Genomic DNA, 72,089 nt, shown 5'->3' with positions numbered 1-72,089 from the left:
CTTTCAAGCATTACATTTTCTTGAGGAATCATGGGGATTGTGGCTTCATTGTATCAGGAGAAGGGCATCAGAATGTCAACTGACTTTATGGTAGCTCATTAGTTCCATGTTGAGGATATTCCTTAACTGGCATGCAACCCTCCCCCCGCAAAACAAAAAAACAAACAAACTAGAATTTGGCTTTTCTTCCATGTGTGTGTAGCTGCATTATTATAGATGCACAAAATATTGCTGCCTTTGCACTATTTGAAACTAAATGCACTGTTTGAAACAGTGATAGATCATCTCTGGAAGCCAAGATTTCATCCACTGCTGAAGGGATGCTTCAGTGAAGAATGACTAAGGGCCAGATTACTTCAGGTCCTTACATAGGTGTGTGGTGGAGAACAAGCAAAGAGCTTTCCTTGCCTCCTTGTGCAGTCTGCATGAAAGCCAGGCAGAAATACAGGCCCTGAACTCAGGGGTCTACAGTGATTGGTCTGTTCATACTACTGTGGATGCACTTGGTATAAAACAGGTGTAGGGGAAGAGCAACGAGGAGGGTACAGCCAACTCTCAGCCCCAAAACACTGGTCAGCAGCACCAGCCATAATTGGAAGCAGGCTGTACCCCAGGAAGGTGGGGAATAGCTGCCATACTCCCTCTTCTGAGGTAAAATGCCTCTTAGCGTGTCACCTGGGAACTGTGTGGCCTGCACTGCTTTCAACCGTGGGCTGTGCCTAAAAAGGTACGATTTAGACTTCAGGAACTCTTTGGATGAAAGATGCAATACAAATGACATTGAAGTCATTTACATTTGTATACATCTCACCATACAAAAATCATATTCCTCTTCCTGCATGCAAAATCAGCCTTGCAAAATCCTTTTCACCCACTCACGTGGGAGTAAGTACAATTGTTGAATAAGGTATTGGGTTTTTCCCATCATGGTAGAGAGGAATAGTAACAATACCCATCAATTTTAAGCCAGAAATTACCCCAAATAAGAGATTTGAGCTAATGATCACAGAAAGAATATGGAAAAAATATATTACAGATATGAACATTCATTCAGTCTTCCTAAAAGACTTACAGCCATGTTTCTAGGCAGCAAACTCATTATTTTGTATAAACTAAACCAGTTATATTACTTTAACTCCTTTGTCAACCTTTTACTTGTGTTCCTTCCAGTAGTCTGTGGGCAAATGGTATTAATTCCTGTCATGACTATACAACTTGACAAGCTAGAAACATGATGTCAGCTGGTGAGTTACAGTTCTGTACAGGTGACTGAAAATATCTTTGATATAGACTCTCACTATGTAATGCTGACAGACCCCAGTCGCTGGCAATCGGGATTGAACCTGAGACCTCTGAAGCTTAGTACACAAGCCTCTATTGCCACTAGATGGGACAGACCACCACACCCAGGAGACTTGTGGGTTACAACTAGAATAATGAAAACTGATTTACCACACACATTTTAAAACAAATTTTAAATGTTATTTTGGATTACATCTGTGTAAGTGGAGAAGGACATTGAAAGTGACTGTTCTTTTGTACAATGTGAGAACTCCACAACATGAAGAAAGCGAAGCAAAACTTATCAATGACATCTACTTCCTGAGCAAAAGCAGGAAAAAAAAACATCCCCAGAGAGCTCACCATCTAGAATGCAGACCACTACCTATAGTTACCAGTATACAGAACAGCTCTACAGACAGTCTTTGGGGCTTGGGGGTGGGGGAAGGACAGCTCCTGAACCTCTCACATTCCAGAAGAGACTATCTCAGACAAGGAATCCCCACATACTAGAAGTGTGGGTTAGGAATATCAAGACACCTACCTGGAGATCACACAAGAAATCCAAGCCCACTATAAAAAAAGTCTGATGACAGCCATCCAACAAAAAGTGGAACTACAACAACTCCACAACCCAGACATCCCTCTATAAGAAAAGCCATGGTACCAATGATAGAGAAATTCCATTCTGAAAACCCTTATTCCATTTTGAATAAGCAAGTGTCACTCCATTACCTGAGACGGGACAGGTCATGTACCACCAGAAAGTTGTGTGAAAAAGTAGCAAGTAACAGTAAGTCATCAGATCATAACACTGAGTGGAAAAAAACAAGAGTTAACCAAAATGTTGGCATGCATCCAAAGGTTCTGACTACAAAGTTATATAAAGAGGAAGTCAGATGGGGAAAAAGAGGGAGATTGTTGGTTTAGCTTGAGAGAGAGAGAGAGAGAGAGGAAACCTGTGGATTTGGTGTGTAAGAACAAGAAGATAGATTAAGAGATTTTGTAAGAGAAGTACAGCAAGTGGCTGAGGGACTAAGAACTCAAGAGAGGAGCCAGAGGGAGGCTTGAGAGACGTTTAAAAGCTCTGTTAAAGTTGTTGTCACCATTCTCCCCCAATGACCTGTTGAAGACTGACCATCAGAAATGGGATGTTGCCAACTCAGCTTCTCTTCTAATTGTATGTAACCATGATTCAGGGTACTCCTAGTTTACTGCAATAGAGATATTAAAAGCTGTTATATGTTCACAGACCTGTTTGTGTCAATCAATCACTTATTGGACAGATGTTATGTCCTCAGGAATTCCTGAGACTTCCTTAGTATAGTAAGCCTTTGGTAACATCAGGACCCAGCACATGGACATTACGACACCCTTGCATCAGCTAAAATAACCCATAACTGGAACTGAATTATCTGTACTCTCCAAGGGAATGAACTTCTACTCCACCACAGAACCTGATACCGTACCAATATGTAGAGAACTTGCTTTCCTCATTTCTACCTCAAAGAATTTTTTGACAATACCACAACATCCCACTGTCAGTGATAAGAAAAAAAGAGTATCATCTGACTGTACACCCCACAGTGGATGAAACTACACACTACATCCACCATAATCTCTCCAACTCTAAGAGGACAGTCCCTGAAATCCAGCCACCAGACAGTGATCAAACCAGGAGACAAAGGGGGCACTACTGTTGTTCTCAACCATAATGAACATGTTACCACCACCTACTATAAAGAACTTAAAGAGGAACCCACACCTCAATTCACCCAGGAATTTAAGGATACCATCAAATCATTCCCCAGACAAGTTCAAAATAACTCTACAACCTGTTCCTCCCAGGGGCATTCTACATGCTTCAGGACACACAAAGGAACTTTGGCAGATTCATCATATCTGGTCATGGAACTTTTACTGAAGGAATATCAGGACTCAGAAGCTATCCTCAACATGGGGCATTTACTACACTGGATGAGGTACACCACAACATCACTACACTTTTGAATGAACTTGTAAAGAAAAGTGAGACCAAAAACCACCATGTCATCGGGCGTAAACACTTTTAATGAAACAGTCAGTCTGACCTCTCAGTCCTCATCTTTAAAGCAAACCTGCATAATGCCTTCAAAAGACAAGCCTGGGAGCTTAAATTCATAACTTTGCTAGACACTAAAAATCATGGTCCTAATAGACACACTGGATTTATGGCTTAAGATGTATAACCCACCAGCCCTCTCTTTTTGTCATATGACTTCAGAAGTGTTAACTGGCCACATCACCTTGAATGGTCTTTTACAATGTGTTAACTACTTATGCTAAAACAAGTCTATTCCACCTTGTATTTAGCTGTGACATACCAAGTACCTTTTCCACACCCAAAGGCCTCTGTGTAGTTTGAAAGCTTGTCTTTCATGAACAGAAGTTGGTCCAATAAAATATGTTATTTCATCTATCTTGTCTCTCTAACAATTAGGAGACAGGCAAAACTGCTAGAGTCCCTTTCCCCCAACCCACAATTTTTTTTTGCAGATTACAAGCAAGGAATTAGTAGCCCTGCAGAAAATACAGAGAGAAGACATGGGAGCTTGCTACTGGAAGCAAGTAAGCCATGAAAGTCTTAGTCTCTTTATAAACATGCATTCACCAGCAGTTCTAAAAAAACAGAATTATTCCTGTTTATTTGCACAAACTCTAGTCAATACACCAGACTCCGATTGGTGGTTTGTTCCAAGAAAGGAGCAAGACTTACAATTTAAGAAAGCTGACAATGTGCGAGAAACAATGGACATTGCAAACCAAGACAGCTAAATACATGTAGTATTGTCAGTACAACACTCTGAAACTGGCAAAAACCAAGAGCTTTGTTTTCATAGAATCATAGCGCTAGAAGGGACCGCAAACATCAGTCTACCCCCCTGCCAAGATGCAGTATTTGTTGTATCTAGCCTCCTTTTCAAAACCTCCAGTGAAGGAGCTTCCATGACCTCTCTAGGCAGTCTATTCCATTGTCTTACTATTCTTAGAGTTAGGAAGATTCCCTGAGATGTAATTTAAATCCGCTAGGCTGTAGTTTTAGCCTACTGCCTCTTGACCTGCCCTCTGTGGCAAACCAACAGCTTTTCTCCATCTCTTTTATGGCAGCCTTTTAAGTATTTGAGGACTGCTATCACATCCCCCCCACAATCTCCTCTTTCCCAAACTAAACATACCCAGTTCCTTCATCCTTTGCTCATATGGCTTGCACTCCATCCCTTTGATCAGTTTCTCTACATCCTTTCTATGCACTGGTGACCAAAATCAGACAATACTCCAGCTGAGGACTAACTAGCATCAAGTAGAGTGGTACTGTCACCTGCGTGTATTTAGCTGTCTTGGTTTGCAATGTCCATTGTTTCTCGCACATTGAAGACTTGAAGGCTATGCATTAACATAAGCAATCAAAATCACATTTGTCTTTTTTTTGCAACAGCATTACATTGCTGACTCATGTTGAGGTGATCCTCCAGAACTCCCAGAACCTTCTCAGCAGTGCTACTGCCGCCAAGTGAGTTTCTTCCGCCCCCCTTCTCCATCCTGCCATTTTATATTTGCGCATTTGTTTTTTATTCCCTAAGTGTGGCACCTTACATTTGTCTTTGTGGAATTTCATTCTGTCATCTATAGCCCTGCTCTCCAAAACTTTTCTTAAACTTTACATGAATATATTGTCTCATACTATAGAATTAATAATCCCTATTCCATAATGAGATATCTTTGAGCTGTAATGTATCTTAATTAAAAACTACTTTTAGATTGCTTTTTGAGGAAAACACATTTTATCAAAAATTCAAGTTAAATTAAAATATTTGATTTTTTTAAAATCATTGATTTTTATCCACTCTGTTGTACTGCAAGGTGCTTGGTTCTTGTACAGCTGTACTAGTCCTATTGCCTGAAGCGCTTGTGTCACTAATGTAGTTTGTCAAGGTCTTAAGTCTCTTTAAACTATAGACATTTGAAATTGAAAAGCTAAATAGGATTTCCACTATCCATTCCTTTTGAATGAGTCTGTGTGTATAACCCAATGGCGAATATGTTACTGGTCCTCTGCTTTGGCAATCCACAGAGAAGGAGTTTTTATAGCTGCCAGCTAAAAAGCCTTGGCTCTTTAGCTCAGGCAGATGCAGCTCATGCTTTTAGTTCTGGGGGCTCCTGGTGTGCCAGCCTATGAGAGAAGCCATTACATGTGCATATATAATAACTTTAGTCAGTGTTCTTTACACCTGAGAAGAAGACTTAAATGTAGAGCTTGGATCCCTGGTATTTTGCTTTCTGCCTTAGTTCCTTTTTCTGCATATAACCCTGCTCCCATGCTTTTAATTTTTTAAACCCTTTTCAACTTTGCTATTTGCTTTGATAACTTTAAAAGTTGCCTATAGTTTGACAGCATCTCATGTTCAGCTGTTAAACATTTATTTTGAAAAACTAAACTCCTTCTATGATCTGCTGTATGGCTCCTTACTTCCAGTAATTGCTCCAGGGGAAAGAAGTCTTGTTTGGCCAGCTTTGGGATTACTTGTCATGGTTTTTACAGAATCTTGTCATTCTATTTGGATTTTTAATCATTATGCAACATGTGACGATGAGACACGACAATTTCCATTCAAATCACTTGGTATACACAGCTCTAATTGAGAATTGCAATATCACGTTTTGAAGCTGCTCAAAGTGTCTGACAATTATTCTGGAGTTTCATACAATAGTCCCACAGTGCTGTTGATTCTACAGTAGTGAACTTCAGATTTTTTTTTTAAGAAGAAAATCTGACTAATATTGTTATCTGCTCCCTTCAAAGCTTTAGAAGCCGAGAGATTTTTTCCAAGTAAAATATTTACTTTCATCCCTTGTGTGATGTATCACACAGCCACGATATATATCGCCAGAACAGTAACATTTAGAAGAATGGAAATACTGTATGTGTTGAGACTCAGAATGCAGTAAGAAATTAAGGATTCAATTTGCAATAACACAGATGTTCAGTGTTAGAGACCTAGAGCATTGACTGGAACACTGTACGAAACACCACAAGAGATGGGAAAAAATGCAGTTGCCACTGTAAACGGTTTACAACAACATTTTTCTTTTTACTAAATTGTGTTATCCAACTTCCCCTTTTTAAAAAAAAAAAACTTAATTGCTCTTTTTCCAGTGTCTGATTTCAAGTTACAAAATCTGTACAGTTACTCATTTCTTCCCCCCCCCTTTAAATTTGATCAGGCTTCAGTTTAAATCAATCTCTCTATTAAAGATCAGGATTAAGCCTAATTGGGGGAGCAGATTACCCTATATCTGCCTGCTATGAGGTTCTTACACCATCCTCTGAGACAGTGTGTTCAGAATGCTGTTGAAAACACAATATTGGACTAAATAGACCTTAGGTCTGATCTAGTATCAGAATTACTGTACTCCCATTGAGACATAAAAATAGTGGCTGATACCTGTGAAGGCTTCATAGGATTGCAACACCAGAGATATTGTATCTCCCTTCCATCCCTTCTTTTCTTGTTTCTTCCCCCTCCTCATTTCACTAGAAAGCAATATACCCATGCACACTTGGACAGGTTCAATAGAGTCTCCCCTCCAGCAGAAGACATTTGGGAAGATAGTCAGACACATGAAAATCTAGTATGTATTATCTGGTGGATTGTTCTAATAGGTTATTGTTCTGTATATTTTAATAAAGGCTGAACTTAACCTTCACTCCCCTGAAATTTAGCTCAAAAGGTATCTACCAACAGACAGGGTAGTTCTAGTTGTAGTTTAGTACTGGTGAAGTATGTCTGTTTTAGAGTAGAGGAAGTTGAACTTACTCACAGAAGAGGTACAGCATTGGTGAGTAGTAGCAGTGGAAGCATCCTGCTAGTGCCTGGCTAACATGAGCATGTGATCAAATAATCACATGGAGGAAGATAATTCAATTTCTATGCTAAATCAGGTTTTACCCCTTTATTAAGGCTACCTACAAGGGTGCTCACTGAGATCATTTGGTGGACACCTGCCCACCAGCAGCTAAACTGAGACTATCAAACTCAATTCATATAGGCCACTGAGCAATGAGTTTTGAACAGTAAATTCTAGATTATGACTGTAATTGGAGAACTAGCACAGAAATCCCTTAGTGTTGAATTATCAGTGCCCTGAGCCACCTACTCATGTCAGTTTTGTTTAAATCATCTCTGCAGAGTGACTTACGTTTCACATGAATGCACCTGGGGTAGGTGGTCATTTATGGATATTAAGACCTCATTTCAGTGGTGGTTTAATCAAAAAGATAAGGAATTCAAAAGGTCGGGGGGGGGGAAGAGATCATTCACCTGAGGCTCAGAAAGTGGCTTCAAAACTGGTTCAGTTTCAAAATTAATATGATATATAATTCTTTTCCAAGGTGTCATTCTTCCCATCATGCTATTAATTTTCAAATGAATTCTTAATTACTGTAGTCTCTGCCTAGTGTTGCTCATTTTGTAATCATACTAGGAATCAATTTATTTTATCCCAATATTCAGAATCCTCCCAAAAATGCCTGTATATTACCATGTTTTATCACATTATGAAGCAAGTGTTACTCCCTATACTCTGAGGCAGAAGACAAAAGTCTCATTCTGTTTTGAAGCTACAAACAAAAACTGGTCATGGTGGCAGTTTTAGATTCCCTCCACATAAAGGATCATAATATGCTTTTTCACAGATGCAAAATTGTACTAATTCCATCTGCAAAAGAGAATTTTGCTCGACACTGCTGTAACAGAGTAATGTTTTGCCTAAAGACTTTATTAAGCTAATGGGCTGCATCAGATTTTGCCATAAGGATTCATTTGCTGTAGTCATCTAAAAACCACAGATAGTATTAAAAACTGATTGCATTTTGCACAGGAGCCAGCATCAGAAGTGTAGCCTCCAACATGGATGTTACACAGAGCCCATTTATTGGAGGGCAGGCACAGCAAACATTTGGTCCATGTGACATGCTTGGATCCTGTAGAACATATTTACAGGAAAGCTTGGATTCTGCAGATCTGAAAGGCTCCTTGACCTCCCACATGCAGAGATAATGTTCCAAATATGAACCAAAGGGAACTAATGCATTTCTGTTTTCCTGCAAATGCAGACAACCTGAAAGTAGTGACTAAGAGGTTGACCTTCCCAACCCTCATTACAGCAGTAATTCTAAAGCCCAATGTTGACAATAATGTAAACATTAGCTATTTAATTCCTGACCATTTTAGTGGCTGGAGTGCTGAAAGGCATGGAAGGGAAACCCACAGGTAATGGGAGTTGTTGCAGGGAAGGAAGTGCGCAAGGAAGAACAGATGAAACAATGACAAGAAAGAGGGAAGGAAACAAAAGAAAATTTAAGAGTAGAGAAGTAGCTGAATCATTAAGTGAGCTCATTTGCATTCTGCAGGATGCTGAAGGGTTCAGAACAAGTGATAAATACTTAGTTGCTACACAGAAGCCAGATTTTACCCCAATCTTTGTGCAGGCCTCATTGACATTAGAGAAACTTCTGCTGTGAATTTGAAAGTAGTATGTAATCCTACATTTATACTCTAGCTAGCCCATAGCCCAGAAATAAAGATAAAATAGAGCCCTTGCATACAATGAATTGGGCACTTCTAAAGGTATGTTTCTCAGAGCCTAAGCCAGAATCAGAAGACAATGTCCACCAATCCTCGCATATCCACAATAGCAGGAGCTCCCAAAAGTCAAGCTAACTAGTTGATAGTGTGATACATAACTGAAGGCTTTGTGTCTGCATTATATGAGTGCAGGGACCACTACAGGAATACACAGGGACCATAATTCTGTCTCAGAATGCACTGGGTGCAGCCTCTTTTTTTGAATTACTCCACAGTGTAGGTAAGTGTTCTTGAGGAGATATCTGCAGACACCAGAAAACCAAATAAACTGAACCTAAGCTGATCCTTGCTCCACTGGAAGGTGAAAGAGTCCCAGGGTCACTGCCATTATGCTGTCAAAGTGATCCTTTCTGGCCCTAGGCATTGATTAGAAGTTTGGGAGAACATTCACTGCAGCATGCACAAGCTCGCTGTTTCTCCATAGATCAGGGCAGGCAAACTTTTTGGCCTGGAGGCCAGTTTGGGGAGGCCCAATCTCCCCTAACAGCCAGGTGTGGCCCAGCTCCACACCCTATCTGACCCCTCCCCTGCTTCTCACCCCCTGACAGCCCTCCCTCCCCCCACTCCTTCCCCATCCAGCCCCCTGTTCCCTGATGCCCCCCCCCAGGACCCCTGCCTCATGCACCCCCTGCTCCCGGTCCCCTGACAGCCCCCAGAATCCCCAACCCTGACTGCCCTCCACCCCCCATCCAACCCTCTGCTCCTTCCTGACTGCTTCCCCAGAACCCCTGCCCCCATTCAACCTCTGTTCCTCACCCTCTGACCACCCTGACCCCTATCCAGATCCCCACCCCCTGACCACCACCCCAAACTCACCTGTCTCTTACCATGCTACCTGGATTAATAGTGGCTGGCAGCACTATAGCCACACCACCTGGCTAGAGCTGGGCACCCCACCACACAGCATAGAGCACTAAGTCAGGCCAGGCTCTCCAGCTGCGCTGCCCCAGAAGCTCACAGCCCCGCCACCCAGAGCATTGTGCCAGTGGCAGGGGGAGCCGAGGCTGTGGGGGAGGAGAAACAGCAGGGGAAGGGCCAGGGGCAAGCCTCCTGGGCCAGGAGCTCAGGGGCCAGGCAGCAGGGTCCCATGGACTGGATGTGCCCCACAGGCCACAGTTTGCCCACCTCTGCTATAGATACTACAGAAGGAGGCACTTGAAAGTTGCCTTTAGTCTAGAGTTTTGTAGTCAAAATAAGCCTGTACATTTGAACAAGAACTCTCATGGTTAAATAGCTAACCCCACCACCTTATCATGTGGTTCTCCAGTTATATTTCCCCCACCCCATATTGATCCCAGTATGGGGAATTCTGCTAGTACCTTTTAAGGCAGAAAGTTCTAGAATTATTGTGAGAAAAAAGAGCCCTCATGTATATTAAAACACACAAAAGGTTTAGATTAGTTACCTTTCCCATTTCTTCCTAATTCAAACAATGTTGGCTAGCAAAACTGCCTCTAAAAATGCCTATTCTTTACAGGGTCATTTCCCCATACAAATGCTACACAGTTTGTCCAACTGCAGATTAATGATGCCTGGGTTACAAAGGACAAATTCTAAGCTTTTGTGGTCCTGCATAAGGAAAGTTATTCCTATTCTCCAAAACATGGAGCTACTAGGTTATCAATTACTTTCAGATATATTTGCTTCAAAATTCTGATACAGAAAGGTAAAACATTATGAAGGGATACTTAATAACTTTTAAGCAGCTCAGTGCAGTACCACAATCTTTTTCTTGTCCCTGGTGCCTCTGTAGACTGCCAGCCAACATTGGTAGGTCTTCAGTGGCTTAGCATTTCAGCCAAGTTACAAAGTCCAAATTCCTTCTAGGATAATACATTATTTGCCCTCAGTAGGGTCTTCAGGCCAGGCTCTGGGACCCTTAAATTCAGCCCTTTATGAGCCTCTTCATACTATCCTTATCTCAAAGCCAACACCCTCTTGCTCTTCCCTCTGCAATCCCCACTGCATAAATTCAGACAACCAGCCAGCCATCAACTCTGTTTAATGATTAAACTATTTAAGCCAGCAAGATAGAGCATTCAACACTCACCTACTCCCAACTAGAAACTAAACTACTAAGCCCCAGCAGCTCCTTTTATCTGGGCTAGCAGGGCCCTGATTGGCTGTTGCTAGCCTCTCTAGCCCTTACAGGACCAAGTCTCTGTGGTTTCCAAAACAGGCTGCTCCAGAGAGTCCTCTCTAGACAAATTTGCAATACCCACCTTTGCTGCTCTGGTCTTCTTGGCTGGTTGCTTCTTGGTGAGGCATGTAGGAGGACAGTGAGTGGGGCCCAGAGGGGGGTGCTTCAGTGGTCAAATATACCCCATAACAGACATGTTTGGAGCAACATCTTGTTCTGAATCATTTAACCATTAGATCAAATTATAAGCAGAAGTTTAGTTATTTTGTTAAATGCCACAGAAGTTGCACTGGGTAAAGAGTTTTTTAAATGGTCTTCAGGGGTCAGATAGTGAGACAAAATTTTTCCACTTTGTTTCTGGTTGCCTTCTTTGAAACTGAAAGATGTGTGTTTTCTGGCAGGAGCTTCCTATGGAACATCCATGAAAGTGAAAGGGATATCTGGAGACATCAGGGTAATCTAGCTGTACTGGACTCCTCTTTTCTTTCTAAGTCACATCGCTCCTAAGTAACTAACCCATTCACAGTATATGGTCATAAACAAATAGGTTTTGATGTTAACATGGCATTAAACTGAACAAAACAACCTTGTTACTCCTGAGTGTTTTTTGACTGCTGACTCAACAAGACAACAGTGTGCTGGTTTGTATTTTACCGGTCCTCTTTGAAACCAGCAAGACTACAAGCTTCAATTACCAGCAAAACAAATAAAAAGCTTTGATACCAGGGGAAGCAAAGAAATGCACAGGAAGACTTTAAAGGCTAAATTTCAAAGTAAGTCAACTAAACAAACATCAAAATTTGTATGCACAGCCATTGCTTGAGCAAAACCCGCATCTGTGTATGCAAATAGACACTGATAGACTCATAGACTCATAGACTCTAGGACTGGAAGGGACCTCGAGAGGTCATCGAGTCCAGTCCCCTGCCCTCATGGCAGGACCAAATACTGTCTAGACCATCCCTAATAGACATTTATCTAACCTACTCTTAAATATCTCCAGAGATGGAGATTCCACAACTTCCCTAGGCAATCTATTCCAGTGTTTAACTACCCTGACAGTTAGGAACTTTTTCCTAATGTCCAACCTAAATCTCCCTTGCTGCAGTTTAAGCCCATTGCTTCTTGTTCTATCATTGGAGGCTAAGGTGAACAAGTTTTCTCCCTCCTCCTGATGACACCCTTTTAGATACCTGAAAACTGTTATCGTGTTCCCTCTCAGTCTTCTCTTTTCCAAATTAAACAAACCCAATTGTTTCAGCCTTCCTTCATAGGTCATGTTCTCAAGACCTTTAATCATTCTCGTTGCTCTTCTCTGGACCCTCTCCAATTTCTCCACATCTTTCTTGAAATGCGGTGCCCAGAACTGGACACAATACTCCAGTTGAGGCCTAACCAGCACAAAGTAAAGCGGAAGAATGACTTCTCGTATCTTGTTTACAACACACCTGTTAATGCATCCCAGAATCACGTTTGCTTTTTTTTGCAACAGCATCACACTGTTGACTCATATTAAGCTTGTGGTCTACTATGACCCCTAGATCTCTTTCTGCCATACTCCTTCCTAGACAGTCTCTTCCCATTCTGTATGTATCTTGTATCCATACATGCTTTTTCTGTGCATATAGGTTCTTGTCTGAATCTCACAATTCATGGTACTAGATATCAGTAAAATTTGACCCTAGAGCTACAGATTGAGATATTCTTTTCCACAAATTAATCACTCAAATAAGATATTCTGAGTCTTTTTGCAAGTACATGCTATATTATTTAAATTAGGAGTTTAGGATTTTGGTGATTATTGAAGATTAAGATGTTTGAATGAAAATTTGCTTTCAACATCCATTTTGAGAGGCTACAGTAGGCTACAGAGGCTGCCTGCAGTAGTTAGAAAGACTGGCAATTTCTCTATTTCTAGGGCTATTGTTAGATATTCCACGTGGGATGTTTCCCCCCCACACCCACCCACCAAGCATGGCAGGAGTTTGGTCTAGTGGATCTAAGTGGGGACTGGGAGTCGGTATTCCTAGATTCTACTAGCACTTGTGACATTCACTTAGTATGCCTCCAATTCTTGACTATGCTAATGGCCACTTTAATTCAGCAGGATTCCAAGCAGAACAAGCATATGTATGGAAGGCAGAAGCAGGCCTTTTGTGACCTTGGACAAAATCACGTAACCACTCTCTCATTTCAGACCTCTGTAAGTGAGTACTGCCCAGTGTCACTATGAGAGTTAGTATGTGTAATTGTTTAGCTTTCTGATGTTATATAAGATGTTTTGTGCAATACTCAGTTGTTATTCAGTTGTGCTCCAATCTACTGTGATGATACGTCCTGAACTACAGAGATATGTTGCCAGCATATAATTAAAAGAACTGTGTGTGGCCAGGGCTGGTGCAACCATTTAGGCAAACTAGGCGGCCGCCTAGGGCGCCTAGTGGTTGGGGGCGCCTAAAAGTCCCCTCAGGCGAGGAGGTGAAGTGGAGGTGAGCTGGGTGGGGGGATGCATGGGGAGGGCTGCACACAGTAATGAGTGGAGGGAGGCGCACAGGGGAACAGCTCCTGCCCCAGCTCACCTCCACTCTGCCTCCTCCACTGAGCACACAGCCCAGCTCTAAGTCTCCTCCAATCAGCGCCGCAAGCTTGGGTGGGGAGGAGAATTAGAGCAGCGCCAGCGTGCTCAGTGGAGGAGGCGGAGCGGAGGTGAGCTGGGATGGGCTACCCAGGTAGGGTTAGCTGCTGTGGTGGGGAGGGCGTCTCCCCAGGCAGGGTTAGCTGCCATGGCTGCGGAGGAGAGGGGGGAAGTCTTCTCAGGCAGGGTTAGCTGCTGGGGGGGGGGAGTCCTCCCAGGCAGGGTTAGCTGCCGTGGTGGGGGGAGTCTCCCTGGGTGGGGTTAGTTGCTGGAGGGGGGTGGGGGGCAGAGGGGTTAGCTGTTGCGCTGGGGGGGTCACTGCTGTGTGGGGGACTCCCCAGGTTGGATGCTGAGTTATCTGCCATGAGGGGGGGCAAGTTTAGCTGGGTGGAGGGTGCAAGGTGGAAGTTTTGCCTAGGGCGCGAAACTTCCTTGCACCGGCCCTGTGTGTGGCCTGTGAGGGTAGGGGAAATGGTATCAAAGGTGGACAAGAAAGGTCTTGTGGATTTAGATGAGGTTAGAAATGCTGGAGGGATAGGTAGCCCTATCAAGTGACCTTTTTATGCAAAAACTACTCCTAAATAACAAGGACAAAACAATCAGATTTAGCTGCTTTAGGGACAGAAAGTTGACAGGCTACACTATATTGAGTGTTGCATGGTCTTCTAACTCTGCTTAGGTGCATTCACTTGTCACTTAGAACTGTAGGGTAATTTGTGCCACTTTACACCACAGCGAATGTACTTCTCAATTATAAAAACAGAAGAGTTTGGGTTCTGTGAACTGGTGAATTGGAATGTTCCCAGAGTGCTGTATGGAGCGGTGCTGTAGCATTTACATGTGTCTGGTTGGATTATTAAACCATTTCCCAGCATTCTCCTAAGCTTATTTATTGTGAAACAGTGTGATTTGTGATCAGATTCACATCACTTGCCTAGGAAGAAAGAAGTTAAATATAGACCTAAAAGAATGTTCAAAGATGTTCTTGATGAGCTGTTGATCACAGGGTCAAAGGCGGCAACATTTTTAACAGGGCTGGACCAATGGACTAAGATACTCACAGACCATTAGAAAGAAGCTAAGTATTATTGATTTATCCAGATTCAAATCTCTGCTTCTCATATCAGAAACCATTAAGTCTTATAAAGCAACTTCACCTGAAGAGCATGATTGGCTGTTCTGCATTTTGAAAGGCCAGATGAATCTTCTCTTGGTTCAGCTGAACGACTTTAGCACTAGCTGGCAGCTTGCACAAGCTAGCTCGCTCAGAGCACTCTGTCTGTTAATTTTTGAATTTTTTATGCTGAATGAATAAGTCAAGATATGAAACTGTGTTATAAAAGGGCCATACTCTAAGCTGACTGTTCACTAGATGTCTTTGGTTTATTTGATGAAAGGAAAGGAAAAACACAGACTTGCCCCTCATTGTGCTTTATTTAATGTTTTTTAATAGGGATACCAGGGACGTTTTTTAAACATGTTGTTAACAGACATTTCTCATTTGTTCATTCTGACATATTTCATAGGATTTCATGCAATGGGACTCATGCCTTGGGATGCACATTTCCGATTTCTAAAGCTATTCAAAAATCCTGTCTATAAAGCACAAAATTCTTCTAATTTATTTTTTCCTCAGCCTTGCAGCCTGATTTGTCTGGGGCCAAACCCTACATATTTTACTCAGCTACTATGTCAACCAAAACCCCTGGGGTGAAAATCTGTCCCTAACTGAAGCACGTGGAGTTTTGTCATTCACTTACTTCACCTTTGAAGTATGGACTTTAAGGTTGAGCTCCTGGTGAAACTTTATTGCTTTTTTCTGAAGTGGGGGCAGTGGGAAGCTGCCCCCCCCAAAAAAACCGATTTTTCACCAGCAAACCTAGAGGTATTCTGTTGCAACTCATATTGCAACATTGAGGACATCCACTAAAGTCAAAGTCAAAACTATCAACCCCAGTGGGTAGAAGATCAGGCTCCAAGCATAGACTGCTCACTTGGCAAGGTCATGCCACCTCCTTGAAAAGCAAGCAGCATATTGCTGTGCTGCCTGGTGTGAAGTGGAAAGGCATTAGAAAGTATTTTAGAGCAGGATGAAATGACTTGTATTAGCTTTGAGGAAATTGCAGTGGCAAACTAGTTTGAGATGAACTGCCCCTCAAACTCTGAAATACGTTGGGTATTCAAAGGAGTTATTTTCTCTGAGTTTTCAAGTATTGACAAGATTTCCCCTCCCCATCCCTATTTTAAATGAGCATAAAAAAGCTACAGAAGACATTAGGAATAATGATGTTCTTTGGCCTTTGCTTCCATTTGATGCATACTGTAAGTGGCAGGTTAGGAAGGTGCACATAGTGTCTTAGGTGGTGGTGCAGAACCTTGTGAGGGAGAATGGTTTTTGGAGCACTGTGTATTTTTAGCATACCGTCTGTTTTTCAAGTGTAAAGCGTACATCGCCAAGCCTATGAAAAGTTAATGATTCTCCAATAAATCTGATTTTATTTGACAGTACATGCTACTTTTTGGAAATGCACACAAGGTAGGGAGAATACAATTTAAACATATTGTATGGCTGAGGATGGAGTCTTTTTTTTTTAATTAAGTAAGTAGGGTGAAATCAGAATCCTTTAGGTTTGAGAAATGTGTGAACAGCCCAGTGTCCTATTATAGGACACAAATTATCTGAGAAGTGACACACAGGTAGAGAAAGACTTGAGATATCAAATGTAAGTACAGCAACACTCCTATACTTGCCATCCAAACAACTACTGCTAGAAGGTGTAAAACATGATTTGAGAAAGGGTATTATGAAAATGCCCATAGAAACAAGCTACTATATTGAAACCCTCCAGGTAAAGAGTTAACCAATTTAATAAGCAGAGATGGAACAAAACACTCTATTCAAGATATTGGATTTCTTTTAAGAATATTTCTTCTTAGATAACATATGGCAAGTGCATCTGTTAGGGGTTATATCCTGCCATCAGTCCATACACTGAATTCCTAGGTGGAAAAAAAATAAGCATTTTGTGAGGGGTGGGAGGAGGAACAAGCAAACAGCCTCACCCTCCAGTGGTCAGAGATGACTCATATACGCAGAACTTAACATTTTTGTACTTAACTTGGAACAGGCGCAATAAGTGAGGGCTAGCTAGCATTTGTACTGGGTTCTCTTTTCTCTTCATTTTTCATGGGTATTTTAACGTTTCAGGGAATTAAGAAACAACAGTGAAAGAGAGGTGCTTAGATACTACAAGGTTGAACACAGTATTCTTTTAAAATAAACAGCTCTACATCTGTCAGTTAGTGTTTTTTTTGCTTAAACTAGTAAATCTGTTATAAAAAATTAAGATTTCCAGTGTGACCATCACATTTGCGTAAATGCTTATGGAAGCCTTTGCTGCTGCTTTGTTTGCCAGTTCATTGCAGATCACGGTGTGATTTTTTTGTAAGTTCTCTGAGTGAAGAATGCTGAATGACTTCACTGGGAGCTGATAATGAGGGGGACTAGCAGAATTGGGTCCAGATACTATTGTTACCCGAAGTGTAAGTTTTTCATAGCCATCATTATAACCTAGTAATGGAAGGCTGGTCCCTTTGAAAACCAGTTCCCTTACGAGTTTTGAGTTGGGTAAGCTTGCAATATCACCTGCTTTACTAGTTATTTGATACTTAGCACACAAGCCAGAGTAATGTTCAGATTTTGGGCTCATTTTTCACTGATCCATTACTAAAATCTGTACAAGAGTGTCCAGGGAGGTACAGGTTCTGCCCCAGCAGTACCCCCACTCTGTGGGTCTCCCCTCCCAGGGGACCATCCAACCCTCTAAACCCACCTTGCCTCACTGGCTACTGCCAGTCATCATTTAGCCCTTGTTCACTGGGGCAGACTGCAGTCTGTAATGGCCACTCATCATTAGCAAGGGGTTCGAACCAGCTGCCTCTGTCTAAGTCCAGGCTGCAGCCACGGCAGCCTCTGCAACCCCAGTACCTGTTTTGGCCTTTTAGCAAGGCCTGCAGCCTGTGGATTTACCAGGCTGGAACTCCCCAGCTTCTTTTGCCTTTCCCTGGCCTTGCTTCATTCCCTGTACCCTGAGCTCCCAGGCAGCCAGGTCCTTCTCCCTCCTGGCTCACAGCTCTTCTATAGGGCCAGCTGCGGCCTGATTGGGGCGTGTCCCCAGCTGTGCCTGCTTCCCCAAACAGCCTAGCCTGGCTGTTTTTAACCCTGTCTCCAGGAGGGTGCAGCCACCCCACTACAGTCATGCAATTCCAAAGTTTCAGTTTGACATTTTTGATCAAGACAAAATACTGACAGTCCCAAAAATCAAAACCTTCCATTTCAGTTGATTGAACTGACCTGAAACTCTTGTTTCGAGCAGGTTAATCTGCATTCTCTCTAGTGACACATTCCAGAATGACCTTTGCCATAAGGCATCCAGCTGCCCCTATTCTCCCCTGCTGGACTACAGCTTGGCCAAAGGAAAAAGCCACATAGAGTTATGGGAGATGTAATCCTCCAGGGCAGTCCAGGAGAGAATAGGGACCTGAATTACCCATAAGGCAACACACCACAAGGGAAAGGCAGTTTAACGTTTTGTTGAACTGATTTGAAAACGAAAACATTGCAGATCAGTTCAAAAGACAACCACCCCCTTTGGGTCAAATCAACCAAAAATGAAATATTTTAAGTCTGTTTCCTGATGAAGAAACTATATTTTCCATCAAAAATTCATAAACCGCTCTAAGTGGCACACAACCAGCCCAGCATCAAGGGAGTGCAAAGGACACTTTGCACAATCCCTCCTAAGCTGTATGCATGGCCTAGCGTCTGCTCCTTCCCTCGGGCTGAAACTCAGCTGCAACAAGACTTCCAATAGTTAAAGTCCAACAGAAACATACATAATTTGGCTTCATTCAGCCAAGATCAAGTAAAAGGGCAAAAGAATATAACTTCCTTTAGCTAAGCCCTAGACTAAAAGCAATAGGAGTTTCTAATAACCAATCACTCCCCAAATTCAAACTCAGTACAGTTTTCCCAGACAATGATGAGATAGTTTCCGCATCTCTTCCCCTGCAACTACACTCAGGACTTTTGATTCAGGAGCCTCCAATTTCCTACCATGTAGAAGGAAGAGAGATTCTCCTTTTGTTCTCTGAGACAGATAAATAGGGCACCTCTTTTTTTTATTTTCTCTAGCTTTAACAGATGTCACAGGACTCTTCCTCCATGACTGGCAGCTCTGGTAAATGGAAAGGGAGCCAAGAAAGAGAGGAAGAGGCAGGAACAGGCCGTAGCCGGGAGACAGAAGGATGAGTAGAAAAGCAGTGGATGAAGGGACGGCATTTAGGAGAGCAGACATGTAGCAGCAATAGGGAGAAGGGCACAGGGCAAGGGCACAGAAGAGGTGAAGATGCAGGTTGGGAAAGAGAAAGTGGGAGGGAAATGGTAGAGAACATAGTGGAGAAAGAAGAGGAATAGGGAGTGGGAAGGATGCAGCAATGAATAGGTATTAAGAGGAAGGAGACCTGGCATGGGCAGGGAGTAAGGAGGTGAGGTGTGTCATGTTGCAGGGCTAGCTGCACCTGTGACTCCTGTCTTGCCTGAGTGCACACTTTCAGGTGCCAGTCCTTGTGTCTTTACTTCTTCTGAGGCAGAATCACATGATTCTCTCATTCTTAGACTGGGAGCTTGGATACAGTATCTTGTGTATTGACTGTGCTTACCCCAGCAGGTCCAACTGCATTTGGCACCTGCAGTTCTTCCTTTCAGCAGTGACCATACAGCCTTTTTAAAATCAAAGTATTGTTTAATCTTAACAGTCGGAACAAAGAATAAGAGAAACAGGATTTTAAAACAACAAAGGGACTACACATATCTGGCTTACCTCAGCTCTTCCATCTTGTGATGGGAGCCTAGGAAGGCCTAGCTTCCTAGGGGGACATGATTACAGACTTCAAGTACGTAAAAGACTGTTATACAGAATAGGATGATAAACTGTTCTCCTTATCCACTGAGGACAGGACAAGAATTAGTGGCCTTAAATTACAGCAAGGGAGATTTAGATTAGGGAAACTTCTGAACTGTAAGTGTAGCTAAGCGCTGGAACAAATGACCTAGGGAGGTTGTGGGCTCTCAGTCACTGGAGGGTTTAAAGAACAGGTTGGATAAACACCTGACAGAGGTGGTCTAGATAATACTTCACTGCAGGGGACTGAATATGTTCTACATTTTTGTGATTTGTCAGACCCATCAGTGAGACTCTCTGTGTGTGAGAACAGCTTCCCTTATTTCTAGGAAAGGCCACAACTGCCTCTCTTCTCTAGAAAGATACTTTTCATTCAGACAAAAGTCCTTTGTCTTCTCAGTTTCCCAGGGTTGGTTCTCCCCCTTGACAAACTGGTCCAGTGAGCTCAGTAGGAGGCTGGAGGTAGAACATCATCCTTATTATTTTGTTGGTGAGTAGATGGATGCCTATCTGAAGCCATTGTACTTTACCCTGACTATGTGCAGTCAGCCTCTTCTTGAATTAAATCCATAAAACTCCTTACAACAATCAGACAAATATATAATACTCATAAAACATACAGTAGTCCCATTTCTGTCCCATGCTGCCTGGAACCAGGTGGGGATGAGGGAGAGGGGCAGGAACAGAGTTGGAGAACAACAGCTGGCTATTGGTAGGGAGAAGGATGGCTAGGGGCTGGAATAGGGCTGGAAGGAAAGTGGCAGCTGAGTATTTGCAGTGCATCTTACTTTCTAGATCTCTACTGCTGAAGTAGAACATGTAGTGTGGAGAACGATTAAAATGGTCTATAATCTGGTTCCATTTATAACTCTTTCCCTTCCAGGTAATTTTAACATAAACCCAGTACTCGGATGAAGAATCTGTTCCTAGCAACCTGTCCATTGGATGACATGTGGAAGGCATCATAGGAAGCACTAAAACATAAATCTGGTCTTGACAGAGCTGTTAAAAGCAATGCAGGTTTTAACTGTGGATGCTCTTTAAGGGTAATGTTTCTTCATTGGAGGGACCTTGGCATTCAGTAGTAGGAAAACATTGCACATAAATAAGCTCAGAAGGTGTCCTACTTGTCAGAGCTTCCTGAGTAACGGGATTAAAAAGAAAATATGTTCAGGAGTATTCAGATACAGAGGACATGTGCTTACCTATAACTTTTGGTCTCAGACAATTGTCTGCTTTTCTCTAATCTCAGGACCCCATTGTTTTGCCCAGTTTACTCTGTTCGGTCTCTAGTTTAGCCCTTTCCTGGGATAAACTAAAAATACTTCCCTTTGCTGTCTCTTCCCTTCACTTCCAGTACTCACCTGTCCAGCTAGCCATATCAGGCCTGATTAAAAGCTCCAGAATTTAATGGCATCTTTCCAATGAGCATTATATTAAAGCTCCTGAATTTAATGGCATCTTTCCAATGAGCATTATATTAGGCCTTTTATCTCCTATCTCCTGTGCAGAGACCCAGTGCTGCAACATTTATACATATGTTTGACTTGATAAATTTATGAACAGGAGTATATGATGGGGGTACCTGTGGTAGTAGGGGGCTGGACTTATTGACCCAGAGGTCCCTTCCAGCACTATGTTCTTATGTTCTTAATTAATCCTTTTAGTTCTTTCCCCACTCTTAATCATCTATATAAAAAAGACTCAGAACAAATTATGCTGAGATAATATATTCCATCATTTTGCTATTTCCACTCCTGTCAAACAGTTTATATTCCCACATGTGGGTTATGTGAAGTTAGAGGAAAAGGTTAGTGAATTTAACTTCTCATAGGGCATGTCATTAGGCCCCATACCTATCCCTTGATTACTCATTAATTTAACTTTTTTTTTTTAATTATTCTTATTCTTGATTTTCCTTATTTGTAAGTTTCACAGTGAACTCCACAAAATACCATGTTGCCAAAAACACACTGACAAAAGATTTTATCATATAAATCAATCATAAAAAATTGTCCAAAATGATTTTCAATCAAGTAAAACATGCTGCTGCATGTTCCAAGCTTATTTTTCCATGTGAGAAGCAATGGAGTATCCACTATTGTTCACTAGATTGGTTTCACAGTGACCTTACTCCAGTTTCTTAAGTAGGATGCCCGTTTATAACAATTCACATCAGGTAAACCATTTATTTTGTTCTTTAAAATTTTACTCCCTCTCATTTCAGGTTTGTTTTCTGCTGCGCCACAAGGGGTTCGGGTTCTGGTTCAGGTTCCTGGCTGCTTGGCCACTCAGTACGGTAGGAGTCTGGAGCTGCCCACCGGCCCTGTGGGATATTGGATTAGATCTGATGCAGTGTTACAATTCCTGTTTCCCATATGCATGAGTAGAAGTCCATGTAGATGGCTTCTGCTTATACAGATTATGAATTCCCTCCCAGCAGATTGCTGGGTTATGTAGGGTTAGGAGGAACTGCCTACTGCAAACCTTGTAACCCCTTAAGCCCTTCTGTTGAAGAGGGTATACTGTGGGAAACTCAGCAGGGTGGAGCTCAGATTTCTCAGAGCAGGAAGGATTTGGCCCTGACCTATTTAATTTTCAAAGGCAGCTATAACCATAAATCCTGCTTTTTCCAAGCATTTGCGGTAATATTCAGTAACACGTTTAAGCAGTTTTATATAAGAACGGGTGAACCGGTGTGGGCTAATTCATGCTGCAGGTATTGCCAATGCAACTAGGCATGAGTAATGCAGTTATTGCCTGTAGAGCATTTTATTGTGACAACAAAATAGTCCCCTTTGTAAAATATTAATGGTCTTTAAAGGCAAACCCGAGCCACTTCTCTCCACAGTCAAGGAGGGTTCTGTCCTCAGGGAAACCAGTGCAGTTCTACTGCAGGGGGGCAGCATTTCAAGGACCCTAGTATGCCATAGCACTGAGTTCCCCAACATGCAGGGGGTCTTGGAGAATAACAGATAGGCAGAGGGACCATGTTCAAATCCACTGGCCATTTTCTTTTTCTCCTCTCCCTGTCCTGCTGTGCCCCACCCCAGCAGAGGGGAAGCATGATGGCTGTGCATGTTATTCCAACCCTGTAACCTCCAGCTGAGCAGGACACCCTTGCACAGTATGGGTGGTAGGGAATTGTGGTAGGGAATTGTATTCCTAAGTGATATAACTAAGAGGTTCCCAGAAGTTACTGTAATCAGTCCAGTGCATTGTTCTGAACATCTTAAATTCAGGACAATTATTTTTGAGTATTATAGTCATGGCTCAGAATTCTTTTATCAGTCAGTGAAATTCCATATTCCTTTTTTTTGCCCATTTAATGGTCTTGTTTATATATGTAGTCTGTAGATAGCAGAGGTCACAGAAATGATTGTCTTACAGCACTGAGGACATTTGTTAAATACGTAGCTACTGCTGGACCAACAAGAATAATTCAGTATATATCACAGATCCTTATACTCTTATGACTATTCTAACCAGTACATATAATTATTGAAGATCTGTGGTGGAAAGATGAAAATGAATCATAAAAAACTTTGAGAGTTTGTAACGTGAAATAAATTTAACTTGCAAATCTGTGTGTAGGCTTTCTGAAAACACTTAACATGCACTTTGCTACGTTTAGCACTGTACTATTAATCCTGATGTTTCCACTTACTGTTGGCAGGGTGTTATTTTCACATAACCTCACCTTGAAATGCTACTTGTCAAGCAAGCCAAAGTTTATAGATTGCTGGTCTTGCTCTGAGCAGGTTATGAGTTCACAGCCATTTGCAAACAGTAGTTCTTTAATGAGAGGTTCCAATGCTTTTGTTGATGCACAGGAACAAGACAAACTTTTCCAGAGCAGAAGCTAAGCTTTGCTGCCAGAAAAAGGTAACAAATTGTTTCATCTACCACCACGGTAAAGAAAAGCCTAAATAATGAATTGATTTTGCATAGTTGTTTAATACTACACTCTACCTCGATATAACGTGACCTGATATAACACAAATTTGGATATAATGCGGTAAAGCAGTGCTCCAGGGGGTCCGGGCTGCGCACTCCGGTGAATCAAAACAAAATCGATATAATGTGATTTAATCTATTACGCAGTATGATTTTTTGGCTCCTGAGGACAGCATTATATTGAGATAGAGGTGTATTTGCAATATAATACCAAGGACAAATACTAGGTGTCCTTGAATAGAAGGATTTAAGACGAAGTTGTTGGATAATACTGAAGAATGAGAATAGGCAGAATTTTTCGAAGTTAGAGGAAAGGATAAGAATCTTGAGGCACTAGAGAAGGGGAAACCAGTAGAGGTATTGAAAGGGGGAGCTTGGGAAAACAGTCAAAACAAGGGGCACGGAAGGTAATCTCAGAGGCTGTGTTTTGTGGGGGGTGAGTTGGTAGTCAAGAAGACTAATTGCTGTGACCACCTAAACTAAGATGGAGAGAGCTTTGTGCACAAGAGAGCTGCAGCGCTAAGACCATTGCCTGTCATGAAGCTCAGTATCACCTCATTGTTTCCTTGTGCTCCTCTATCTCTCTGTCTATCCAGTACTTGACTTATACTTAGATTGCCATCTCTTTGGGGAAGTGACTTATTGTTCAGGTTTGTACAGCACCTAGCACAATCTCTAGGATTTGGCGTCTTAGGCTATACTGCAATACAACTATAATAATAGTATCGATCAACTTGTAAGGGCATCCATGCATTTAAACTTGCCTCACCCTCTTAGACTAGGACAACTTTAGCCTAACCTGAGACACTGAAAGTATTTTCGTTTTGCTCCCAGACTTCTGCAGCTGAGGTCCTAGCTACCTTCCATTGAAATCAATGGCAAAACTCCCGCCTACAGGTGCTAGATCAAGTCCTTGCTGAGCAGCAAAAATCATCCCAGCAGTGCTATACCTAGATAAAAAACATGAGGAGAAGCGAGGTGTCCATGACATAGAGCATCTGGTTAAGAATAAGTCTTGCCACTATTTTGCCCACAATTGTCAGTAAAGAGATGCTTTTGTTATGGAAAAGAAATAGTGTGGTTGCACCAGGGTAACAGAATGAATTTGGATCCCCTGTGTCTCCTAGAGCCACTTCAAAATGGAACTAATCAGTCTAGCCAACTACAAAGATTTATGACCAGACATATATAAATGGATTCTAAACAGCCTTCTGTGCATTATCTGCAATTACACTTTCCATTTGCAGGGCACTTATTAAGAAGCTTACAGGCACTCAGTGCAGCTAAGGAAGTTTGTTCCAAAGAGACAATTCAGAATCCTGTAGTATTTACTTGGAGAGGATGAAACTGACTGGAGGATATTTTGGAATATTTTAGTATCTAACAAGTTAGTTCTTCCTGTTTTTCTTATGATCCCTTTGCTCAAAAGAAACACACAGCCCAGGGCCTTTTACTGTAATGCAGTGGTACAGATCTAAATGGAAAAGGGAAATGTAATCCCACATGGTAGCAATGGTGAATGTTGACAGCATACAAAGGCACTGAAACAGTTAAGCAATGCAATGATCTATTTGTAGTCCAAGCAGGCTTCTGGAGAGCAGTGGTGCTTGGAAGTAACTTCGGCATCCAAGTCATGTGTTGTCATCTAAAGGCTGGACAGGTAAGTTTATTTTAATGAAAAATGTGATTAGCCTATAATGGGAATGTGATGGAAAAGCAAGGTACCACACATGACATTTCTTCTCTAAAGAGCAGAGGAGATTTATAGATGTGGTTATGTTTTAAGCATTCCAGTCAGACTCTACCCAGAAATAAAGGATCACACAAGCAACTCATTCATCAATGAGCAAATCGCAATGAAGAAATATACTTTGCAGTACCAGGACGTTTCATCAATACTTATTCTTCCCTGCTGCAAGAGCGGGGCCCAAAACCTGTAACCCTTGGTGCTATACAGCAAATGTATTGTACTCATTTGAATTCACTGGTGCTATGAGCAAGTAAACAGTGACTTGAATTCACTGGTAATATGATGCTGAATCAATGAGATAACAGTTAAGCAATCACTAACACTCATTAAAGAAAAATGTGGGCACCAAAATCTTACTTAACCCCACCCCCTAAACTTACAAACTGTTTTTTAAAAAAGCTAGTATGGACTCAATGAAAATAAAAAAAATCGAGCAAAAATGTTCAGTTATTCATAATGAAGGCAGAATTTGAAAAGGATGCCCCTGGTTACAATGATATGGGATACTGAACTTCAAAAGATTTGACCCATATTTGCTCTTTTGGCAGTCTTAAAAGAAAAGCCTCCTGCCAGAGTTGCCAAATTCTCTTATTTAAATTGACGTCTATTATCTCAAGCAATTTTGGATGATCACAGATGCCTCTGGTATCCCACGGGGAAAGGGGTGGTCACTCAGTCAGACAAGATCCAGACTACTTAGGACTTCACAGATCAAAATGAATATTTTAAAATCAGAACTCAATTGTTAGCCAATACACTGAGCATAGGTCTTTTCATTCTACCATTCTTAAAAAGCACAGGCAATTGCATTCTGTACTACCTGCAATTTTCAGCCAATTTGAAAGTGGAGATTGTACAGGAAAAATTATATGACCTAGAAAGTGTTCGCAGCTCAGAGAAATGTGAATTTATATCTTATTTACTTTTTACATGTTTATTACTAACCCTCTAAAAACTTAAAACTGAACCTTTTCAAGTCAATATTTTCTTCTGCATTATGTAAATGGTGCTTTCTGGCTAATATTCATCATTATAGAAACCCTTCATGCTCTAGCTCTAGAAGACTTTAATGAACACTTTCTTCCACTCCTTGAAGAAAAAAGATTGTATTTAAACTGTTAAGTCCACAAAGGCGGAGATGTTGCTGCACCAAAAGTATTTGATGGAAGGCCAAAGGCAGCATTCCATCACACACTGGAGGTAGCTCTCGGGGTTCTGTTGACCCTAAGCAAATCTTAAACTGTCTACCCTATCAGCCCACATTCACACTGGTAGAAATTAATAAAAATTTTGCTACCATCTGTTTTGTCTCTTTGGTAAGCCAGTCCTGCCACCAGTATTTGAAGCCCTGATTAAAAATATAAGAGGAAACTCCATAACGACTCGTGTGATCCTCCCCAACTGAGAACAGCACAAGTTGATGCCATCCAGTAGTCCTCACTCGTTAGTTCACCAGCATTTGAAAGCATTATTATGGTACTTAGGAGACCCAAGAAATCACATTTTATGGATTATATATAATTTGTGGGCCTACAACGACACAGCTTTTAGTACTAGTTGCAGTTTGCTCAGCTGTCCTTGCTGAGGCTAATCATAGATTTTTCTGGAAAAACACATCACACCAGTGTAGCTAGAGCTATTGCTTGGCAGAATAGTAAAGGGAACAAATGTACTTTAATCAAACACAAGTTACTGGGCTCAAAACGGGTAGACTGAAATTTAATGGGCTGTAATATACAGAACGCCAGAGTAGATGACCTAGTGATTTTTTTCTGGGCTTAAATGCTATGAAATCTATGGAGAGTTTAGGGGAAAGATGGAAAAGTGTCAGTATAGTATTTTCCTTACCCAGAATGGGGGTTTTGGATAAAAATGCATGTTTAGAATCCATGGTCTTAAAGAAAAAAAGGAGGTTGTTCCAGTCACTGCTCTATCCTTCACTGCACTTGTTGATTTTAATAAACTTTCCTTTGCTGAGCAGATCCCCAGTTCTGGAGCAAAAAGGGTGGGGAATGTCTGTCCTTTCCTTTGCACTGGCAGGGACACAGAGCCAGGATACCATGATGTTCTTTGGTTGCTGTGGCTTGGAAAGCATTTATAGTTTAACTTGGTCATTCATTTCTACTTTTAATGGATCAATTTTAGAAGTTTAACTGATGAATAATATACCTGGGGAAAAATATAAGTCAGATGCTGCTCATATGCCAGGTGCATAACTTTGAAACACTGGTGTTCCGCAGCAGTTTCTCTGTATTGGAACAGAAGTAACAGAAGGTAGAATCAATGAGCCAAACAACCTTAGACTCCTAGCATAAAGGATGGAATGAAAGGAAAGTTCTGCCTCCAAATCTGAGACCTGGATTTCTCCCTCTGTTCTATTTGTAATATTAGCAATCGTGAAAGAATGGTTTGTGTTCATTGAAACTGCTCAGCTGATTTAAATACATATAAAGTTTCTAGTAAGATTTCATAAATTAATTTCAAATGAAACCACTGATTCCACTATATCAAAACAAAATTTAATATCAAAATATTTTTCCCCACTATGTACAACAATATATTTACAATATTTGCTTAATTAAGGTAAACTGAGAAGATTTTATACAGGTTAAAGTACATTTACTTATACTTTTATCAGATTTTTCTTGCAAAGTACGTGTCAACCTATAACTTGAGCTAGCACTTAGAAGATAAATTATACAAGTCTCACAACTGTTCATAATATTTGAAACACTGAACTTGACAGACTATAGATACCTTTGCATGTCTATAATACTTCTCTTTCATCAATGGTAGAAGTGTGCTCTCTATAGTGAATATAGTAAATTCCCCAGATTCCACTTTGGATTCCTAATCCCCATTTTGTACTCCTAGCTTCCTTCTTGAATAAGCAGGAGTCACTTCACCACTGAGAAGCTGTAGGTCACATACCATTGGATGCTTAGGTCACATGACCAGTGCTGCAAGCAGAATGAGGTATGGTCACAAAGTATTTCTGGACTGAGCATGCCCAGTAGAATGTATGTTACTAAATGTTGCATCTGAAGAAGTGGGTTTTTTACCCATAAAAGCTTATGCCCAAATAAATGTTAGTCTTCAAGGTGCCACCAGACTCCTCATTGTTTTTGTGGTTACTAAATGAAGTATGGCCACAAAGTAATGGAGAACTGGAGCATGGGAAGTAAGGTCAGGTGAGGTAATCATGGCTCTGAGGTAAAACAACACAAATGAGTATGTGCAGAATGAGACAATTCTTAGCAACGAGCACCTGCAGTATAAGGGTAGGGAGAGGTCACACAGCTCCAGCCTGGGATGGTTTGGAGCAGCTTTGTCCAGTAGCTAAGAATAAGGTAATGTTTAGTAGCGAGTATGCTCAATAAACAGGAATGAGACAATGTTAGATTGTGAGCATTCTCAATAGAGGTCTGTCAGTATAAAAAGCAGACAACCAGTAGACAAAGATTGGAAGTCAGGAGCTAGTGAGAAGAACTAGTGGAAAGAAGTGAAAAAGCTGAAAAATCAAGCAGAGCTGACTGACCAGAGCAGCAACAACAGCAGACAAACAGCTGGAATCAATGGATAATGTAAGCCTGCTAGTTTTTAATTATGGTATAGTGCAGGACAGTTTTCGTATGTGCATGTTTGAGATGGGCGTCTGTGTTAACTGTAATTTTCCTATGTAAAACCTAGAGTACAATTTAAGAACTGTTGTTAGCAATCTGTTACAGACTGACAATCGGTAGCAGAGCACACTGCTTAGAATCATTTACAGTGTTTCCTGTTGCAGTTTGAGTGCCCTTTAACTTGCAACAAGGGATTTGTGTCTAATTCACGGTTTTAGATTACACTGTAGTAGAGATTATTAGTTATATTAAATAAAAAGATACTTTGATTTGGAAAGAATACTGCCTGTGTCAAGCACTTTATCAGAAGGTTTTACCCATGTCCTCCAAGCAGTTTCCTTAATTATCCTGGAGACCCATACCTCAAAAAGGACAGATTAAGGGGGCAATGGGCACCCCAAAGCCTATTTTTGGGGTAACATATCCATGATGCTATGGGTTTTTTTACCTCACATTGTTATCCTTTGGTTTTTGAAGTGCTGAGAACATATGCAAGTTGCAAGTATGTTTTTTTATTCTTGAGCAATCAGCCATTATATCTTCCTACTTAAATTGCCCCTAAAAACTCTCCACCATCACATCACCTACAAGAATTAAAAGAAAAAAACAGAAATAAAGATGTGCACCTGCCTAAACTGAATACCGCTTGATACCACCATAAATTTTTCATGTTTCTGCTCCTTGTGTTATTATCCTCAGTTGTACGGTCATGTCAATAATAAAAACAAAAAGACATATGGGGCAGGGAGCTGTCTTTCTTACTCTGTTAACTGCCCAGCATGCTTCTGAACACCACAAAACTAGTTAGATAAGCCAGCATCCCAAATGTCAGGTGTTGGTCTAGTTTGTGCATTATTTACTTCAAATTCTTCTGATCTTGATGTGGTCATGTATCAACCCTGCTCCCTGTATATTTTTAATTTTCCTAAATGTTGCTCACTGTGAAGTTTATTCTCAAGATCAGCAAATCTTGTTCTTGAGGGAATCAATAGGTCACTATACATACATACAATTTACCTGAGTATATTCTCCCAGATAGCATTGAATCTTATATAAATTGCATATTATAGGACTTCTGTGTTTTACTTCCTTAATTACTCTGTTAAAAAAATGGGCATTACGGTTAAACTCCTCCCCATACTTCCATATGTAATCACAACTAACTGTAGCCAGATATTTATTTGCCAAATTCCCGAGGAGGAAACCACACGTGGATTTTGAACCTATGGACTGCAAAACAATCTTCTAATACATTTAGAAAATTAGAAATCACACAAAATATGCAGAGGAAGGGAAAAATAGACAGAGCGTACAATCTAATATGAAAGATACCTATCCTTCCTTTTGTAGTATGCTGTATTTTAAAACTGTCCTCCAATATAAAAATTACCAAACACAACTATATTTAGTGACAATTAAGGATGTAACAGGACACACTCCAGCCAACCAAAACATGAGCAAGGAAATAAAAACATAACAAGATAGTCCTTTCCACCTTTATATTGCCTCCAAAGCTATTGATAATGCATTTCAATGTTCCACGAGGCTTTCACTTCCAACTCTAGCAGATACCCAAAAGCAAGATGTACAGCCCTTCTAATATAAACTCTTAACAGTGACCACCTATGCTTTTACATAAACAGATCAGCACATCTCTGATCATTACATTTTCCACACATTTATAAAGTTATTCTGCCTTAACACTGCTAGGGTCACTATTAAGATTCTGTACTAAGGTGGAAGTCTAATAAAGCTGGGGTATGCATTACTTTTTGGTATCTGGAGATGGAAGAAAAAGTTTTATGGACTGCTAAAGTGCATTATCAACAGTGTGTGTGTCTTTCTCAAATACAGCCTATATATGTATTTTGGAGTCAGCGTATGAGGAGTAACAATGTAGCCAAAGGGCATGGACCAGAGTATTTTAGAATTCTTGCAAAGGGGAACAAAGAAAAGAGACAATTCAGCAGGGAGGGGAAAAATCACCAAGAGGGAAGAATTTTAAACTCTTAAATTTTTCTGTATCAATTCATTTCCATCAAACCACCATGGAAAATTAAAACAGTGCTCAAAACTTAAATTTTATGTTCTGGTTTTTGCTATTTCAGTAAGATTTTTACAAAATAAAGGTTTAATTGCCACCTGTTTTAAATTGAACTCTGTAGTCCAACCTTCACTATTATTGCTGCACCATAATCTCTCCAAGACTAACATGAAAGAACACTTCTATTTAAAGCTCTTTACAATCTTCAATCATCTCTTTACATTTTACATAGAAGACAGCAATTTTAACAGATATCAACTCCTTAATTTTGAAGAGTTTACAAATCAAGCAAAAGGAATTAGAACTCTTTTCTTGTTGAAATCCTGCTCATTCAGACTAGATCAGCAGTCCCCAACGTGGTGCCCCCGGGTGCCATGGCGCCTGCGGGGGGCATCTAAATGCGCCCACATCCTGGCCAGTGGTCGAGCATCCGCCAAAATGCCATCGAAATTCATCGGCATTTCGGCGGTGACACCTCTCGCTGCTGACAAGTGGTGTCATCGAGAGGCATTGCCGCTGAAATACTGCTGAAATTCACTGGCATTTCGGCAGATGCTCGACCCCCGCCATGGTCCTTCGTCTAGGGCCAGCCAGATGAATAAGTTGGGGTCCGCTGGACTAGATTATGGTTTTAGGCACAGTCTTGAGCAAGTGGTGAGAGCATAAAATGCACCATCAAGTAGACCAAAGAGGCACCCTCAGGGACATCCCTCCAAAGTACAGTTGTCTCTTTACTCTGGGATGAGAGACAGTAATTTCTTGCGGCTCTATACCAGTGTCAGATGATAATGCCCCAACAACTCAGCTGTGCTAGCCAGAGTGTTCCCTTACCTCCCCACCCACTTGTTCCAGTATGAGTAGTAGTGGATGCAGTGTCCACTTACTCCTATGTGCTCCACATAGTCCAAATCACAACATGACCATATCATCTAGGCCACTCCTCTTCACTATTTTTGAAGAGGGCACCACTTTGGGAAAAAAGTCTTCAATGTGAGGGCCACATCAACCCGACAATGACGGTTGAACACATACCCGACACAGCCGGTTGAACACTCTGAGTTCTTTGTTGGTTGATATGGTAATATTACTGTTATTGGTAATACTGCTTGGGGTGCAGGAGGGGGCATTGGGGGCTGGCTCTGGGAGGGGGCTCAGGGCTGGGGCTTGAGGTGCAGGAGGGGATGAGGGCTGCAAGCTCTGGGAGGGAGTTGGGTGCAAGACAGGACTCCAGTGTTCAAGTGCAGGAGGGGGTATGAGGTGCTGTCTACAGGAGGGAGTATGGGGGGCTGGCTCTGGGAGGGGGCATTACCATTACCAAATTGTCACTCTGAGTCTGTGACAGCTATGAGAGGTTGCAAATTCTGTTCTCATATTCTTTGGAATAAATCCAGTTATCCTGACCGTTAATGAAATTACTGTGCACATACTTGAGTGTATCTGAGAATGGAATTTGGCCTTAAAGTTTAGTTAGTATAAAAAGCTCATACCTTAGCATCAATCTCTGCACATCAATAGAAGCTCTACTGCGGCTCAAGGTAGCATATAGCCCTAATATTACAGGCTAGGCCCATGGGTCATAAAAATATACTTTGGCCCTCTTCACAGAATAGACCTGGCACCATTAATTCAACATGGACAAAGTTTTCTTCAGTTAAGTACAGTCAGGACAATTCTGAATGATCCTTTTCTGGGGCTAGCATTATTAGTCCTTTAAACTCAAACTGAAAAAAACATAAGATATTTGTGCTGTTGCAAAAGTCTAAGTTATCCTTGCATTTCGTACAATTGCACATTGCAAGTCTTATCACACAGTAAAAGCCTCAGGATTGTTTTTTTTTTTAAGTTTCTTTTGCTTAGTGTATTCAATCCCCCTGCCAATCTTCAGGTATTGTTTAGCGGTTTGTAAATAATGTGGCTCTGAAGCTACGTTTGAATGACGGTTTAAAATATTTTCTACTTCTTCACCCTGCACTTTGTATGGGAACATACCTATCATTTGCTTGACCATTCATTTTGGGCCAGATTCTGGCATCCTTACTCAGGCTGAATCCACAGGCAGGCCCACTGACTTCAATGGCACCATTTGTGGCGTAAAGTGCTACTCATATGAAGAAGGGTGTGTTAGAGTCTGGCCCTGTGTGTCCTGAACATCAATTTTCACCAAAAGGGGCCAACTGACACAAAGTTTAACCAAGAAATTAAATGCAAAAAAATTACACAAATTAATCTTTTGGTGAAATGTAATGGAAAAGAACAATTGAGCTATTTAGCACGTACACCCAGCTGTTCTAACTGAGGAGTCTAAAAATAATCACCCTAAAAAAAGAAAGGATGCAAGAGCCAGTATCAATTCACTTTAAAGTCAGTTGTGAAATACTGATGATTAGACAATGTCAGAACTTCGGACATGAACTTTCCTCACAAGACAATGGACATCTCAGTAGTTCCTTGAGGACACAGCTTTGCCAGGTGGGCTCCATGGAGGAGGGTTTTCATCCTCAAGGATAACCTGGAGCTTCTTTTGTTTTTTCTCAATCTGGTCTCTCCTCTCTTTCTTTTCCTGAAATTAGAGGCAGTTGTGTCAGAAGTACTGTGTCAAAGGAAAATTAAATAATTACTATTTTACAAAAGGTATTAGTTGAAAGTCCATGATGTTTCATGGGTACAATTCATAAATTGTAAAAAAAGATCAAAATGGCTGAGAACTTAAACAATGGCTCACAACAGACTACAAATCCCAGCGATGATTGAACCTGGAGATATTTTAAACAAAAAGTGCTCTCTTCACCCTAACTCAGACCATGCACACGTCATAGTGACACAAAGTCTGAGCGACAATCCTGGAATCTTATTATACAGAAGATATAGAGGTTATGTTAATGTGCAATAGGGAGTTGTGCTTGGAAGCTCATCTAGCATCCCTTATAGAAATACAGCTACATAGCATGAGCAGTAAACATCCATGCTGCAAACTTACATTTCTTCCAGGTTCAGGTGGATGCTTGGAGCTGAGCTATGCTGTACACTACCCAAACACAGAGCACGACATACAAGGCATAGCAAGCTAATTTCTGTATTTATCTTCAATTGACTATTCGCATCTTAATACCTCAAATATAGGACTCTTGTATTCCAATATTAAATACTGTTTCAATAAAAAAGGATGGGATTTGATGTCTATACCTTTCCGTGCCCAAGTAATTTAGAAAGCACCATGCTGTAATAAAACAGGTTTTTAACAGTCTAGCTATAACAAATCTCTGTCGTTTTAATGTCATGTTAACAGTGTCATAAGGTTCTAATGATTTTTTCATAGTTTCAAACATAGCATTGGGAAATTAGAACAATGATGTTGAGCAGCATGTTTGCAAAAATCATTTCACGATATGTAAATTTTTAGTTTGTTCCTTTGTAAAATATTTATAATTCATTCTGCAGAGAACTTTGGTTTTCAACAGAAGTTTCAAACTGGGCAGTCAATGAATTCCCAAACTCTGACTCCTTCTAAAATAATTTTTGAATTAGGGATGGGCAGTCTGGTTTGTCCAGATTCACATCTAATTATTCCACTGAATCAATGGAGAGATGCAAGGAATATCTTGGGCTCAAATGATAATATAAGCTTTGAGGTTCCAGACTAGCTGACTTAACTTTTGCCTCTACAAGTTGTCACTGCTCTCTTCTCCCCACTCCAACGCAAACCTTCATTTGACTGACAAAGCCTGAGCTTTTTGACCTTCAGTCAAGCTGCAAGTTACTTCTTTAGGATTTTCTAAGGGAACATTGTAGTGGTTTGAGGAGGAAAGAGTTTGTACTGCCAAGGCAAAATTTTATATTCTTGTTGAAATACTGAGCTGCATATGAGTTTAGGGTGGGTACATACTCTAAAACGGAATAAATATATGATTGGTACACACTGTTTGGAATATATTCACACATACTGCAGATGTATTTCAGAATTAACTTAATTGCAGTCACTCTGGAATCTGTATTGAGTACAGAAAAAAATGTTAGGACTTGTATTTGATATCTAGTGATTTAAAAAAATAGAATTTATTGTATCACTGGGGGCCAGTACTTAACAAATAATATCTTACTAAGGAATTGCACCTTGCTGTATGTAACACTGTATTACTGAGTACATGCTGCATAGTATGTTTGTTTTAAGGAAAAACCCAGTTGCACAGTATATACTCCAGGATGAGCATTAAAGCTGTCTGGGCAGCTTAATTAAGTATTTCTTGATTTCTTGAGGTTTCAGTTCCTAACCTTAATTTGCATTAATGAAGTTTTTTTTATAGTTTGAGTGTTCTTGTTTGGCTGGTTTTTAAAGAGAGAATTTGATAAGCAATTCCTGCCAAGAGAGCCCTTCTGCTATCATCTCTCCCACCCTTCGAACATGGCCATTTGCACAAGTAGTCCTCACCACTATTCACATCCACATGAGAAATAACTTACCAAAAACCTTCTTCCTCCCCAAATAATAAATAAGAGGATTGTGTGCACACAGGTGTTGTGGGAAGCATAATCAGAATTATGGAAGCGATACAGTAAGAAACAAAATAGCAGCAGCCAGCCATATATTAAATAATATTTGTTTCAGGGACCCTGTTTCAGGGTAGGTTTAAACTGCAGCTGCAAACGGGACTCCGAGCCTGGCAGACAGACTTGAGCTGAAAGATTTAATTAATTCTCAAAACTATTTTCCCCTACTGATTGCTAGTGGGAAGAATTAATAGAGTTTCACTACGTGCCTTATCTTCTAATAGAACACTTTTTTCTTATTTACCTTCTTACAACTACTGCCACCAATAATCTAGGTACATACAAAAATCCTCCTAGTTACCTAGGTAATAAATTGATAACTTGATTCACACAAGTGTTCTTTCCCTAAATTTATAAAAAGTGAAAGTTTTACATTCTCATTGTTTTTATATAAGCCTAAATATTGCTCTGGCCAGCAGAGCAAGGATGGACAGAAACACTGGCTGATGTGACCTCCAAAATACAGAGACTTGAGCCACAGCCAAGTGCAAGATTTCAGAAAATGGACAGAGGAGATGTGCCGTGGGGTACAATCTGCTCCCGTTCAGAAGAGCAGCAACAAGCATGTCAGTTAGGCCCTAATCCTTTGGACACTTGCACATACTCAGCTTTAAGCATGTAAGTAGGTGCTTCACTTTAGTGGGACTATCTGTTTGCAGGATTGATGCCTCAGTGTGCTGCTGACAGCATCACTACAGGTGGTGGTGGGGATGGGGCAGAAGAAGCTAGACATTCTCCTAATCAGCAAATTGTACCCTTTGAGAGCACAGTGTATGTTCCTGTGCATTAGCATCTGTCTCCTAGGGTTCTCCTGAGCAGTAGTAAAGCAATTTTGACGCTGTTTTTTGTGGGACTGGAAAGGCTCCTCATGACTTCTTCCCACACTAAGACATCAGAGGTCACCCCTTCCTATCAAATGAAGGCAATCTCAATCCTCAATGTAACTGTTCTTATTTATTTTGATGTATACAGCTCCGCATATTTAAAACTGTTTCCTTGAATCTAAATGCACTCACTTTTGCAGCTGGTGCTGCTTCTAGCCTTTGCTGGTTCTGTGCTGTGCTGAGTTGGCCCTTCAGAGGTGGCTCTTCCTGACAGTGAATGGGAAAAGAGAAGACTGTACTTTCACTGACTGTAAAATGCAAAGAACACTATGGCACATAGACAAGGGAGACTATATCCCGTGTATGCCAGATGCCATATACACTGCACTTTTAAGTGACTTGCTAAAATAACCCTCAGAGGAACTGCATAAAAAGGTATACTACTGCCATCACCTGGTCACTTTCATTACATGATGAAAAGCACTGAAGATTATAATTCAGAAGTTATTCACATGCATTATTTGTTAAAAAAAAAAAACACGGATAAATGTAGTAAAGTGTGAAAAAATATGTTTACCAGCCATCTTTCATATTCTTCCATAGCCCTTTTATCTTTTTCTTCCCTTTCAACCTGTTCTATTTCTTGCTGTCTTTTCTCTTGGATTTTTTCTGTCTTCTTTTGCTTTACAAATTCTTCCTTTTTCTCATTCCTAAATATGGAGAGAAATATAAGATACTATTCACTGAATTAAAAAAATGCTGCAAATGTGACTCGTTAATCAAACATCGTGAATAGTGCCAGGAATTGACATTTATGTCTATTGACAAATTTGGTAACATGGTTTGAGGATAAACTACAAACAAAGCTTTAAAAAAATCTTCAAAGGCAACGCACATGCACAAACCCTCTGAACCATCAAGATATACACATGTATAAGCTGCATTCCCCTTTAGTGTCATTGTAATCCTTTTCTTCCTTCTCCCTTTCCTCACATTTGTGTCATCTCTAAAATTAGACTATAACCTCTTCAGGGTAGGAATCAGTCTCTGTAAAGCACAAAGCACACTTCTTGGTGATATTAGAAAAAAAAAATCTATCCAGCAGACATGTATCTCATGTACTGGTGAACATACCTGCTTTGTCCAGTTGTTAGATTTCCAAGGAACACAATAGACTATATAAAACCCCAAATTGTTGTTCCTGCTTTTTTAATCCTGGGTTACTAATTAAGCATGGGATTGGTAGTACAAGGTTCCATGCTATCCAATGTACCTCACTTTTGATTTCCAACATTCATACTTTTAAAATCATTGGCCTTTCCTGAGAAGAGACTTTCAATTTAGCAGACTGAATAGAAGCTGTATGGCAAGTTTTATAAAGTGGATAAATGAGAACGAAAAGCTACCAAATTTGGGAACAATAGGCCTAACCCTGTGAGGTGCTAAGCACCCTTCCCTCCCACTGATTTCCATGAGAATTGAGGATCCTCAGCCCCTTGCAGGTTCAGGCCCTCAGGCCAAATATTCCCTGAAAAATGATTAGACACAGATGAAAGCAGCAAAGAGTCCTGTGGCACCTTATAGACTAACAGAAGTTTTGGAGCATGAGCTTTCGTGGGTGAATACCCACTTTGTCAGATGCATGTAGTGGAAATTTCCAGGGGCAGGTATATATATGCAAGCATGCTAGAGATAACGAGGTTAGTTCAATCAGGGAGGATGAGGCCATGTTCTAGAAGCTGAGGTGTGAAAACCAAAGGAGGAGAAACTGGTTTTGTAGTTGGCGAGCCATTCACAGTCTTTGTTTAATCCTGAGCTGATGGTGTCAAATTTGCAGATGAACTGAAGCTCAGCAGTTTCTCTTTGAAGTCTGGTCCTGAAGTTTTTTTGCTGCAGGATGGCCACCTTAAGATCTGCTATAGTGTGGCCAGGGAGGTTGAAGTGTTCTCCTACAGGTTTTTGTATATTGCCATGCCTAATATCTGATTTGTGTCCATTTATCCTTTTCCGCAGAGACTGTACAGTTTGGCCGATGTACATAGCAGAGGGGCATTGCTGGCATATGATGGCGTATATTACATTGGTGGACGTGCAGGTGAATGAACCGGTGATGGTGTGGCTGATCTGGTTAGGTCCTGTGATGGTGTCGCTGGTGTAGATATGTGGGCAGATTTGGCATTGAGGTTTGTTGCATGGATTGGTTCCTGAGCTAGAGTTACTATGGTGCGGCGTGCAGTTACTGGTGAGAATATGTTTCAGGTTGGCAGGTTGTCTGTGGGCGAGGACTGGCCTGCCAACCAAGGCCTGTGAAAGTGTGGGATCATTGTCCAGGATGATTCATAGATTCTAGGGTCAGAAGGGACCAATGTGATCATCTAGTCCGACCCCCTGCACAAAGCAGGCCGCAGAACCCTACCCACCCACTTCTATAACAAACCCCTAACCTATGCCTGAGTTACTGAAGTCTTCAAATTGTGGTCTGACGACCTCAAGCTCCAAAGAATCCACCAGCAAGTGACCCATGCCCCACACTGCAGGGGAAGGCAAAAAACCTCCAGGGCCTCTGCCAATCTGCCCTGGAGGAAAATTCCTTCCCGACCCCAAATATGGCGATCAGCTAAACCCTGAGCATGTGGGCAAGACTCACCAGCCAGCACTCAGGAAAGAATTCTCTGCAGTAACTCAGATCCCATCCCATCCAACATCCCATCACCAACCACTGGGCATACTTATCTGGCGACAATCAAAGATCAATTGCCAAAATTAGGCTATCCCATCATACCATCCCTTCCATAAACTTATCAAGCTTAATCTTAAAGCCAGATATGTCTTTTGCCCCCACTACTCCTCTTGGGAGGCTGTTTCAGAACTTCACTCCTCTAATGGTTAGAAACCTTCGTCTAATTACAAGTCTAAACTTCCTAGTGTCCCGTTTATGCCCATTCGTTCTTGTGTCTACATTGGTACTAAGCTTAAATAATTCCTCTCCCTCCCTAATATTAATCCCTCTGATATATTTATAAAGAGCAAGCATATCCCCCCTCAGCCTTCTTTGGCTAGACTAAACAAGCCAAGCTCTTTGAGTATCCTTTCATAAGGCAGGTTTTCCATTCCTCGGATCATCCTAGTAGCCCGTCTCTGAACCTGTTCCAGTTTGAATTCATCCTTCTTAAACATGGGAGACCAGAACTGCACACAGTATTCCAGGTGGGGTCTCACCAGCGCCTTATATAACGGTACTAACACCTCCTTATCTTTGCTGGAAATACCTCGCCTAATGCATCCTAAAACCGCATTAGCTTTTTTAACGGCCATATCACAATGGCGGCTCATAGTCATCCTGTGATCTACCAGTACCCCAAGGTCCTTCTCCTCCTCTGTTGCTTCCAACTGATGAGTCCCCAGTCTATATCTAAAGTTCTTATTATTAATCCCTAAGTGCATGACTTTGCACTTTTCACTATTAAATTTCATCCTATTACTATTACTCCAGTTTACAAGGTCGTCCAGATCTTCCTGTATGATATCCTGATCCTTCTCTGTGTTAGCAATACCCCCCAGCTTCGTGTCATCCGCGAACTTTATTACCACATTCCTGCTTTTTGTGCCAAGGTCGGTAATAAAAAGGTTAAATAAGATTGGTCGCAGAACCGATCCTTGAGGAACTCCACTAGTAACCTCCTTCCAGCCTGACAGTTCACCCTTTAGCATGACCCGTTTAGCATCTCCCCTTTAACCAGTTCCTTATCCACCTTTCAATTCTCATATTGATCCCCATCTTTTCCAATTTGACTAATAATTCCGCATGTGGAACCGTGTCAAATGCCTTACTGAAATCTAGGTAAATTAGGTCTACTGCATTTCCTTCGTCTAAATAGTCTGTCTCCTTTTCAAAGAAGGAGATCAGGTTGGTTTGGCACGATCTATCTTTAGTAAAACCATGTTGTACTTTGTCCCAATTACCATTGACCTCAATGTCCTTAACTACTTTCTCCTTCAAAATTTTTTCCAAGGCCTTACATACTACAGATGTCAAACTAACAGGCCTATAGTTACTCGGATCACTCTTTCTCCCTTTCTCAAAGATAGGAACTAAGTTAGCAATTCTCCAGTCGTACGGTACAACCTCTGAGTTTACTCATTCATTAAAAATTCTCACTAACGGGCTTGCAATTTCATGCGCCAGTTCCTTTAATATTCTCGGATGAAGATTGTCCGGGCCCTCCGATTTTGTCCCATTAAGCTGTTCAAGTATGGCTTCTACCTCAGTTATGGTAATATCTACCTCCATATCCTCATTCCCGTTTGTCATCCTTCCATTATCCCTAAGCTCCCCATTAGCCTTATTAAAGACTGAGGCAAAGTACTTATTTAGATATTGGGTCATGCCTAGGTTATCCTTAACCTCCTTTACATCCTCAGTGTGTAGCTGTCCCACTTCTTTTTTCTTTGTTTTCTTCTTATTTATATGGCTATAGAACCTTTTACTATTGGTTTTAATTCCCTTTGCAAGGTTCAACTCTACTTGGCTTTTAGTCTTTCTCACTTTATCCCTACATGTTCTGACCTCACTAAGATAGCTTTCCTTGCTAATCCCACCCTTTTTCCACTCCTTGTAGGCTTTCTGCTTTTTCTTAATCACCTGAGATGCTTGCTCATCCAGCTTGGTCTACAACTCCTGCCTATGTTTTTCCCCCCCTTTCGTGGGACACAGGCTTCCGATACTTTAAGTCACAGCTGCAGAAACTAATTCCAGGCCTCTTCCGCATTTAGATCCACAAGTTCTTAAGTCCAATCCACTTACCTAACTAATTTCCTTAATTCTTTAAAGTTAGCCTTTTGAAATAAAAAACCCTAGTCCCAGATCTATTTTTGTTTATCCTTCCATCTAGTTTGAACTGAATTAGCTCATGATCACTCGAACCAAGGTTGTCCCCTACAACCATTTCTTCTATGAGGTCCTCACTGCTCACCAAAACCAAATCTAAAATGGCATCCTCTCTTGTTGGTTCTTCAACTACTTGGTGAAGGAATCCATCAGCTATCACATCCAGAAAAATCTGATCCCTACTATTCTTGCTAGCACTTGTCCTCCAGTCTATATCTGGGAAGTTAAAGTCTCCCATGATCACACATTTCCCATTAGTGTTTACTTCCTTAAAAACATTAAAGAGGTCTCTATCCATATCCAAATCAGATCCCGGCAGTCTGTAGCACACCCTAAGCACTATCCCAGGGGAGGCTCTAGTAGCTTTCTTTCCCAGTGTGATTTTTGCCCAGACAGACTCTGTCTTGTCCATTCCATCACTTCTTATTTCTTTACAGTTAACCTCCTCATTGATGTACAATGCTACTCCACCACCTTTGCCTTTATTTCTATCTTTCCTAAACAGCACATAGCCTTCAATACCTGTACTCCAGTCATGACTACTATTCCACCACGTTTCTGTTATCCCTATAATATTTGGTTTCACTTCCTGCACCAGTAGCTCTAGTTCCTCCATTTTGTTCCCTAGGCTCCTCACATTAGTGTACAGACATCTTAATTTTTGCCGTTTGGCTTCACTCACATTCTGTACCCTGTTAGGCATGGACATTCTACCACCAACATCACCTGTTAGTCTGTTATCTACACTACCCTTCCTCCTTATGCCAATTCTTCTGTCCATGGCTGTATCCCCTCTTACTTTGTTTACTTCACTCTCAAGGTTAAATTCCGGTGTGGAGATCTCCTGAACATCTCCCCCAAATTTCTAGTTTAAAGCTCTCTTAATCAGGTCGGCGAGCCTCCATCCTAGAAGTCTATTTCCCTCCTTGCTCAGGTGAAGTCCATCCCGAGAGAACAGTCTTCTGTCCGTAAATGCTTCCCAATGGCCGTACATCCCAAAGCCCTCCTTATAGCACCATTGCCTGAGCCATCTGTTGATCGCCATAATCTTGTCACACCTTTGTCGCCCTTCTCTAGGAACCAGCAGAATCCCACTGAAGATCACCTGAGCCTCGATTTCCTTAAGCATCTTCCCCAGTCTGGCATAGTCTCCCTTGATACATTCCAGAGATTATCTAGCCGTATCATTCGTTCCCACATGAAGGACAATCAACGGATTCTTCCCCGCTCCCGCTAGTATCCTTTTCAGCCTCAGGTCCACATCCTGTATCTTAGCACCCGGAATACAGCACACCCTTCTGTTCTCCCGATCAGCTCTAGTCACAGGCCTGTCTATTCTTCTCAGTAAGGAGTCTCCAATCACGTAGACCTGCCTTTTCCTGGTGACAGTGCACTTCTCCGGTCTATCTCCCGCACCCACCGGCTGCAAGTCCTCTCGATTCCTATTCCCCCTTGCAATCCTCCTGGGGCTCATATTTGGCGTTGCCTCCATTGACTCCTCCCCTCCTCTTGCAGGACTATCTTCTCTTTTTCCTTGCCCTCTCTCCTTCAGCGACCACCTGCTGTGCCCCTTCTTCATTTTCCAACTCTGCAAACCTGTTCCTGAGTTCTATTTCTCCTTCACTGGCCCGTCTTTTCCTCTGCCTGGTTCTCTTAGTCACATGCTTCCACCGTCCACTTTCCTTCCCCAGCAGTCTCTCCTCTGAATTCTTTGGTCCTGCTTCCATCTGCACATCTGAGCTTATCCCTTCAGCCCCCTCGTGTCTGTGTTCCATTGTCTGCTCAAACCCCCTTCTGAACGCAACCAGAGTTTGCACCTGCATCTCCAGTCCTCGGATCTTCTCTTCCATCAGCTCTATCAGGCAGCACTTCATGCAGACAAAGCTTTTTTCAGGAGCCCCCTCCAGGATCATGTACATGCCGCAGCTTCCACATCCAGTCATCCTCATTGTGTCTTTCACTGCTGCCTCTGTATCAGTCATGGCCTTCCCACCTGCCGCCTGGTAGTCAACACAACACAAGCCCCCAGCAGGCACCCGACCACCACCCTATCCCTTGACTTGCTTGTCGGTTCCTCTGTCTTAGTCTCCCCTGCAACCTCCCCCTGGAAACGCCCACTGAAACTTCCCTGTTTACAGCTCTGTTGGCTGGCTCCTGTGCTGCTGCAGCTGTCTGTGCTGCTGCCTGACTGGCTGGCTCCTTATATAGGACCTCTAATCAGGTAAGTCCCGCCCCCTAATCAGGGCTCCACTGCTCTCCCAGCACATTGCCCCAGCAGCCTACACACACACACACACACACACACACACACTACACAATACAATCCACAAACTACAAACTACACACACAAAGAGTTGTAGATCCCTGATGATGCGTTGGAGGGGTTTTAGCTGGGGACTGTATGTGATGGCCAGTGGAGTCCTGTTGGTTTCTTTCTTGGGTTTGTCTTGCAGTAGGAGGCTTCTGGGTAAACGTCTGGCTCTGTTGATCTGTTTCCTTATTTCCTCGTGCGGGTACAGAGCTCCAACCCCTCAGACAGAGACCAACACCTACAAAATCTCCACAAAGCATTCTCAAAACTACAATACCCACACGAGGAAATAAGGAAACAGATCAACTGAACCAGACATTTACCCAGAAGCCTCCTATTGCAAGACAAACCCAAGAAAGAAACCAACAGGACTCCACTGGCCATCACATACAGTCCCCAGCTAAAACCCCTCCAACGTATCATCAGGGATCTACAACCCATCCTGGAAAATGATCCCACACTTTCACAGGCCTTGGGTGGCAGGCCAGTCCTCACCCACAGACAACCTGCCAACCTGAAACATATTCTCACTAGTAACTGCACACTGCACCACAGTAACTCTAGCTCAGGAACCAATCCATGCAACAAACCTCGATGCCAACTCTGCCCACATATCTACACCAGCGACACCATCACAGGACCTAACCAGATCAGCCACACCATCACCGGTTCATTCACCTGCACGTCCACCAATGTAATATACGCCATCATATGCCAACAATGCCCCTCTGCTATGTACATTGGCCAAACTGGAAAGTCTCTACGGAAAAGGATAAATGGACACAAATCAGATATTCGGCATGGCAATATACAAAAACCTGTAGAACACTTCAGCCTCCCCAGCCACACTATAGCAGACCTTAAGGTGGCCATCCTGCAGCAAAAAATCTTCAGGACCAGACTTCAAAGAGAAACTGCTGAGCTTCAGTTCATCTGCAAATTTGACACCATCAGCTCAGGATTAAACAAAGACTGTGAATGGCTTGCCAACTACAGAACCAGTTTCTCCTCCCTTGGTTTTCACACCTCAACTGCTAGAACATGGCCTCATCCTCCCTGATTGAACTGACCTCGTTATCTCTAGCTTGCTTGCATATATATATCTGCCCCTGGAAATTTCCACTACATGCATCTGATGAAGTGGGTATTCACCCACAAAAGCTCATGCTCCAAACCCTCTGTTAGTGTATAAGGTGCCACAGGATTCTTTGCTGCTTTTACAGATCCAGACTAACACGGCTACCCGTCTGATACTAGACATAGGTGCTGGCCCATACACAGTTATGTAACTAAATCCTCTGTAGCAGTACCATTTATCAACGGCAGACATGCTGTCTCGTTTCTTTTCTGCAATAGCTTCCTCTTCTTTCTTCTTCTTGATTCTTTCAGCTCGTTTTTCCTTTCTACTTTGCTCTCTTAGATATTCTGCTTTCTTTTCTTTCCATTTTTCAAATGCCTAAGGAAGACCTCAAGTTCATTAGCAAAGTTGCATAACATCTTTGTTCCAAAATTTCCCTTACGTTATAGATATTTTTTCTTTCCTGCCCATCCCCCTTTGGATTGCTCATTCACAGGGTTTTAGCTCCACAAAAGATACTGCTACAAGGAGCAAGAAGAATTTACTAATCCCAGCTCATTAGAAAAGCCTTTCTGCTGCCAACACGTTACTCCGTTAATTAACTATTTTATGTATATGGAACAAAGTGTTTCACATTAAAAAAACCTAAATGTCAATAGAAAAAATGTGTGTATGTGCACAGGATGAGAGATTAGCCCCTGCTACAAAGAAGACAGTCTAGACATGAATTCTCCCAAAGATTGGGATATCCAGCTCTAGGGGTATGGTTTGGGTCCATCTCTTGTTGTTAACTACATTTTTACTAAGGACTCTCTTGAGCTAAGTGTCTGTCAGGTATAGATTTCTCACTGCCTTTTGAGCTTCTTCTTTTTTCTCTTCATTCTGTTCTGCTGCTCTCCGTTTCTTCAACTCCTCTAGCTTCCTTTTGTCAGCTAGTTTCTTTTTTGCTTCTTTTTCTTTCATTGCCTTCCAGGCTTCAAAAGATGCAATTGCTTCTTCTTTCTTAGTAGCTTCTTTCTACATAAGAAAAGTTTATACTTCAGAAAATGTTGCATTTCCTCAACTCTCAAATGCAGTGTTAGCCAAAGAAATAAATGAAAGAAAACTGACTTGCAGAAGACATTCTAAATCAGTGGTTGAGTTGTGATATCAACTACTGCTCAAGCATGACTAATTTTTTGTGACCTATAACATGAGGCTGTTTTCTACAAGACTGATAGATATAAAAACTACTCTGATTCACTTCTGAAGACTGCGTATAAAAAACATTAGTTCTTAAATAATAAATTCTCTTAATTTTTTCCTAAGGAAAATGAATATAATACAATTGCATACATGTTGCTTTAAATGTAGATACTTACGTACAGCTGAATATAGAAGAACCAAGACAGGGCATAAAAATCTTCAGACACATGACTTCTTAAATTTCATTGCTGAAATACAGACTATCCCATAATCATCATAATAAAAATACAAAGATGGACCCAGACTGTTGGCTGCAGTCAAGAAGCACAAAGTGAAAAGTGAAGGGAGCTGCAAAGATAGCTTTAATTTATATGGCATCCAAGAATTCTAAGGGTTCAGGGAAGCACCAGCTACATCCCTCTTTTCCCTAGCCACACTCCCTGTGGCAGCCACAAGGATCAGGACATATAAGAGTTATTACATCAGCTCCACTCCACATAAACAGGGGCAATCTTCTTGTTGCTCGTTATGATGGATTTAGAGATGCTTGTTGATGATTGAGTGGTTGCAAAGTGGCCCCAATGAAGGGGATTTCCACTATTTTATTTCTGTATTTCTTTCCTTTTTTAAATACACCACAACAAATACCGTAATGACATTACTTAACAGAGTGGCAGCTGGCTAGCTCCCATTTAATCAAATATTTAAATTTAAACAAACCTTTTCATTTGCATTCTTTAAATTTTCTGCTTTGTTCCTTTTAATTCTCTGCAGTTCCAGAAGAAAGACCCTTTTCTTTTCCAACCAATCCTATAAGATTAAGGAAAAAGCTGTAGCTGAAGAGTTTTAAGCAGTAACTAGATCTTGTACCAAAGTAACTGAGTATTATTGATAAAGCAACATCTGGTGTAATGACCATAGGAAATGCTGACAGTATTTCTGTTTTCATATATAATAATCATCATCATTTTACATATGCAAACTATTACTATAGCCAGCAGCCCATTTGGGGGAAGTGAGGTGTCATTTAAACCACATTCTGAGGATCTGCAGCACAAAAAATATTCCGATCAAAGGTTTCAACTTTTAAGAATAAAACTTTAGAAATTAATAACTTTATTTTAACAAAAAGATTTTAGTATGGAAATAAAAGAAAGAGAATGTGAGCATGGAAGGGCAGGAAAGAAGGAGGAGTTAACTGGTTGATTTACCTCTAATGTTAAAATCCTGGGGGGGGTGGAGGGATGGGAGAAAAGAGCAATACAAATGACATAACACTACGTCTCAAAATCTTCAATAGGGCATCAGAAAAATAGTTGTTGGGGACCAAAGGAAGCATCCCCATGTGTACATGTACAAGAATTAGCTGCAGCTACTAAACCTTTTAATACAAAATATCTACAACCACTATTTTAAGTTTCCCCTGGGTGATTTTTTTTTTTTAAAGTACAGAATACATTTTAGCCATTTAGGATCTACAGGATCCCAAAATTTAGTAAAAAACTCTAACCTATTATATGTTTAATTCAGAAATATCTGCTATGAAAAGTCCACAACTCATTGACGTCAAGGACTATAGACATCCACAAAGTTTTAGAAGTGGGAGAGTGTTTTCAGGATCAGGGTCAAATTTTGTACATTTGTTCATGCGTTTAGTATGTTGTACTGAGAAGCTAAAATATCTTAATGAAGACTATTTGACTTTAGAAAGTGGGTATGAGTCAATGAACACAAAATACTTGAGACAGCATGACATTTAGAACCATTAAACTGTTAAGTTAAGTGAATATGATTTTCCTTATGTGGAAATAACTTATGATAAATAGACGGCTATGACCATAGTTGAGATTTATGCTCCTTTTTACTATAGAGGGCAGCAGAATTCAGATAGATTATGCTGCTCCGGGGAAAAATTTAAGATCTGACATCAAGTTCTTTTTACCTTTCCCATTAAACGTGCCTTTGGAACAGAAAATACAGAGAAAAGATGTACAGAATACATATTAAAAATAAAAAACAACAAATATAATAATGGAGATCATCTATTGTGTTTAAAAACATTTTGCCACAACAGTAAAAGAGAGAGATAAGTTTGTTTCCTTCTCATCTGAATCCACCCTTTGTAGTGAAGCATAATGTTTTAAGAATAAAAAAAAAAAGGCTTGATTTAAGAAAGGTGCATACAGATATTGAGTACAATTAACAGGCTTTTATTCTTATTGGTAGAATCTTTTCAGGTAGGCTTTTGATATGCCAAAATTTACCTGATAAACAGCTGCTCGTAGACTATCCGCTTTGTCAAGCTCAGCACTATATTTTTGTAAGTGTTTATTGTCCAAGACCCTTAATGTTCCCAAGTATTGAGAAGATGTAGTTGTAGATGGAGGGATGGTTTTCCCAGCTTTCTTCAAGTATGTAGACGACAGAGACCTGTGAAGCATGAATTCATAAGTATATCAAAATAAGCTTTCAGTTTCTTATAGTGGATGCCAAGCAGAGCGCCTTCTCATTGAAGTTACATCAAGATATTGCTTATAATCCTGTTTTCACAAGCTTATGTCTTTCGCGGGGGGCGAGGGGGGAGAGGAAGAGGAGGAGACAGCTTGAATTGTCTATTTCTGCTTTCACATGGATTTTATCATTACTAAAACAACCTGCAGGACCTACAAAAAATCTGCTAGCCAACTCAGTAGAGAATGTGAACTCCACAAACACAATAATTTCAGTTCAAGTATTAGAAGTCCTATATGCTTTAATCTAACAAGAACATGTCGAGACAGGTACAAACTGTTACTCCTGAGAACATTCTGCGCCAAAAATTAAAAATGCTGCAAATTTTGTTTATCAAATAAATGTGGAGGCTCCGGCATGGCATTGGGGAGCACAGGTCACTGGATGCACAGAGGTGGGAGATCACTGTGCAGCTCCCCCCTGGGACACGGACTCAGCGATGAGGCTGCACCCAACCCTGATACAGAGCAAGGACTGGACCTGCCCCAGAAACACCCCAGGGCCCTGCCCCTCTGTGCTAAATGTACCAGGTGTGGGCAGGCAGGCTCAGCAATGCAAGATCCAAGTGTGGAGGGGCTTAGTGTGGGGGGATCCAGGTGTGGGTTGAGAGGGTTCAGTGTGGGGCAATCTAGGTGCGGGTGGCTCAGTAAGGGGATGGGGGGAATCTGGATGCACAGGGGCTTGTTCGGGGTTTCCAGGTGCAAAGGTAATGGGAGTCTGCAGGAGTGTCCAGGTGAAGTGGTTGGGGCTCAGCTGGGGTACGTATCTGGGTGTGGGGGGGATAGAGCTTGGCGGGGGCTGTTGGGCATGGAGGGTCAGTGCGGGGGGAGTTTACATGCTGGGGGAGTGGGGCTCAGTGGGGTGGGGATCCAGAAGCAGCTGGTTGGGGCCTGGTGGGGTTGGGATTCCAGGTGGCTCGTTGGGGTGGTCCAGGAATAGGGGTGGGGGAGACTTGGTTGGAGGGATTGGGTATGAGGGGGTCTGGATGCACGGGGTTGAGTGGATGGGAGACCAGCTCCCTGTACAAGGATCCCTCCCCCTGCAGCTCAGGCGTGATGGACGCAAGAAGCAGAGGGGGTGAAGAGTTTGCAGAGATTCCTGCAGCTGGGGGAGAAATCTGGGGTCTCCGGACGCTATGCAGGGGAAGGGGAAGTCCTGTCCTCCCCAGCCTAGCTGGGACTAGAAACTGAGCCCAGCACAGGGTAGGAGCCACCAGCCAGTCTTCTCCAGTCCTGCCCCCTGCCCCACAGTGATTTACCTCTCTGCCGGCTGCCCTGGGCACCCGAAACATACTGCTGGGGAGGGTCGCGTGACCGCTCTTATGGGTTCCCTTTGCTTCCCCATCAGAAAGTCATTTTTCTGCAGGGAAGCAACGAAATCTGTGGGGGACATAATTCTGCACATATGTGGTGGTGCAGAAATCTCCCAGGAGTAAAACCGTGGGCTAGAGTCACTTGTGGGTCTCATGGCACAAATAGATGAAGATTTTGACAAAGGCCCTTGGTGGGTCTGATCTGTCAGTGGAGATGTGGAGAGTTGTCACCCTGCAAAAAATCTGCACCTCCCCTCCTCCAGCACCCTTCCACAGAAGGCCAGATGTTGGTGACGGGGTGATGATGGGTGTGATGAATGAGTGGCCAGTGTGTGTCAATCATGTGTATTTTACCTTTCGAAAGAGATCATATCAGATGGGATCAGATTGTAAACACTGACATATAAGTATCGTTTACTTACCTGCTTGATGAAGAAGGTCTCACTTTTTGTGAAAGTGTCTCCTTATATTCAAATTCTTTCTAACAAACCGAAAAGGAAAAATAAAAATATTATACCTACTGTCAAACAACAAAACCAGTTCTGCGGCATATACTCTGGAAATGCTGTAACAGAAGCTTCATAAAATACGGGAGTGCAAAATATGAATGAAAGGAAGGTGAACAAGTATTTTCTGCCATTCTTTGTGCTTATTATAATCAACAAAATGTAGCCAACATGAAGTCCAGCATGATCTTATAAAAAAGATCAAAATAAAGTATACCATAATCTCCATGACAGTACTTTACACAGAAACATCACTATTTAGTTGGGATTACATTTTAAAAGTGTTCTAATATAGAAAGAGAAAGTAGATAGTATACAGTTATTATTCATTACTTGTATTACCAGAGTGCTGAACAGTCCTAGTTATGGACCAGGACCCCAGCATGCTGGGCTCAAATAGAACAAAAAGACAGTCCTAGCCCTAAAAAGCTTTCAATCTAAGTATAAATATATTTTCTTTTTGCCTTGTACTATAGCTAACAACATAAGCATTATACAAATCACTGATGTGAACAGCACTTAAAACATCGTAAATTAGACCTTCCACTGGTATATTAACCTCAACTGATCTAAGCCAGTTTATACCTCCTAAAGATCTGACCCGGTTTATTTTAAATTCTAGACGTGGATTTAAATAAGGCCAGCAAGCCCAAAGTTTGGTCCTTTTATTTGATTTTAAATATTCATTGAATGTATGTTGCCCTCATCTTCTCAAAATTGATGCTATTTTGTAACAGAATCAATACCAGAAACCAGGCAGCAATGCGTGGCTTCTAATACTGATTCTATTATAAAATAATATCTGTACATATACAAGAGGGAACCAACAAGTTTCATATGGTAACTTTTTACTGAATCTTCCAGGACGTTATTATAAATTATGATACAAAATTATATGTTTAAAAGATACCTTGTCCGAGTCCTCTGAAGTGCTCACTTCTGCCATGTCTTCAGATTTATTATTCAGTGACACTTCCTTTATGCCATTAGCAATGAATTTCTCTTCCAATGTTCGCAAATTTTCTTCAAGCTGGTAATCACTTGACTTCTGTAGTTTCTTAGTTTTCTCATACACTGTAGTCATCATTAGTTCTATCACAGATGGGGATTTTCTGCCATTATTCTCCAATTTCAAATCCCTGCAGTCATTGTCTTCTGTTTGATCCTGGCCTAAAGCAAGTCAAAAAACCAATATGGGATATGAGAAATGAGAAATCAAGAGATGTAATTTTTAAGAAAAAATTTCTATATGGTACTTAGAATATTCATGTATGAAAAAGTTTATTAAGCTTGACACAAGACAAATTATCTTCTGTACACTTTAATGACTTACAAAAGTATACATACAAATCATATTACAAGTTAATATTACTGAAGCAACAAATGTAATTTTTATTTTATTGCAGATGAACTGAAGCTCAGCAGTTTCTCTTTGAAGTCTGGTCCTCCTTCAAAGAGAAACTGCTGAGCTTCAGTTCATCTGCAAATTTGACACCATCAGCTCAGGATTGAACAAAGACTGTGAATGGCTTGCCAACTACAGAACCAGTTTCTCCTCTCTTGGTTTTCACACCTCAACTGCTAGAACAGGGCCTCATCCTCCCTGATTGAACTGACCTCGTTATCTCTAGCTTGCTTGCTAGCATATATATACCTGCCCCTGGAAATTTCCACTACATGCATCTGAGGAAGTGGGTATTCACCCACGAAAGCTCATGCTCCAAAACGTCTGTTAGTCTATAAGGTGCCACAGGATTCTTTGCTGCTTTTACAGATCCAGACTAACACGGCTACCCCTCTGATACTACGCTACTAAAAACAGTAATGTAGATAGGAAGGCTCAGCTTGGGAAAGTAGAAAATGTGTAGGGTATGTATTCACATACCTACCCACATCCTTTCAGTATGTCTTTACTCGCCTAAGTCATGCCCCACTGGCTACACTACTATTTATATTAGGAGGGGCTACATGGGTATGTATACTATAGGCCACCAAAAGCAGTGTGTACTGTAGATGTAACCTTATTGATTACTCCTCTGCAACAAACTGACACCAATAATACATAATAATACAGGAGAGATGCATATTGTAGCTAGTCTCAGATTTCTAAAATAAGCTTGGGGTTGGATCCACCTCTATCAATGAAAACAGACTACACTGACATCATGGACAGTAGTATCAGGCCCTTAAAAGTTACTTATGCTAAGCAATTCTATTATTTCACTGGTTGCACATATTCAAGTATAATGCTTCTATATGAAGTATATTGATTTATACCTTTTGAAGGAGAGCCTTCGCCACACATTAACAAACTGGAGTCTGCAGATATTTCATCAGCTGAATGAAAATGAATAGGGAATGGTGCTGGAGAGCTTGTTAGCCACGGACCCTTAAAGCAGAAAGTGACAGCATAAGCAACATGAACAATTCACACTGAATCAAAATCAGTTAACTTGCTTTACAACATAGTTTTCTATGCAATATTTAAAGTTCCTGAAGAAAAATATGGCTACTGTTTAATTTAAAGGAGATGTAAAGGTAAACAAACAGATTTTAAAAAGACTGTAAACTCATCACACATTAAGGTCAAATCCTGCCCTTCATAATGAAGTGGATGGCTTGTCTATACTGCCCCACAGTTTGGGCTATAGGGGTGTCAAAAGAAGTGATGTTAATGCAAACTAGGAACCTTTTAGTTGTGCCTGCAACATTCACACAGGGGAGAAACAGAACAGGACTTTGGTGCACATTGCTAGTCACACCCCCTTCGTCCCAAATGTGGAGCACTAGACATGGCAAAGAAGAGCAAAGATGCTGTCAGCTGTACCTTCTGCCATAAGAATCCTGCAGGCACAATTAGGCACTCTTCCAATGGCAGGACACAAAAACAAAGAGTAGTGTTCAACCTGCTGCAGTTCCTCTGAATACTGCTGATAAGTAGCATATATACTAGTCAGTTTGAGACTCAACATAGGCCACTACCCTTCCTCTGTGGAAAGGTTCTGCATGCTGACATGGTAACTAGGTGTACTGCCTAGAGCATTTTTCGATCTTATGGAGGAAGGATCCTGTCCCCTCTGACCTTCTTTCCACACCATCATCCACCAATTTTGAGAAAACAAAATTAATGCAGTCATCTTTAGGTCTCTGTTTACAGCATAAAGAAATCTTTACATACAACTTATTAATCATGTTACATTGCTGAAGAAAAATGTGCGTGAAAAGGGATAGAACTTTTTTATAACAACATACCTCTAGGCTTGGAAGGATTAGATTTTTACTGGTAAATGTCAATTTCACTTTGCACACACAAATCCACTAAAAATATTTCCATCAATATTAATAAAAATTTACAGACAGGTGAAGTAAAAAAACCCACTGCTATTTGTTTTGTATATTTAGACATATGATGTTGACAATTTATGTTTTAATGGCTATAAAGCTTTAATTTTCTGAACCTTAAGGTCTACTGTCATCAAATAATTACTGTCTGACCCCCCCCACCACATTGTCTGGCTCCATCCATAATTTCATGCAACAGTGAAAATTTAAATAGCTAAATACAAAAAAATTGCTTAAAACCCATAATTTTGCAAAATCATGAAAAACTAAAATCAATAAAAATTGGAAAAATACTTTAAAATAAATACTGATATTATCCACTGAAATTATAAAAAATAAAGATCAAATTCTGCCAATACTACATACCACAAATTCTGCCAATACTAATGACCTATAGCTGAGAACTACTTCCTTGTAGATCAATAAAGAGATACAGCAAGGCAACAGAATGCTCAAAGTTGCAGATGTAGGAGACTATTTCCCATAGAAGCTCCACTTTTTCAATCCAAGGAGCCTCTAATGCAGATTATGCTAGTCCACAGTTTAGAATAGGCAAAACATACGTAGAAGAAAAAAACAGATAACTATGCACAAATATAATAGATACAATAATTCTCTTACCTCAGGACTAGGGCTTTCAGCAAGTGTCCTTTTCTCAGATGTTGTTATTATGTCACTCAGCCTAGTTAGGGAGGATGGTGCAGAAAATGAAGATAATCTGTAACTAGAAGAAGCCTTATCTTCTGCCCTGGCAACATCTTTGTCTTCTACATGGCTGCTCTTTCTTAAGACACTTCTTGGTTGAGGTGATGGTTTATAATGATCATCCAGTGCAGAAATGCTGACATTCTCAGCTGACAATAAATGTTGTTATTTCAACATCATCCACTAAAAATACTTTATTCAGTTTGGAATATTATTTTGTCAGTTTAGGTTTAACTAACATTTTCAGATGAATCCCTATCTTCAGTAAATAAGCAGCAGTCACAGCAGGTCAATGACCATGACATATTATTTAAAAAAAAATGAAATATCCCGAGGCTCTTACCACAATGAAGATGAAAACAACAAAACCAGAACAAATGCAGCCAACTATATGAGAGAGACAGTTAAAAAACATGTCTTCAGAAATTTTAACCAAAGTTTTGAAGCTTTGAATGCAATGTAAGGACACAGACCAGAAGTTCATCTTTCAATTTGTGATGTTCTCTGTACATATTTAGATATACACTTTGAGCATTATACCTGGGTGTTTATCTGGAGCCAGGAAGGCAAACCAAATAGACTGGATAAACCTAACAAAGGCAGCAAAAACAGCATCAGTCTAATGCAGCACTGCTGTGGGAACACCTTCCATTGTGATCCTTCTCTATTCTTTTTATACGACCACTAGACTTATTACATGAACCCTTATGCTTCCCTCTGCGCAGGGCAGAATAGATCAAATTTGTGGGGAAAAAATAAATGCAGAGAGAAGGGTGGTGGGAGGAGCCAGGTGACTATTGGGATATTTGCCCCCTTCTATGCATCTATTGCTGTACCTTTTCTAAAAAGTTCAGGGCTCAGCAGTCACAAAGAAATATAGTGTGCTGTCAAGGAACAGGGTGGAGGAACCTGGGAACAGCCACTACAGTTAGCATTTTCCCAGACAAGTTGCAGAGCCTTCAAAGCAGTGCTAAATTAAATGCCTTTTTTCAAGCAAAAACTCATTTTTCCCAATCCACAGCTGTCCCCAGGCAGCCAGTGGCAGTACAGCTATCCTGCCTGACATCTTTTACAAGGACTAGATTCATTCAGAACAGAGGGAACACTGAAATGTGTTGCTTGGTGTGCTTCTCTGCATGCTAACCCATATCCAAAATGAACTTCCAAACCCAGAGCTAGCCATGGAAGTATTTGTGTCTAAGCATTAGGAAGTAACAGTACAATTAGGGTGACCAGACAGCAAGTGTGAAAAATCAGGATGGGGGAGTAACAGGAGCCTATATAAGAAAAAGACCCAGAAATCAGGACTCTCCCTATAAAATCGAGACATCTGGTCACCCTAAGTACAATGGGTGTGCAAGTACAATGGGTGTACTGAGTGCCGTTTTCTAAAATATCATTTCATAAACCCTATAGCGCAAACAAGAGTGAAATTTATCTTAGTGCACAGGGCTCATCAAGGCCATCCACACTGTTTAAACACTAATTAAACTCTTAATGGGAGGAAAGACTTCCAAATAAATAAAGTGAATTTGTCCTCAATAAGCCATTAGAATATCAAAGAAAGAGGCCAAGCTTGTCCTTCATTAGAGGAAGTCACTGATCAGAGATTAGATCAAATTGTCTAAACATGAGATAATTTAAAATTGGTTGCCTGTTGGAGAGGAGAAGCAGGTGTTTGTGTACTTGCTTTTTAGATAAAGGACGTCTGAACTTGTGTCTGTCCAAAGAAAGATTTTCAGATTAAAGTACATGAAGCTTTGCTGCCACTGTGTGTGTGGAAGTGGGGAAATTACAAAGTGTTTGCTACTGTTCATCACACACCACTCATTGCAGTTTGTGTTTTCTCATCATTAATAGTAAATGGGCCATGGATTTATCTCAAGATAAAATATCATTGATATGTGGCAAGTTACTGCATGGCAAACCAGGGTCTGAATCAACAGCGCACAAGTTTGCCACGCAGTAATGTCACCTGTGGACACTGCTACAGCATAAATTCCCAGAGTGCGGCTTACTATATACCACTCTCTGTTCTCTCTTTCTGACATAGTCTATCATGTGATTTCAGCAATCTTTTATTTGCCTAGAATGTCAGTTTATCTAGTTACTTATGGCGGGCAGTTGCAGAATGTTAAAAGGAGCACTTAAAAAATTAGTTAAAAACTCTGATCCTCTTTGATATTAAAGATATTGAAACCACACCCTATACTGAAGTCTAAACAATTCTAACATTTTCATTTCCAATATTAGATTCATTTAAAATTATAATAATACGAATACACAAATAGCAGCAACAAAATTCAAGTGCCTTCTTTTTACCTGAAGATATATTTTTGATTCTTTGCTCCCTTAGCTTTGGTACTGGTTTGTTTTCAAATTCATGTTGAGTAATTTCTTCTCTTTCATTTTGCAGTATAGCCATATGTGATTCATTACAGTGGTCACCTTCATTATCACGACAAGTTAATTTTTCAATGAATAAACATTCTGTTTCATCTTCTCTGTCACCACTCAAGTTTTGGCTTTTCAAAATTGTCATCTGTTGAAGTTTCTCTTCATGTAATAGTGAGGTCAAGTCATCAGCAATTTCACTTTTCAAAAGGGCCTTTTTCTGAGTAGTCTCATCATCTGAGAGGGTAATATTAAAGGCAACTGATTTCTTATTTGTGTTTTCAACAGCTGAATTATTTTCAGGGAGTTCTTCTAGAATATCCCAAAACAATGTATTTTCATCAACTTCTATATTAGATTTGTATTTGATGTATAAAAGAGATACAGCAATCTCACATTTTATACCATACGAAAATTCTTTGTACAGTTCTGCTCTGGCCAACATCTCTGACCTTAACTCCTATTATCTTGCCCCCAATTTCACTGATCTTATTTACTTTGCTTCTTTTTCCCAGTCCTGTCTCCTGCCTTTTTCTATTCTGAACCCTATGCACAGAATGCCGTCCCAGTCTTCATTAGTTAATTCCTGCCATCACCAGAATCAAGTTCCTTCTAAAAACCTACTTCTCCAAGCAGAAGCATAAAGATTGACACATACTATAAAATGAGCAAGCATGGAATCTTATTACTGGAACTTTTCTGATTCCTCATGCCCCTCTATGTTACACTCACTAGTTGTGTCCATTAGAAATTTACATTGTAAACTTCGCAAATAAGACATGGTCTCTGCCCCATTCTGCACAAGACCCCGAAGCAGAGATGGCCTTAGGGGTAGACCACCCAGGCACAGAGAGCTGTGTGCTGCTGGTGTACAGTCAGAAATTGCTCCCAGCTAGCAGCGGAGCGATGCGTGGTGGGGGCTCCCACATTTCTCCCTTCTTACACCTGGCATAGGAACCTAGGTGGGTGAGGAAGCGGTGATGCACAGATACTGCTTGCCCCCCCCTCCCCCAATGTTCCTTCACATCCCTCTAAGGGGCGGTGAAGAGGGGAGCAAGAAGCACTTTGTGCGTCCAGGTCAAACTTTCCCCACCTGGGCTGTGCTGTGAAGCGAGCATCAGGTGCTGCTACTCTCCTGCTCTCTTCTTACTCAGCCCAGATAGGGAAAGTTTGACCTGGATGCACACAGCCCTGACATCACTCCTTGGTCCCCACATCACAGCCCCCTAGGAGTACATGGAGGAACAACATTTGGGGGAGCAAGCAACAATGCCTGCTGCTCCACGCGTCCACCTCAGTTTCTCCATGTGGGTCTAGGAGGGGGGTGCAAGGTCAAAGGGTGCACAGTGCAGGGTTTAGAAGTGCCAAGGGGGGTGGGGAGACCCTGGAGCCCACAGAGCCCAGGGCAATAGGGGGCACTAACAGGGGCAGAGGCAATGGGGGGGTCACCATGCCCATGGGAGCCAGGGAGACCAAAATACAAGTTTGCCCAGAGTGCCATTTTCTCTAAGGCCGGCCCTGCCACAAAGTATAGTTTTGTTTAAGAAAGCTGTTTTATAGAACCTTGCCTGTTATTACTGTTTGATCTGAGTTGTTTCAGGTAAAAAGAAAAAAAAAAGTGTGTGTGTGGGGGGGGGGGCACTAAAGTACACAGAGGTATCAAAGCAACGTGTCAAATGCAGAAAGGGACCTGCTGTGCAATCTGTCTGTAAAGGAAAGTCTGAGCCTTTGCACATCAGTTTAATCTAAAAGATCTGGCAGATATGGTGAGTAAAAACCAAGTATCACATGGATGAAGTGTCTTAAAAGTAATTTATGACATTTAAAAGGCCAAACTTCCTTTAAAGAGACAGGATCCCAAGCAGGGAGGCAACTGATTCATTAGGGCTTTGTCTGTAGAAAAAAGTAAAAAAATCCTTAAAAATTATATAGACCCTAAACTGAGGAAAAACCAAGGTCCAATCTTGCACCTTCTGATATCAATGGGAATTCTGGTCCTAACTTTATTGAGCAGGACAGGGTACATAATTTAGAAGTAGTTGTAATATGGAATCTTGGTACATTAAACCGTATTAGCGCCACAGGATCTTTAGTGATCTATCAGTGAAGGGTGGGAGGGGGAGAACACATACAAAACCGCTGCTATTTAACATACCATCTTCATCACTGTCAAAGTCATCTGAGTATTCAGCAGTTTGCTGTCTTGCTGCACGAGCAGAAATTGCTTCTTGTAGCTCATTCTGAAATATTTTAACAGATAACTTTTATTCAAAAGGAAAGATCCATTACTTCAAGTTCAACTCTCATTCTTCCCACTAACAAAAAATGTTTTGGGACAGTAACAGATCTGAATATTTGGGGGTGAGGGTATAGTACAGTGTTTTCCAACATTTTGAAAGCTGATGCACCTTTCAGGAAAACACCATCAATTGGACACACCCTCACCACCACCCCGCCCCATATCCTTGCCATCTACTGATAAAAGTCTATGCATCTTAGGGTACATGTACGTTATGCGATAAATTGATCCCCGATTGCTCTCCTGTCGACTGCTGAACTCCAGCTCGGTGAGAGGCGGAAGCAAAGTCAATGGGGGAGCTGCGGCGCGCCACAAAGATGCAAAGTAAGTAATTTTAATTTGATCTAAGATTCGTCGGCTTCAGCTATACTATTCTCGTAGCTGAGGCTGCGTATCTTAGATCGATCCCCACCCAGTGTAGTCCAGGCCTTAGTTTGTGTATCTTTTGAGTAACACCTCCAGCTCCTTTGAACTTTGTGCTCCCTCTTCCGCAGTGGACTTACCCACTCTTTGGAAAACACTTGCCTAGTTAACAAGTCGCTTGACTGGGAGTCAGAAGACATGGCCTGTTTCTGATATTGCCTGCTGTGTGACATGGGATAAGTCACTTCAGCCCAGATCCAAAGGGACTTAGGAGCTACAGTGCTGTCACAAGGCTTTACTTTTAGGTGCCTTGGAAAGCACTGGAATCCAAAAAGCCTGAGTTAGGTACCTAGGCTCCCTATACAATGAATGGGGAGAGATAAGCATTTAAGAAGGGGAGCCACAAAAGCAAGCCTATTAGGCAGCTCCCCTCCCACGCTAGTCAATAGTAGAGAGAGTGTTTTCTTGCTCAAAAATTACCAGCCACTAGCAACATGGAAGCAGTTAGAACCTCCAGAAAAGTGCATATAAGCTTCATTAATGTGCTTTCACAAAAAGGCCACATAGATCTTTTCAGGTCCAACAGAATCTAGCTAGAAAATATCTACCCATCATCAGATCCTTTATTTTTGGCAGCAGATGATGTAAGTAAGAAACAAACAAATATACACTAGACAAACTACACAGCAGGTGACTGAGGAAAAGAAAAACTTTGTATTGAAGACATTTTGTGTTGCTTCTAAGATCTCCTGCTAGGTGTGTGTGTATATATCTCCTAAACCTCAGTCACCTGCTGTGTAGTTTGTTACCCGACAGGACACATCCTTCTGTAAACATCACCTCCAACCTTCAAAACTTAAACCCTGATCACGCAAAGATTTATGCATGTGTTCATCTTCAAGCACATAACAAATCTCATTGATTTAGAAATTAAGCATGTGCTAAAATCTTTTCATGACCAATACAAAGCTATTGTATCAAATTGGCTGCATGCAAAAGTTACCCACCCAGGATTTGTAGTCTGAAGTTCCTTGCTTTTAATTGGTTTAAAATAGATGTTTTACTTTAATCAAGGACAATTATTGTGTATATTTAGGAGATCAAGAAAACCTCAGCATGATTTTTCTAAAGAAGTACACAGAAACTAAATGAGAATGTCAATTCCACTTTTAAGATAGGAAAGTGTAGGTGTTGAAGTTTTTGCTTTTCTGGCATATTGACAGCAGAGTTGTTTTTGTTGCTAACCTTAGTAACACAAAGGCCAGGTCTACAGTAGAAACTTTAGCCAATATAGTAATGTTGTTTAGGAGTGTGATTTTTGGTGACATTTCTACACTGGCAAAAACTCTACTGTATATGTACCTGCATGAAAGTGCTTTTACTTCACTTGCCAAACTGGTATAGATTATCCTGGTAAAAGCACGTTGTTTTTTTTTTACTAGGATAAGCTGTACACTAGGAGGTTTGCCAGTTTGGCTAGCATAGAGTTGGCTGATTTTTTATCAGATAAGGTGGGGTAAAATAATTTACCTGAAAAGTGGTTCTTCTGGAGACCTTGGGGCTCTTGGTATATGCTAAAGTGGTGCCAATCTCTTCATCAGACATGGTGGGGAAAAGGTCTGGAGAAATGACTCTTATGCAGGTTCTCCTCGTTTTCACGCCCTCAGCTCGCTGCTCCAGTGAACTCAACTCTCTCCTGAGGGTTTAAACAATGGACCAGAGTGATTAAAGCGAGGATCTGTCAGACCCTTCGCTCGGGCTGCCCCGGGGCGCTGCAGGAGGCGCCGGCATGCGGCGGAATCAGCCCGCCCCGGGCAGGTCTGCGCTGCAGGGCGCACACTAGCTCTGACCCATGGAAACCCGGCCCCGGGGCCCGACCGCCCGGGGACAGCGCCCCCTCCCCTGCCCCACGAGCCGGGCCCTGCGGCCGCCCCTCCACAGACGGGTCCCACCTCCCGTGGCTGCCTGTCCCGTGCCCGCGCGGGCCCGTCCGGGGGGGGCTCGCTCTAGGCGCTGCGCAGCGGCCGCTCCGCTCCTGCCGTCGCCGTCGCAGCTGCATTGATCGGAGAGGCGGAGACTGAACCCCAGCCGGCCCGCGCGGCCATACACGTTACCTAGCAACACACCAACACAGGAAGTGACCGCATAGACCGAGCCCCTGCTACTAGGGGGACAAAGCCCCGCCCCCTCCCCTGCCAGTCGGGATGGGGCTACGGTCACGTGGCTGGCTCTGTTCAGAGAGTCCAGGACCCGGATGGTTCCCTGACCCCTGCTTAGAAGCAAAGCAGAGGCGGGTGGGCGAGAGCTGGTGTGGGGTAGCCCCCCGCCTCTGCAGCAGATTTGCCGGTTTGTTTAATAGTCAGTGTCAGGGCTGCAGAGAACGGAGGTGATCGGGACTCGTCAGGCCCTGGGCTGAGCTGGTCAGATGCTGGCCGAGAATGTAGCTTTACATGCTCTATTTTGTATCCCTATTAAGTCTTATCCATTAACGCTTACGAAGTGCGTTTCCTCTTTTCCAAGTGAGTCCTGACACCTCACACGTTCTAGAAGGCCTGTGTGCTCCCACTGCCCGTGCAACTTCATTAAACTAAATTGCAACTGCACTTCAGCTTTTGTTAATTACAAGAACCTCCTTTATCTCAAAACCCAAATTTCCAGCAGGAGACCCAATGCTTCTATGGAAAAATGCACAAACAGTTGTGTCTCTGTTTGCACAGGAAATTATAGCCAGTGTAGGGGCAAAGTTGGTGTTTGTGCATGCAAGTGCCATTTAAACACCTTGCTATTCACATATGTGAATTCCAATATTGTTCACACAACAGCCAACATGTAGTTGCAAATACATTTTTGCCCATGAAACTTGGATCTCTGTTTTTGAGCATTTGGTTCTTAAGCTGTATGGTCTGGTGCCGCTAGGCCCAGGCCTTGCTTGGACCAAACTTCACCCTAATTCATGTTTTGTACAAGCGGGGGGAAGTCAATGGGATTTGTCAGGATTGACCTTAAGGCAGAACCTAACTCCTCCCTTTCTTTGGGTTGACAGAAAGCATGGGTACATGTAATAGAGGTTTGAGTCTCAAATAATTCAAAGTATTCAGCTTCCATTTTCTCTAAAACGGTAGCAGTGCAACCTTTGCTAAAAACAATTCATGCCTAAATGAGTGGTCAATTTGCAAAGGAGCATTAATTCTTCTAGGGCTATCTGTTGTGAGTGTAGCTAATCTACTGTATGAGCAGGTTTATGATTGCAAGAAGGCAAATCCTCAGAACGCTGCAGCAGTACTTAAGTCATCTATATTTGAAGAAAACTTTGCACTTCACTTTAAACCATTTAATTTAAAACTTCACAAGCACATGGATACTGATAATTCTCTTTTTATTAAATCTATTATACTCACATTTTCTCCCTCCAAATTAAATGTTGGTGATTTCTTCTCTCTAGAATAAGCCCGTCTTTAATCATTCCAGGGTTTCAATCATCTTAACAACCTGACATTTTTAATATTTTAAAAAGACATTTGTATTATATTTGCATATATTAATGTTCCCTAAACAAACTGCATATACATTTTTGTATGGAAGCAGGGCCGGTGCTTCCATTTAGGTGGCCTAGGCAATCGCCTAGGGTGCCAGGATTATTGGGGGGCGGCATTTTGTCGGGGGGGGGCGGCAGGCGGCTCCGGTGGACCTGCCGCAGGCATGCCTGTGGAGGGTCCCCTGGTCCCGTGGCTGCAGTGGAGCTGCCGCAGGCATTCCTGCGGAGGGTCCGCTGCTCCCGCGGCTCCGGTGGACCTCCCGCAGGCACGCCTGCAGCAGGTCCACTGGAGCTGCGGGACCAGCGCGCGGGGCAGCGAAATGGCCCTGCGCCTCGGGCACTAAAAACACTAGTGCCGGTCCTGTATGGAAGAAAATATAATTAAATAATGAATTGGACAGAAACCACAGCTTTAGGTTTTTTTCTTGTTTATTAATACGGAGTGAAGCTTTGAAAGCAACTCTGTTGTGCTAGTGCGTGATTGCTAAGGAAAAGGTTTGGAGCTGAATGGAACTCTAATATTAGATTTGAATGTATAATACATTGTGAGTAATTTAATCTATGTTTGTGCATGGTCTGAGCAGTTTACAGAGTTGCCAAGTTTAGTTATTTGAAATCACAGAATAATTTTTGGTTATAGATTACTCATAATGTGTAGGTAATAATGCTTGATACTCAAAACTCTTAAATTTTGATTGTCTCTTTTACTTGAATTAGAATAACAATTGGAATGAGGTTTCTAGTGCAAACAATCATATATACAAGTTCAACATTTGGTTTCTGCCAATGTACTTCTATATTTGCTTAAAATGTAATGCATCTGCAAACATTCAGTAAACTAATTTGCTAGAATATTCACAGGAAATGAACAACAAGGGGCTCAACAAAGTCTAAGTAACTTCCATCTTTAATTCAAATAAATATTTGCAGGTAATTTTGAAGAATTTTCACTGCTCTACTTAATGTAGTATGATAACTTGCAGATCTTATGCCTTGTCTGTTGGAGACTTAGTCGCAGTTTCAATCTTTGATATAGCTGAATGAACATGAACCCATAGTATAAAGAAGGAAAGCTGCCTTTTGCACCAGTAGAAGCTGGGGTAAATTCTACTGGTTCAAACTGTTGCTTTGCTTGTCTACATTAGAGGTTTACATAATGCACTTAAGTTCACATGTGAAATAAGGGCTAATTTCAAGTGCAGCGAAGGGTGAAGAAAAATCAGTGATTTTTTTAAAATGTCAAACTTTTTTAATTTAAATTGGATTTTTTTTATAAAATGCTTTTTTGAGGAAAAAATCTATTTAAAGATAATGTATCTTAATTAAAACTATAACTCAGCGATCTCATCATGGAATAGGGGTTATAAAATCTAATTCTATAGTGTGAGACAATATAGTCATGTAATATTTAAGAAAAATTTTGTAAATGAGTTCCAATAGTTCATGGATTAGGGATCCAATCTTATGGGGCTCCAGGGACTTCTGCATAGATTATTTAGGTTAAACTTTCTATCTACCCAATGGAATTCAGTACTCAGTCTAGAAGATACCATCAGAGATGCTTAGTTTTGCAGTTCTCAAACTGTGGATTTGTCTCTCCATAGATAACATGCTTTTTAACAGCAAAAATGTTTTTAAATAAATAAATATATAGAGGTGAGAAATAACAGATCTCAACCCTATTGTCCCTCTCTGTATCTTATGCCCTTAAAGTCAATGAATAGAAAATTGTTGGGGGCGGAATAGATCTGGACAAGGAGAAGAAGTCTGGAGATAAATGTGAGAAGGGACGGACAGGCAGTAGAAACAAAAGTGAAACTAGCAACGAATCCTGTGGCGCCTTATAGACTAACAGACATTTTGGAGCATGAGCTTTCGTGAGTGAATACCCACTTCGTTAGATGCATGTGGTGGAAATTTCCAGGGGCAGGTATATATATGCAGGCAAGCTAGAGATAATGAGGTAGTTCAATCAGGGAGGATGAGGCCCTGTTCTAGCAGTTGAGGGGTGAAAACCAAGGGAGGAGAAACTGGTTTTGTAATTGGCAAGCCATTCACAGTCTTTGTTTAATCCTGAACTGATGGTGTCAAATTTGCAGATGAACTGAAGCTCAGTAGTTTCTCTTTGAAGTCTGGTCCTGAAGTTTTTTTGCTGCAGGATGGCCACCTTAAGGTCTGCTATAGTGTGGCCAGGGAGGCTGAAGTGTTGCCAATATACAAAAACCTGTAGGAGAACACTTCAACCTCCCTGGCCACACTATAGCAGTGTGGCCTTCTCTGATTTGAGAGCTATCATACCATTCTCACTAGAAGGGAAAATATATAATGGCAGCAGGCCATAAAAGAGACTCAGTTTGGGAATATTTTAATGAATTTCCTCTACTTGTGGGTAAGAGGCATAAGTGCAAAATGCAAACAGTGCAACAAAGAAATGCAAGGCCTGATTGCTCAAAGAAACAACATCATGAGAAGTGTTCCTTCTCAGGAGGAAGCTGCACTGAACATGATGAAAGGAACATGTCTGAACATGCAGGATCTTCAGGTTGGTAAACTTCTTTATTTCATACTCCTTTCTTAAGGACTGCCTGTCTTCCTTTTGGACTTTTCTTGAATTCTCATGTTTGAGCAAAAAATGTAGTTGTTACTCTATGACACTATCATTTTAGATGCAGTTGTGATAAAAAAATAAATAGCTGAAATAAGCAGATCTTCCTTTTACAATTTCACCTTTAAAGTAGTACTGTATTCACTGACACTCAATGAGCAATACTAAATGAACAGTATGGTAATAATAATTAAATAACTGCACTCACTTATTTTGTTTAGGAGAATCCAGGATTCTGAAGACTATCCACCTTCAAGATCACCATAATTTTCTATAGTTTCAGAGTTATCTGCCAATGGTACCGTTTCAGTCACATCATGTATATCACATAGCCACATTATATCACCTGTAGCAAAAAAAAAGACAAAAAAACCCCTCCATCATCCAGAAACCACCATAGATAAGTTTATGAGAAGAACCAGCAGATTACAAAAAGAGGTAATTGATAAAAAAAAGTGTCCGGTTTGTTTATGCAACAAACTCTCCTTTCCATGTGAATGAGAACCCATACTTCATTAATATGGTTCAGTCATTAAGAAGGATACAGTCCACCTAACAGAGCAGATGTCATGGGCAAATTGCTGGATAAAGTGTCTAAAAGAGAAATTGAGCAGTGTGCAAAAGGTCTAGAGAGTGAAATTGTTAACCTGAGTCTTGATGTATGGAGCAATGTCCACAATGATCCTTGCAGGCATGCGGACTCACCCCTGCAGTGCCTCCTGCTGGTTGTCCTCAGAGAATTAGCTCTCCCAGCATCCAGAGCGCCCTCTGCAGGCTGGTGATCCACCTGTCCTCTGGCCCCATAGCCTACCCAGGGTCCGGTGCCCCTTTCTCAGGTGCTTCCCCTTGGCAGGAACCCCTCAATCTTAGAGTCTCCCCTCCCAAGGGAACTCCCACCCACTATTCACACCTCACCTCAGTATCAGGCTACTGCCAGTCATTGTCTAGCCCCCATGCCCTAGGGCAGACTGCAGCATCGGCCTACTCATCACTCAAGGTTGGGTTTGAACCTGCTGCCTGTCTGGTGGTGATCTCCTCCTAATACGCATGGCAAGAAAACCCTCCAAATATTAATGATTAACCTATTGAACTGGAGATAATTCACCTCCCAGTGGTTTCATAAATATCTGCTTCAATTACCTTTGGTAAATGAAGTAATAAAACAATCATTCATTTTCTGATATAGCTGTAAAACTAATCTGAAAAGTTTTCAAAATAAATCACTTAAAAATGTATAGTGTGTACCTTCTAAAAGTGAAACTTACATCTATCTCTGAGTTGTGAAGAATATGTATTAAGGTTATAACAACCAACAAGAATGCACTTTTATGTAGAAATCCATGATTAAATTGAGTATTCCTGACTAGTGATTTAAATCAAATTGATTTAAAATCCACCCTGGTACAGACAAAACCTAGGAAGGGGTTTGTATTGTACTAAACCTATATTTCCAATCAGTATAACTTTGGCAAAAAAAGGCTGACACTTTTTTGTTGATCTAAACTGCTTGTCTAAATCTAATTTAACTGAATCTATTTCTATGTCTGTTTCACTCTTCATCCGTCTGTCCCTTGATGTCTAGAACATGAAAGATTATTTCATTACTACTACTGTTGTTGACTACTAATGGAGAGTCTCCTTTAGCTCAATAATAGAGGTAAACAGGAGGGCAACATTTTTGGGGGGGTTAAATTCCCTGGCACTTGCTGCTTTCCCTACTGCCTGTAACCCCTCTGCCTGGCTTGGGAGGGGCTTGCCTGCCAAGCTGGGGCTGGGCTGTAGCTGCTTGACACAGGTAGGAGGCAGGCCCGGCTGAGTAGGGGCTGGTGCAAGTGATGACCCAGCGCTTCCCTGCCTTCAGACTTTGGGTGTCAGTAAATCTGACCAGACACTATCAGGTCCCCTTATCAGCCAGACACCTGGCACTCTACTTGCTATATGCTGGTTTGTTTTCTTATCCAAATTTCAGGTATATCCAAATCCTGAATATTAATCCTTAATGGGCATTCCAGCATTTTTTCTCCCTGAATTTATGATTGCTTATCCAAATCTGGAATGGTCACATTTTATTTGAGTTTTTTTCTATGAAATCTAGCTTAGCTCTTCTTTAATAAGCAAAGATAGCACTTGGAGATCAGAAGCTTCCTGGTTTACTTTTTAACTTAGATGGAGTCTTATAAATTCAGAATAATTTCAAAAGGCAATCCTGTAGAAACTATACTCAACCTGTGTTACTGCATAGTCACAGATGCTAGCTTCACAGCAGGCTTACCTATGCAGTAGACTGACTATTGTGCAGTGGAAGCAAACATAAAACAAACCCTCCAGCTGTGTGGCAAGCGGTTATGGAGTTGCTGGGGAGAGAAAAAACTTTATGTAAATGAGCTTCCTAGTGCCTGTGCTCCACAAAGGCTGATTCTTTTGACAGTTTGCTCACCTCCCTAGGCCAGAGAGCTGTTTGGAATGACTTCCCTATTTAGACCCCCCAGGAGAAATGGAACAGGACAATCTGTCATTTGTGAATGGTAAAGCATTTCAGAAAGGATTGCTTTCCTGTAGTAGTGAACAAGAATTTTTTTTTTTTTAGAATAATAAGAAGAAAATATCTCTATATCTCCTCTCCCTCTGTCTCCTTCTGCTTCACTGTAGAGCATCTGCCTGGGCTTGAAGTACAATTTTAATGAAACTGTGTGTGCTGCAATTCACTCATGTTGCTGAGCTGCTGCAATAGAAAGCCCCTATTCAATTTACAGGTCTGAGGCCGTGGAAGACAGGCTCCTCTAAAGCAAAGATGAGCATTCCTTCCATCAATCTGGATTCCAGTTCTTTGTTCAATTTTATTTGTGTCTGAGGGAGAAAAATCTACTGGCTTGTTTCTTTATCTGCAGCAGTTTTCTTTGTCAGGCTGAGTTGCCTGTTGACTATAAGAACTCTAAACTAGCTGTGATTCAGGAATCCTCAACTTCCCTATTAGGACAGTTTTTTCAGCCCCTTGGCATACCCCCAATGGCACAAAAGGTCCAGGGCATAGGCCAGGCTCTTCTCCCTAAATGTACCTCTGTTGAGTTGATAATGCTCTTATTTTAACTTCTGGGAAAATAGTTTTTCACAGTGCTACATTTAATCATTTAATTTCTCAGATCTATTTAGCACAACAACAGACATTCATATCCAGTTATTTGAATTAAGGGTAGGTCATATTATCTGGTTGCAAACAGATACTGTACTGGAGCAAAAGTACCTGAGAAAGTGACTCTTTGAACAGAGCACAAACTTGATCAGAAAAAAGAGCTTTAATGAGAAACATTTTGAAGCCTGTGCAGCATTTACTAGCCCCCTAGAACCTTTTAAAAGTAATGCGCATTGAGGCAGAGAGAGAACAGATGGGGTCATAAGGAATGAAGTTGGGGCACTGTGCGCTTTAATTTTAAGATGCAAAATCAGTGATAACTTTTTATTAGATATTAATGACATCTTGCACTAGTCTCTTTATTTCCAGTATTAAACTTTTGGAAATCAATGAGAGGCTTGCCTGAACTGGAACTGCAGGATTGGGTTTATACTGTGGTAAAATATTGGTACAATTCATCTCCATCTGAATCTTCAATGTGGTGACGAGTAATATTTCATTTGTTATTCAAACACTGAGAGAATTCTTAAAAGATTTGAGAGCCCATAGTTCCAAACCTTCTCAGAGAATATTGCTTGTATTTTTCAATTATGTGAGCTGACAATCTTCAGTTTCTACTGATACCTTTATATAGAAGAAATAAGTTATATTGATAAAGGTTAGTTAGTGCTCCCTATTCAAATACACTGGACATAGTTTACCCTTCAAAATGGATGGTATTAATACAAAGCTCTAAAATGATAGCAGTCAAAACTGTACAGAAGTGATGATAGAGTTCTGATGCCTCATGTACTCAGTCTGTTTTAATTGATAAAGATAAATCTCTACATCTTATTTCATTTTATAAACAACCTAAAATCCTGGATTTTCACTATCCCATCTCTGTGGAACATAATCTGTGCATGCATGTTTAAAATGGCAAAAATATTGAAGTAGAGAATTATGTATTGTTTGTCTGTACTAATGCCAGCAATTGTTACTGAAGACAAAAATATGTCAGTGCTAAAATAAAATAAAATACAACCCTCACACAAAACCCAAGAACGACACTGTTCTTAAACTCCAGAAGGTGGCAGCAAATGATTTGAAAGGGACAAAGTCATTGCCTTGCTTGCCAGTTGTCTATATTGTTCATGTTTCTTTTACATTATTACCGCTGTCTAAGCTTTACCTGAAATGCATATTAATATCAATGTTAATATCAGTTCTCGGTGTTTTCATATTCTAAAAAGAGAAGGCTTTATTTTTTTAAAAATACTTCTGACTTCAGGCCTCTGTGTGACTAGTATAAAAAAATCTATATAATGTACATAGGAGATATTTGAATATAAAGTTCAGAATTCCCAGGACTGAGGGATTGAAAATGTGTCTGTCAAAGTATAAAGTAGTAGTTAGGTCCAGAACTGCATGTGTTACTCAGGCAAAACTCCCATCAATTTATGTAAATTACATTGAGATGAATGGGATTTTTGCCTAAAGACTGCAGGATCCAAACACAAATTTAAATGTATTTAAGGTCTTGCTTTTTTTAAAAATTATGGAAACACAATGGAAACTAAATGCAGAAGCATAATGGAAGCATGTCAGCTTCATTACTAGATAGTGAATACTTTAAAATTAGGCATTAAACAATGGCTTGAGTCCTGAGACTTCTGACACTATACTAAAGTAATCGAGATTTTCTCCGAAGTTAATCAGGTGTTTTTACATGGATCATTGACAAAAAAAACTGTTCCAGGTGATTCCAGAAACTACACTGATGAAACTAAAATAAACAGACCTGAAGTATTTAGGAATTCTGTTGCTCAAACATTTGTGAATCACCATTGATGTCTGATAGCAGGAAAAGAGAACCTTTTAAGGCCAGAAAAAAATACAGCGATGCATCATCAATACAATAATTCAAATCTGCAAAGGAGTGTTACAACCAGAATGCAATCTGCTGTGATGATTATTTTTAGATGTGTATTGACTTAGACTCTGATCCTACCACTCTTGCTCATGTAATTAAATACAGCTACTTATGAAAGTTACTTATGTGAGTAAGAATTGCAGGATCAGATCCAGTATTTTGTCAGAACAATGATACACAGATTGTAACTTTTCACTTCTTATATCATAAGTCAAACAATGTGTGTTGGACAGAGCAGTGTTTAATTTTCTTTGATATATTTCCTTATGGTGAAAGTTAACCTGAAACGAGATTTAAGATTCACAAACTGTTCAAGTAGCTGCATATTTCTAACTGTATGAAGTGATTTTTGTTGTTGCATGACTTGAATCTTAAAGATATTCTGATTTAACTTTGTAATTCCATAGCCAATTATCCAACTTTTTTTTTCAAATATAAATAAATTTAAAATCCCTAAATCCAATTCACTCTTTCAGTAACTTTTTTCATAACAATCAAATATACAGCATTATACTCTCTCTCTGTCCTCTTCCTGCATCATATAAAATAACCCTTCCTCTATAAACACATCAGATTTTGGAAATCTGTTTTCGCAGAATATATATAACCTTGATATATTACACTTAGTTACCTTCCTTTTCATTTGGTCTATAAAAACATTGCAGCATCCTTCCTGAAGACAAATATTTATGTAGTACATTAAATAGAACTACACATAATCTCATGTCTGTGTTATTGTAATACTTTGTATTAAAACTCGTGTCTTAGTATGTTAAGCTTTATAATTTTCATGAAGTAGCTAAGCATTATGGGCTTGATCCAAAACCCATCTAACTCAATGGAAAGATTTCCACTGAGTTCAAAGTCTTTGGATCAAGCCCTATTATCATATCTAATTTGTAGATGGATAAATTGAAGCATATAGAGGTTAAGTTACTAGCGTGAGGTGATACATATGAATCAGTGGCAAAGATGGGACTATAACTCAGATGTTCTCTCTGTCACTAGATCTTATTAATTGGGATTCCACCTATTTATTTCAGTATTTAAAGGAGTAAACACTTCCAAACATTTCAGCAGTGTGATTTCTTTCTAGAAAAATGCAGGGAAAGTATTGCTCTGTTAATGTCTTTGCAGCCTATACAAAACTTGTAATGGGTTCTTTTCACTAGAAAAAAAAACGCCACTACAAGAAGTGTCTAAGGGCTTGATTCGGATTCTTTAGGCATCTGTTTACCTGAGTGGGAGTTTAGGTGTGAAAATATAACAAGAGGGTCTTGAGTATGAAACAGGATCCAGTCTCCATTTGAACCAGTAATGAAGTCCCTTCAGCAATACCTAGGGGTTAACTCCCTTCTCTGAGGTTCTCTGTTTGGTGATCCCCTATGGATCCCTGATCTTCACCCTGTGACCCTCACACCCATCTGTTTTCTCATTAGTTGTCCCCTAGAATTGTTTAGGATCTGGGTCGGGGAGCCGTTAGCTGTGGGCAGGCTTGCACTCACCCATCCCCAGCTTCCCAATAGGTGCTAACTCCCTGAACTCTGTCCTAGTTTCCTTAATAAT

The 72,089-nt window shown here is 41.0% G+C and overlaps 1 protein-coding gene across 5 annotated transcripts; it reads right to left on the bottom strand.

The window, feature by feature from the left end:
• Positions 1 to 33,419: 33,419 nt before the first annotated feature.
• MAP9 (microtubule associated protein 9) lies at positions 33,420 to 61,434 on the bottom strand. 5 transcript variants are annotated; one of them, XM_030564622.1, is made up of 15 exons: positions 61,294 to 61,434; positions 60,872 to 61,037; positions 58,835 to 58,919; positions 56,608 to 56,991; positions 54,202 to 54,434; positions 52,516 to 52,627; positions 51,149 to 51,408; positions 50,155 to 50,213; positions 48,174 to 48,339; positions 46,630 to 46,719; positions 45,574 to 45,741; positions 44,957 to 45,102; positions 37,025 to 37,157; positions 36,640 to 36,714; positions 33,420 to 33,638 (listed from the first exon to the last, which is right to left on the bottom strand). In XM_030564622.1, the coding sequence occupies exons 1-15, from the start codon at positions 61,398 to 61,400 to the stop codon at positions 33,516 to 33,518; spliced, it is 2,307 nt and encodes a 768-aa protein (XP_030420482.1). In that variant the 5' UTR covers positions 61,401 to 61,434; the 3' UTR covers positions 33,420 to 33,515. The 5 variants fall into 5 exon arrangements, with proteins under 5 accessions (XP_030420482.1, XP_030420483.1, XP_030420485.1 ...); XM_030564623.1 differs by having other exon boundaries at positions 45,577 to 45,741; XM_030564625.1 differs by having other exon boundaries at positions 56,608 to 56,916; positions 61,294 to 61,433.
• Between the last annotated feature and the right edge of the window lie 10,655 nt (positions 61,435 to 72,089).

The sequence above is a fragment of the Gopherus evgoodei genome, chromosome 5 (genome assembly GCF_007399415.2).
Source record: "Gopherus evgoodei ecotype Sinaloan lineage chromosome 5, rGopEvg1_v1.p, whole genome shotgun sequence".
Taxonomy (NCBI): Eukaryota; Metazoa; Chordata; order Testudines; family Testudinidae; genus Gopherus; species Gopherus evgoodei.
Note: the sequence above shows the minus strand (reverse complement) of the source record. Positions and strands in the feature narration are given on the sequence as shown.

Excerpts from the sequence above, each read along its gene's own strand:
- MAP9 (XM_030564622.1), bottom strand. The coding sequence starts at position 61,400 with ATGCAGCTGCGACGGCGACGGCAGGAGCGGAGCGGCCGCTGCGCAGCG. Across the intron at positions 45,103-45,573 it reads AAGAAGAAGCTCAAAAGGCA|GCATTTGAAAAATGGAAAGA; the intron begins GTGAGAAATCTA and ends GGTCTTCCTTAG. Across the intron at positions 36,715-37,024 it reads AAGAATATGAAAGATGGCTG|GAAGAGCCACCTCTGAAGGG; the intron begins GTAAACATATTT and ends ATTCACTGTCAG.